The sequence below is a fragment of the Tursiops truncatus genome, chromosome 2 (assembly GCF_011762595.2).
Source record: "Tursiops truncatus isolate mTurTru1 chromosome 2, mTurTru1.mat.Y, whole genome shotgun sequence".
Taxonomy (NCBI): domain Eukaryota; kingdom Metazoa; phylum Chordata; class Mammalia; order Artiodactyla; family Delphinidae; genus Tursiops; species Tursiops truncatus.
Genome location: NC_047035.1, coordinates 164,020,157 through 164,091,899, shown reverse-complemented (window position 1 = coordinate 164,091,899; position 71,743 = coordinate 164,020,157). Strand labels below are relative to the sequence as shown.

Here is a 71,743-nt window from a genome sequence, read left to right as displayed (position 1 = left end):
GGACCCTCAACCACTGCGTCACCAGGGAAGCCCCCAAGTAACTTTTGAATACAATACTTTCAGACTCAGGGTAAAAAGAACTATAAACAAATTCTAAACTGTATTTAGTAGGTCTGATGTTCACAGTGGTATAGGTTAGCAATTTTAAAACGACTTTCTGTGTGATCTAGGAGTAAATGAATGAGTAAATATATTGAGAATAATGAGAACTGGGTTTTTCACTGTTAGAGAAGGGAGTTATAAATATGGAAAGGAGAACGACTAGAATGTACAGATACATATGGATATAGATATAAACGTAGAGGTACTTATATATGTATGTGTACGTTCTTTTTTTTTTTTTCTCCTAGCTCTGTCTGCTAAAAGGGCCGTTGTAACAATGAACACACTTTGTTCTCAGATCTTGGTTTCTAAAAACCATTCCTCACTTAAAGGTTCCAGAGATCCTTAGAGAAAGGGCTGGTTCTCTAAGGAGAATGCACCAGGGCAGAGGCAGGCCAGGAGGAAGCTTTACGAGCCTGTGTACTAACTGGACCTTTGCTTCTCTCTTCTGTAACGATGGCGGAAACTCAGCTTAAGGCAGAACATCTGTCAGCCTGGGACCTTGAGTGACTACAATGAACAGGGTCCCCCTGCAAACTCTCATAGAACAGGAAACCTGGACTAGAAATAAGCTTTTGTTGTGTGAAGACGCTAAGATTTGGAGGTAGCTACTGCAGCATGACCTGGCTTAGCTGATGTACCTGTGTTGTTGCACATATTACTCGGTGAATTTTTGTGTTAGTTTTAAATCTCTTGGTTTCAAGTAATGGAAATCAACTTGAATTAACAAACATTAAAAGAGAGCTATGATATGGGATTCAGGGCATGTCCTAGAATCCATGAGCAGGAATGTAGCTAGGCCTCAGGAAGGCAGCAGTACCAGGAGTCTCAGAGACTGAAAATTCTCCCCCATATCTATATGAATAGAACCCCACAATTGTAGCTGGGCACATGGACACCCAGAATAAAAATTGCATTTTCTAGACATCCTTGCAGCTCAGTGAAACTAACTTCTAACTAATGAGTAGAAGTGATATTCACCTTTGGGGCTCTTTGAAGAGGAAGGACATGTCCCATTTTGCTACTTTCTCTCTTCCTACTGGTTGGAATGCCAATGCAATGGCAGGAGTTGGAGCAGCCATTTTGAACCATGAGTGGAAAGCTACGTATTGAGGATGGATAAGTAACTAGATGAAAGAGTGAGTCTCCCACATCATTTAGATCCCACCTGAGGCCTGGAATGCCTATTCAGTTTTGTTTTGTTTTGTTTTTGTGAGAGAGAAATAAACTTCTATCTCTTTTAAACCACTATATATTTCAACTCTTTTATAGAACAGCCTAACCTGTACCTTTGTTAACACACTGTGATCTGGAAAGATGCCTGCACAGTCTCTCTATCTTTCCTGTGCTTCTTTCTGTTCCCCTCTGTGTGTCTGCTTCATTCTTTTTCTGTGGATCAGTTTTCTCTGCTTTCTAGTCTCTTTATAGAAATCATGGCTTCCTCCAAGATGTACCATGTTTATTTATGGAACAAACATTGAACAACAATTCTGTGCTGAGAATTGTGATTAGCACTAACAATAAATAGAACAGATCCTTTATTCATGGAGCTTACAGACTAGAGGGAACAGAGAGTAGAGGTTGAAATAAACACGAAACAGAGACAGAGTATGAGTATCTTGGCATTTGTAAATGTAAAAGAACATTATTAAGGCTGAAGTAGAGAGAGATGATGAAAATGGAAACATAGGCAGAGTCTAGAATAAGGAAGCTTACAAGCTGTATCAAGGACTTTGGCATAATATAGAACAGTTATTTCCAGAGTGGAGAAGAAGATCCACTGGGGTATGGGAAAAAAATATTAGAACTATCACCTGTATTTTTTTTTTTTTGCTGTTTAATCCATCATTTATTTTTTATCTGTATTTGTATCTCATTCTTTTAAAATTTGTCTGAGTCTTTATAATGTATGTAATTGATTAGTACAATAGCACATATTTATAACTTATATATAATTAATCAGGGAAGGGTTTGAAGCCACAGGTGGCATGATCAAGTCTGCCATTTAGAAAGGATACCAAGGCTGCAGTGTTGAAAAACAGTTTGGTGTAAAGCAAGATTATAGGCAGGGAGACGGATCAGGAAGCTGCAGCAGAAGGGCTGAGAGATTACGAAGGCTTGAACTGGTTGGTAGCCGGGCAGACTGGAGAAATACTTTTAGGATCTGGTGACTTATTGACTGTGGGCCTGGAGGAGAGAGGGAAACAAAAGATGGTACTGAGGATTCTGCTCTTGGTATCAGGATGAATGGTGGGCCTGTTTACTGCAATTCTAGGCAAGATAAGGTCAGAAATTGTTCCTAAATTGGGGACCATGTAAGTTGTGAATGTGATGATAGAGGGAACAGGGGCAATTTTTCTTTGTTTTTCAGGTGGGAAATGTTTTCTTTCACCTCGTAAGGAATCTATTCTCTCCCCTTTATTCTCTCAGACACACACCTGTCTTCTTCATTCTCTTCACCATTCCTTGTCCCATTCCTCTGTTACTTTAAGAAAAGCACTCAGTTTTACTCAGTTAAAAACTAATTCTAATTGTAGATGGCACATGTAAAAGTAGTGATGGTGATGGAGCTGCAGAAAGGAGAAAGAAGTTTCTAGGTAGTATTAGATAAGGAAGCAAGGCAGATAATCTCTAAGACCTTTGGGAGTTCCCAGAAGCTTCCTTCAGACACACCTAAGATTTCTGTCTGCTCATCCTTTTTCTAGTTGGCTCTGAAAATCGTTAAATATCATTTGCTATTTTTAAAAATTGTCTTGCTTAATATCATGGCAGTGGTGTCTGGGGCTTTTTTGTTTTGTTTTACCTTTTTTTTTTTTTCTAGTATTTTGGCCCCGTGAAGGCTTTTGAGGGCCAATCTAGGAAGTAAACTCCAGTAACAATCTCCTCCCTAAGGGAAAAAAACATTTCCAGGTGTTGCTTTATAGAAGCCAACTTGAGGGGTTTGAGTTCTCGGCTTGCTAGGCCTCTGGGGGCACAGAGGGGCCCACTGAGAGTACGGCGCCTTCCTTGGTTTCTTCTGGGCCGGAAGTGACCCTGACTCGTGGGGAGAGGAGGAGAGGGCCACTCCTTTAACCAAGAACATTTGTTAAACGTGCACCCAGGCTCAGGCCCATCTTTGCACAGGAAGATAGACATGAAGACGATGGACCCATGTGGGAAGTTCAGGTTAAATCCGGGGAGGCCCCTGGGGGCCCAAGCAGCCCTACCGGCGGGCAAAATGCTTGCCCGGCCCAACGCTGGCCTCCACTGGACAGTTCTAGCCTCCCGTGACCTCCCTCTGCCCTCAGCCTTGAAACTGGGTCGAGCTGGGCAGAGGCTCAAAGCCTCACCCGACGCCCCTCCTGATCAAATGCGGCCCATAAACAACGTCCTGTGGGTCCTTCCCTCTTCCCCGCCGCCCTTGCCTCCGCCGCTGTCTCTACCACTCCCCAACCCCCCAAGACCTGGGTCTGCGCCCCAGGCCGGCTGCTCTCACCGCAGAGGAGAAAGAGCGAAACCGCGCGAGCGATGGGCGCGGCGCGGCCGGGCGCCCCTCCCCGTCTCTCCCCGGCGTCCTTCCCCCTCCCGGGCGTTTGTATAGTTGACACCTGCAGCACGGGCGGCCGCCGGGGCTTGCCGACACAAGGCGCTGGTACCTGAGCCCTTGACTGGTAATGCACCATAAACAGCTCCTTTCAGCCCCTTTCAGAGCGGGAGCGCGGAGGTCACCGTGTCGACAAACGCCTCTGCGTCCGCCCCGTCTCCCGGGCCCCGGATGCCCAGGCCTCCAGCCGCAGAGCCCGCCGGTCCGTGGGAATCGCAACACTTGTGCCGCGGCTCGGCCGGCGGGGCGGGCGGGGGAGGGAGACCACCCGGCCCTCCCCGGGCCCGGCCTCCCCAGCCCTCCCCACGCTCGTTCACAGAGCGCAGCGAGTGGAACGAATGGGTGCCGGCGTCCTAGGACGCTCGCGGAAACCAAATGACGAGGCGGGAGGGGCTCCTGCCCAGCGGCCGACGCCTACTCCCCCCCGCGAAAGGTACCCAGTGTGCATCCGGTTGGACTGGGCCTACCCCCCCACCCGCCCCCGCTGCAGGTCTTGCGCGTCCGGCAGCCAAAGGCCTGGATCCCGGTGGCGCGATCCCTTTGGGGGGGGGTTGGAGGGTGAGGGTGGTACCTGTGACTCCGGTGGCCTACAGTATGCGGCCCAGGCTGATGCTGTACACTGACGTGCGTATTTGGGGCCAGCTCGGGCCCCCGAGCCCTGTTGCAAAGGAAGTGTCACTGGCCGCGGTGGCGAGGCAACCATTCGCCATCACCCAGGCCCAACTTTGCGCCTTGAGCTTAGCGCACGCGGCGCTGAGACGCAAAGGCGGATAAAGGGGTCAGGTGTCTCCAGTGTTTCCCCAAAACATTGTCCGATATTTCTCCGAAATGGGAATGGGGTGGAGGATGACATGTCACGGAGAGGACACTCACTCGCAAGACAGCTAGGGCCACCTGTCTTGCCAACCAAGTTTCTATCTCCCCGGCTGGCGATGGGGACAGAGAGGCGGGAAGGGGTCGCAGGCACCCGAGAGCTGCTCGCGGCCGGGGACCAACGGCGCCCCTGGCCAACATCACCCAAGCGCGGCGAGCGAGGCTCCCAGCGAGCGAGGCTTCCGCCGCCTGGAGAGCCTGCGGGAGGGCAGAGGGACGGCGGCGGCGCGGGAGGAAGCGTGCGGCCCGAGGCCGGTGCTCTGGCCCCGGGCGCCCTCTCCCGGGGCCGCCGGGAACCGGGATTACCTGGGGAGCCTGGCTTTGTCGGCCGCGCTGGCTGTCCGCGGCTCCAGAACTAATTAAACGCCTCTTTTGGCGGAGGGAAGCCTCGCGTCCGGCTGGGGTGGGGGCGGCCTGTGGACACGGGAATAATCAGCCCCATTCTTGCGCTTCCACAAAACCCGCGGCGCAGCGAGAAGTGAACAGCGGCCGCCTGAATGGCAGTTTCAAAAGGCGACACCTGCAAGCGCGGCCGGTTGTGAATTGAATGGAGTCAAACGCGGCTGCCGCTCGTACCTGAGCCGCGAGCTATTAGTGTCAGGCGCGCCCGGTCGCCGGGCAGGGAAGCGCGCGGCCCGGCCTCCCGAGCTGAATGCTACAAGCTGCGGCGCGGCCGCTCCATGGGAATGTCGCCACTTGTGCTGCTCGCGGTCGGGAGGGGGTGCGCCGCCCTTTCAGAGACAGACACAATTAGGCAAAATGTTCAATGAACATTATAAATGATGTGCGATCGCTCTGCAGATTGCCTGGTAAATCAAATTATATGGTCGCTCGCGGGCGATTTCCATGTGCTTTTAAAACTTAAACAGGTATTCGCTGATTAAAAAAAAAGCCCGACTCAGGGATTCCGGAAAATACTGCTGAAAGACTTGGTGTTGAATATTCACACGTCGCCTTTGTTAGAGATTGACTTCACAATGGGCTTAGGGAGGGGGCGCGTTTGGATGAGACACATTTTTTACTGTCTTACATACTGCAGAGGAAGGCACCAGAAGTTCGCATCTATTACAACTCACAATTACAGTGGGACCCTCTTTTTCTTTTAAGACTAAAATTCTTATAATGAATGACTTGAAAGCTACTGTCATTCTAATCAGATGGAAGAAACATTCTAATCAGATGGAAGCTGGCCCGGTGCGCTTGGGGAGGGTGGGGAGAGACCCACGCTTCTCCCTGGCACTGAGTGCTAACTCAGGAGGGAGCTGGCTGGGGGGAAGCCGGGGCTCCGCGCTCCGCAAAGCCCAGTATTTGGGCCTGGGGCGCAGCTGGAGGCTCTCTGGCTACGCTCCGGGACGAGCAGCGCGCCGGGGGAGCAGAAGAGAGCCGGGCCCTGTGCAGTGCGCCCAGGGCGGCTCCAGCAGCGGCAATGGAACGGGCATCCCGGACACCCCGGGCACCCTCGCTCCGTCCCAGCGCTCTGCGGCTGGCGACTCTGGAGAAGGGGCAGCTGGAGGCGCCCAGATTGCACGGACCCCCGCCGAGGCCGGGAGCCACGCCGCAGGCGAGGGGCTGTCACCGAGGAAGAGTTGAGTCGATTTTAGCTTCTGAAAAAGGAGGCAAGGAAGCGGCAGCAATACGCTGCCTCACGTCCCTGCCGACTTCCCTCTCATTTTCGATTTTCTACTCTTTTGGTTTTCAGATAATTGGGCCAGAGGGAGGGGTGCACAACCCGGAAGCTGGTGACAGTTGGCAAATATGTGTATGTATCTTGCCGGGGAAGGACCAGCAGAAGGCAGACTGGAAATCTGGCTTTTTTGGTTCGTCTTTGTCACTGTGTTATCTTGGGCAAGTAGCTTAATCTCGGGCTCAGCTTCCTCATCTGTGAAGTGGGAATAGTGTTACCAATGTCCGAAATGTTTGCCTTACAGGATTTGTATTACTTTAGTTGGGAAGGGCAGTCTTTTTTTTTTTTTTGCGGTACGCGGGCTTCTCACTGTTGTGGGCTCTCTCGTTGTGGAGCACAGGCTCCGGACGCGCAGGCTCAGCGGCCATGGCTCACGGGCCCAGCTGCTCCGCGGCATGTGGGATCTTCCCGGACCAGGGCACGAACCCGTGTCCCCTGCATCGGCAGGCGGACTCTCAACCACTGAGCCACCAGGGAAGCCCGGGAAGGGCAGTCTTTATGGTGGGTTGTTATTGTTTGTTTGTTCGCCTTAGAGTCAAGAGCTATACACAAACCCCAGGCATAAAACGCTCTTAGAAGCACAAATCTCAGAAAACCAGAGTCCTGAGCCCTTATGCTCGTCACACATCTCCCCTCCCTGTGCTGGCACAGGAGTCACTACTTGCTGGGACAGGAGGCAAAGAAGGCTTTTCCCAACTGCTTCTCTGTAAGAAGAGGTGCTGAGAGTGACAAGAGCAGAGCTCAGACAACGTGCAGCCCATCTGGCAGCGCGCGCGCGTGTGTTTGTGTGTGTGTGGGGGGGTGGTTTGCGTGGGCGCCTGTGTTCGGAAGGGGTAGGTCTCCAATAAACGGACCATTTTCATCTCTCATTGTCAAAAGCTTTTCTGCTGACCACTGCATGAAGAGCCATTTATGAAGCTCATTTCAAGAATTAAGAAGGCATGTTTCATCGAGAAAGAGCATGTCTTTATTGTAGTTCTGGGTGTGAGAGTTCCGGAATGGGGAAGGTAAGGGGATCTCAGAAGAGCCAGGTGCGCTGGCCTTGGTGCTGAAGGTAACGGCCAGGCCTCCGGAGGCAGCCTCCCTCCGATCAAGGGCCATTGTCAGGGGCTGCTCAAAGAAACGTGTCCACACCCTCTTAATACCTCCCTTTCAGAGTGCGAGCTCCTTTCGTGTGTGTGTGTGTGTGTGTGTGCGTGTGCGTGTGTGTGTGTGTGTGTGTGTGCATCTGTAAAATGGGAATCGCATGTTAACGCACAGTGACTGGAACATAAACAGGCGCTCAATACATTTTAGTTGATACATTTCAGTTAATTGAATGGACATTCGGACACCTTTGTCTCAGCCCCTTCCATGAGTTACTCATTAAATTCAGTGTGGGAAGTTTTTGCTAAGTAATAGTCTTAAGATGTCTCAAAGGTATATGAATTCTTTCTAGCTTTTTTTGCACTGGATTTCATTATTATTGTGGGAAAGTTTGGACAGAGAGCAAAATTTTTTTTTTTTCAGAGAGCAAAATTTATCAAAGCCAAGACTTGTTCACCCAACACTCTACTTTCGAATGGTAATTCGGTTCTGTACTATCTCTGGGCCCAGAATATGGTGATTCCATCTCAGGAAAAGAGATGACAGCTGGGACAGAGTGATCTTAGAAAGGTACGTGTGGCTTTAACTAATGAATTTTTTCTGAAGTCTCTGAAGAAACTCACTTTGTACTGAGTGAAACCAGTGATTAAGGCTTCATGCATGTCATTTTGGGGGGAATATTTTCCTTGGGCTAAAACATGGTCAGAAAACTAAGAACCAATATTTCTGTTCACTTTTCTGTCACAAGATCTATTCAAACATTAAAAATCAATTTCTACAACCTGCTCATTCAAAATAGATATCAAGTAGCATGTGCAAATATGTACACGTTAATAAGATAAGAAAATAAGCAAATGTGAATATTTGGGGTAAAAGTAGGAAAAATAAGATGTAATTGGGATTAAGTTCTGTATACTTGCTATAGGTGGTCTCAAGTTTTGGCTCCAAACTTCCCAGCAGCCAATACAAAGAAGAAATGCAATCAATTTCATGATTCACAGAAAAACAACTATTTAAGATACTGACACCTGAGAGAATTTCTTCCATGTGTCCCCATAAAATGATGATGTCTTGAATGGTGACCTCAACAATGTCCCTACAGCAGGTAGATCTGGGCTGTGAGGGCTGGCTTCTCTTTGTGTTGCTCAGTGTAGCCCTGCACTGTCCCCTTTGTCTGAGTAAGGATAAAAGTGCTGAGAAAGAGACCCAGCAAATGCCATGCTTACGCACACTTTTAATGGGATTTTGGCAAACCATCCTGGGAGTCCTTACGGTACAGTTGTTGCGGCTTCTGAAAGATTTGCAAAAATACTCTGGGCACCCAGCCTGGCATCTAAGGTAAGATCAATAGCAGGGCTGCCCTTGGAAAAGAGATGTTTGTGCTGGAACCCTCAAAGCCGTCTCTGGCTTCCAGCTTTAGTGCCTATAAAAATAATCTGTTTAGGGGCTTCCTTGGTGGCGCAGTGGTTGAGAGTCCACCTGCCGATGCAAAGGACGCGGGTTCGTGCCCCGGTCCGGGAACATCCCACATGCCGTGGAGCGGCTGGGCCCGTGAGCCATGGCCGCTGAGCGTGTGCGTCCAGAGCCTGTGCCCCGCAACGGGAGAGGTCACAGCAGTGAGAGGCCCGCGTACCGCAAAAAAAAAAAAAAATAATAATAATCTGTTTAAACTTCATATTCCTAGGCCCCTGAGATTCTGATTCAGTAGGTCTGGGTAGCCTCAGATATGCATAAGATCTGAGGCTACCCAAACCTACTAAATATGTGTGTGCATGTGTATGTGTGTGTGTGTGTGTATGTATGTATGTGTATATATATATATTTACAGTCACTCCAGGTATGCAGTGAGATCACCAAAATCATTTTCGTTTCCTCTGGGATGGAGTTAAACTACACTTCCCACCCTCTCCCACAGCTGTGTGGGACTGGGTAATTGAGTCATGACCAATAGAATGTCAGCAAAATGATGTACTTCTAGCACTGGTACTTAAAACCACTCTTTTTTTTGGCTGTGCCACTTGGCTTGTGGGATCTGAGTTCCCTGACCAGGGATTGAACCCAGACCCACAGCAGTGAAAGAGTGGAGTCCTAACCACTGGACCACCAAGGAATTCCCCTAAAACCACTCTTGAATCCTCTCTGTGGGCTTTCCCCTATCTTGTTATCTGCCGGCTGGATACAGAGGGCCTGGCAGAGGACCCTGTGGCCCTGGGTGACAGCAGAGACATTAGGTGGAAAGAACCACGGCCGCTGGGTGGGAAGACCATCATTCACAACATGCTAACACACGCTGAACTATGAAATGAGCAATAACTACATCTTCATGCTGTTAAGCCACTGAGCTTGGGGCACTGTTTATTACATCTTCTAGCTTTACTTGCCCTAATATACCAGGTTGCTTCTAAAAATGTCCCATAACCACATTTGGAGAAACACTACCCTAAACAAAACTATGGAGAAGCAAATCATTCAGCCTTCTGGTGACAATTCATTAGCTTATAAGAATGACTCGAATGGTAAAGGCTCCCAGGTATAGTCCAGGTGAATGCAAGACTTGGGATAAGTGCCTCTCTACTTACATTCTATAAATGTTGTTGCCTCGTAATATATACTTGGAAGTCATGATTATTATGTTTCCTGAATATTTCCTTCTTCTTTCTCTCTCATCTTTGATCCTGTCACCACTGCGGGAGAAAGATGAGTCTCAGGAAAAAGGGAAGAAAGAGCACTCACGTCTGGAGACAGTCTGTTATGGGGCACACGCGATACTTAATACTTTCCATGCATCATCGCATTTATGCTCACACATCTTCCTTCAACTTTGACATTCATATTCTCATTTTCCATTGAAGACGCTAAAACTTTGTTGGAATTGTTGCTCTAAGCATTTAGAAACTCACAGGTGAGCTTATAGCTCTGCTCTTTTAAGGAATCTTGCTGGGTGACCAAAGTACCCCTGAGCTGTGCATCTCAGTGGGAAGATAAAAGTGCGTGAACTCAAGGTTAGTGGCATCCATGGACTTGCAGCCGCGATTTAGGGAAATCAACAGATCAGCTGACCCGGTTCTGGGAGGAGCTATTCTAAATGGGCCTAAGATGAGTCTGTTTGGATTTCATAACTTGCTTGAACTCCGATCCTGGAAAAGGGACATGTTTTGTATAAAGAGCCTTAGGAAGGCATTATTTTTGGCTCTTGAAAATCCATTTCTAGAGATCATTTCTCAGGAAATAATTTGCAATCGACTGTACAGAAAAAGCTCTGCCATGATACTGCCTATAGATAGAAAGAGAGGAAATTACCTAAATATTGTTCAGGTTGATATGTCCTTTAATGATGCACCATTAAGTGAGATACATGGTCATTAAAATAATTACATAAGGGTTTGTAAGAACTTTGAAAATGCTTACAGGATAATGTTAAGTGAAAGATATTAAAATATAGATTTGAATAAATCTGGCTATCTGTCATGAAAAATAAAAACATCAAAAACTAGTCATGGAGGAAAGATTGGAAAGAAATGTAACAAAGTATTAACAGTATTTGCTTTGGGAGAAAGAATTTAGAGGTGATTTTTTTCCCACTTATTTGAAGTTTTTCAAATGTTCTTTTATGCTCATGAATATGTTTTATAATGGAAATTCATAAAGTAAGAAAATTTCAAATGCAAGGAATTTGTTTTTAGGGAAATAGTTCAGAATTTACATTTCAAACTTTTCTTCTTAAAAGTGTGAAACATGGCACACAGACAGAAAAATGTGTAAAATACACAACTCAAGGATTTAGCACGACATGCACCCATGTGATCGCCACCAAGGTGAAGAAATAGAGCATGGCCAGTCCCCCAGAAGCCCCTCTCATGTCCACTCCCAATCACCAACCCCTTCCTAACGCCCAGGAGTAATGAATATTAAACTTCTGCGGTAACTACTTCCTTTTCTTTAGAATTCTGTCTCCTAAGTCTGAATCCTTAAATGCTATGATTTCAGCTGCTTTTTGACGTTATGTAAATGGAATCAGAGAACATTCCTTTGCACCTGCTTTCTTTTGTTTTCAACACGATGAGTGTGCGCATCGTCCACTGTGCTGCGTTCATTGCTCCGTAGTATTGCACTGTATGAATACACTGCTCTTTATAGCATTCTCCTATAGACGGTTCCAGTTTGGACTGTTAGGAATAACGCTGCTATGAGCACTCTTGTACATGTCTCTTCGTGCACATGGGCAGACATTTCTTTGAGTGTAAACCTAGAAATGGAACTTTTGGACCATGGGGTATGCGTATCTTTAACTTCAGGCGGTAACTCCAAACTATTTTTCACAGTGGTTCCAACAGTTTATACTCCCAGGAGCAGGAAGCACGTGCTTTAACTCTTTCTGAAGTGGGAGCGTATGGTCCATAAAAGGAGATTCCAGGGAATTTGTTTTCAGTCCCTTCCTTCCCAGGGACAGACGGGGAAAGCCTCTGTATCAGATTGTGGAGTCTCCAAGGCCCACCGTGGATGCCTCCTTTGCTATACACTCGGCAGAACAGAATCTAAGCTGACCTCGAAGTAAACCTACCAATACAATGAAAAAAATCTTCAACTCATAGAGCTGAAAGGCACTCAGAAATCACACTGGGGTGAAAGGAGTTAGATACTGAGGTGTCAAGTTCAGGATCTAAATGGATCACACAAATGAAATCTTTTTCAGTAGTTCTCAACCTGGGGCCTTCGGGAAGCCATGGAGGTGATAATGCGGCTTCACCAAGTATTTTAAATATTAAATAAAAACGTAGAGAAGCCAACCATTTACTGAGGATTGGACTGGGCAGGATTTCTAAAGCTTCCTGGCTTTGCTTTCACCTGGAATTCACTGAAATCATAGTGGGAGCCCTGGCTACTTCATGCTCATTACAAGCTTTGGTTGGAAGTCATATGTTTCTCTGATGACTAAAAATAGAGAGAAACTAATTCATGCATAATCTCTTAAACCCTGGGGCCATGAGGTCTGTGGTGATGAAGAGGTTGGGAAGCATGGAAGGGGTGATCAGGCAGAACACGGGTGCCCTTGGCAACCCCTGAACACGCCACAACCGCGGGCTCCAGTAACTCCTTGGCCATCCTTACTTCCTGGAGCGGGCTCACGTGGAGGTTCGCACGCGTGACGACGATTTTTACCTATACTTGCAGGGCATAGGGTCTTAGCATTTGGCTGGCATGTTCCATCGGAGTACGAGAGAAGTCACGGAGATAGCGCGCACCACCTCTCTCGGAAATACATTCTTGGGAGGGAGAATGGATGTCGCCAGATGACGAGTGGGAAGTCTCTGTATTCATTCTCTGCGGCTGTCATTCAAATCACCACAAACTTGGTGGCTCAAAACAATACAGATTTACTGTCTTACAATCTGTAGGTTGAAAGTCTGACGCAGGTCTCACTGGACTAAATCGAGGTGTCAGCAGGGTGCATTCCTTCCGGAGGCTCTACGGGGGAATCCGTTTCCTTGCCTCTCCGGCTTCTGGAGGCTTCCACGTTCCTTGGCTTGTTGCCCTCGTTCCTCCATCTTCAAAGCCAGTGACATGGCAGCTCTCTGGCCATTTTTTCCATTGTCACACTTCCTTCTGCCTCCTTTTTCCATGTTTAAGAACCCTGTGGTCACGTGGGGCCCTCCAGTATCATCTTTTTTATTTTTTTTAATTTTTTTTGGAGTATAGTTGCTTTACAATGTTGTGTGAGTTTCTGCTGTACAGCAAAGTGAATCAGCTATACGTATACATATATCCCCTCTGTTTTGGATTTCCTTCCCATTTAGGTCACCACAGAGCAGTGAGTAGAGGTCCCTGTGCTATACAGTATGTTCTCATTAGTTATCTATTTTATACATAGTATCAATAGTATATATGTGTCAATCCCAATCTCCCAATTCATCCCACCACCACCCCTTTCCCCCTTGGTATCCATACGTTTGTTCTCTACATCTGTGTCTCTATTTCTGCTTTGCAAATAAGATCATCTATACCACTTTTCTAGATTCCACATATACGATATTTGTTTTTCTCTTTCTGACTTACTTCACTCTGTATGACAGTCTCTAGGTCCATCCACATCTCTGCAGATGACCCAATTTCGTTCCTTTTTATGGCTGGGTAATATTCCATTGTATATATGTACCACATCTTCTTTTCCATTCATCTGTTGACGGAAATTTAGGTTGCTTCCATGTCCTGACTATTGTAAATAGTGCTGCAGTGAACATTGGGGTGCATGTGTCTTTTTGAATTATGGTTTTCTCAGGGTATATGCCCAGTAGTGGGATTGCTGGGTCATATGGTAGTTCTATTTTTAGTTTTTTAAGGAACCTCCGTACTGTTCTCCATAGTGGCTGTATCAATTTACATTCCCACCAACAGTGCAAGAGGTTCCCTTTTCTCCACACCCTCTCCAGCATTTGTTGTCTCGTCTCTCTGTCTTAAGGTCAGCTGATTATCAGCCCTAATTCCATCTGCTACCTTAGCCACCCTCCACTGTGGAACAGGGGGTGCCCTTCGCAGGGACTAGGGTGTGGGTGTTCTCAAACGACTGCTTTTCTGCCTACTGCAGACCCTTCCTCACACATGCTTGATTGCCATGCCCTGGGACTCCAATGGGGAGGAGGCCCTGGGTGGAGGTGAGAAAGTATAGGAGGCTGATTGGGAAAGTATAAAAACAGCTGCCTCTCTGCTTCCCCCAGGTGAGGCAGAGGTGCAGGAAGGTGAGTCAGAAATGACGTGACTGTGCATTGCGATCCTGGAAGGGACATCCCTGGGTTTACTGAAATATCTATCGGCTCCCCCGGTGTTTTCAGGCCACTCCCTGACTTGTTGCTGAGACACTGATGTGCTGGGGAGTCGTATGGTTGAGCCCACTTCGCCTGCATCTCAGGAGACATTTTGTCTGGATTTTTTCCCGGCGGTGGAGGGACTAGAAATAGCAGACAGAGACCGAAACTACTAGAAATTAACGGGGTCGTAACAGCTCCTGCGAAACTGCTAAGTGCCAGACATCAGGCATCAGCCCTTTATAGGCTCTGTCTTAATCTTTGCAAAAGTGGACGTCATCTATTATTACACCGATTTAGAGATGACGAAAAGAGGGTTGTAGGCCGTGTCCTTGGCCATCATGCCCCCGCAGGCAGGACCACGCGGGGCGGGAAGAAGAGCTGGGCACATCCGGGTCTTTTCCGGAGAATGCTTGTCACTCTGAAGGAAGCTTTGGGCTTGCGCTTTCTGAGCTTTTGCTAAGCATCGTGGACCGCACTTGGCTGTCTGTACCTTCTCCCTGGCAGCCTGGCAAATGGAAGCGAGAAGTCGTTACATTTTTTTTTAATTTATTATTTTTTATTTATTTATTTATGGCTACATTGGGTCTTCGTTGTTGCATGCGGGCTCTCTCTAGTTGTGGTGAGCGGGGGTTACTATTCGTTGTGGTGCGCGGACTTCTCACTGCGGTGGCTTCTCTTGCTGCGGAGCACGGGCTCTAGAGGGCAGGCGCAGTAGTTGTGGAGCACAGGCCCAGCTGCCCCACGGCATGTGGGATCTTCCCGGACCAGGGCTCGAACCCGTGTCCCCTGCATTGGCAGGCGGACTCTCAACCACTGCGCCACCAGGGAAGCCCTCGTTACATTTCTAATTGAGCGGATTAAACATGCCAGTTCCCAGCAGCGGATGGCAGACTGGCCCTAGGTGCCACCTGGCCCATTGAGGCCACAGCGCGGCTGAGAGGGGCGGGGGTCGGGGGTGGCCAAGGGATTTAGGTCTCCTTTGTCCCCAAACTGCCTTGTTTGGGTGGGGCTGCATCTGTTCTGGGGGATGGCTGTCCTGTAATGAGGCTTGCGGGGTTGCCGTTTCTGTTCCCTGGCCTCGTTGGCATGGGACCAGCCTTTCCAGGATGGGTGTGAGCCTGGTGCCCTCTTTATGGAGGAGGCAGGTCAGAACCCTGGAGCCTGGCTTTCCAGACCTTCATTCTGACGCAGCTTTATTTACCACTGTGGTTCTCACTGATCTCTCCTGCTGGAACCCCCATACGTCCAAGGTAAGGTGCCTAGCTGCCGCCCACCCCGGCATCTAAGTCTGTGCTGTTCCACGGTTCAAATTATTTCCTGTGTGTTACTGTTACAGCTTAAGGAATTTTCTAGAACTCAAATACTATTCTCACTCTCTGGCATCTCTTCATTCACCCCAGTGCTGAAACAGAAGAGGCACATAAATAATTGCTCATTTGTTTATTTTAGGGTGAATTCTAGCAGAAATTAAGCTGTTTAAATGCATTTTTGACATGCGTGGGCTTCTGGTAGAAATAATAGATCAGCAACTCTGAGCAACACGCATAAATATATAAAATGCTCTTTCTGCCTTACTGAAAAATGATTTTCCGTCGCCTACATTTATCCGCTAAAACAAAGAGTCACGTCAGAAAATTCTTTTAGCTGTTGTGTCAGTAACTCTTTTATAGTTTGGAAATGTGGTATGCTTTCTCCTTCCTGAAAATGAGAACAATTCAGGCACTTCTGTTTTCTTTCTGCCAGTGAGCTCAAAGGACGCCCCGAAACGTAGAGCAATGGTATTAAGTACTTCCTGGGGCTCAAAGTTTCCATTCTGTCCTCAGATTATTTTTGGTGAGAAGTGGAGTGTAAATAAAGAAAAGGAAGGTGGATGTTTCAGGAAGTACAGGGAGAGAGAGACAGGCTTACTGGTAAAGAAGCATCACTGGGAGATATTTTTTAAACAGTATACCTGTTATGATTGTCTTCTTTTCAAACCCATTTGATTCCTGACCCCATCCCCCAACTTCCTTTTTCACTGGTGTCCACAGGGAGCCTGGTAATAGGGCTGTCGCTCCGGACCCCCAGCCAACAGCCCTGAATGCCGGGGACTCCTCCACTCAGGTCTTTGCAGCCTCTGCCCACCGAACCTGGTGATGCGAGTCACAGGCAGGCCTGACGCCAGTGAGTCAGTCCACCTGAGGCCAGAACAGAAGACTCCTCTGACATCGAAGCCTTGGCAATAACCGCCATGAGTTTTCCCATCTTCTCGCTTGTTTTCCCTAGTAGTGAGTTTAGAGCTGTGAGTGGGCTCTGTTTTCCAGAGCACCCCAGGCTCTAAAGCTCGAAACAGCCCCTGGAAGTTCTGCTGGGAGAGGATAGCCTCCACCTCAGCGTAGTTAACTGTTCTGGGAGCTCCGTCATGCTGTTTGTTCATAATGCAATCCTGACCCCCCCCCCCTCCCGCTTTCCCTGGTGTCACTGTCAACACCTCTCTCCCCATCCCATCCTTGTGCAGAGGGTTTTCAGAGTCTGTGAGCTGGATGTTACATGGCGCGATGATGCATTTCATTTGTTAGTGGGAGCGCATTGTTCTTGCTGCTTATGATTTTTTTTTTTTTTTTTTGGCCTCCCCACGAGGCAGGCGGGATCTTAGTTCCCCGACCAGGGATCGAACCTGTGCCCCCTGCAGTGGAAGCACAGAGTCCTAACCACTGGACCGCTGGGGAATTCCCATGATTTTCTAACAGCTTTTCTGAGGAATAATGAACATATCATACAAGCCCATTTAAAGTGTACAATTCAGTGGCTTTTCATATATTTAATATAGTCACTCTATACCATATCCATCGCCACAATCAACTTTTAACATTTTCGTTATCTTCCAGAGCAACTCAACACCCCTTAACTGTCACACCTCTCCCCAGCTCTAGGCAACCACGAATCTGCTTTCTGTCTCTAGAGATCTGCCTAGTCTGGATATGCCATACAACTGGAGTCATGTAGTATGTGGTCTGTGTGACTGGTTTCCTCCTCTTAGCTTAATGTTTGCAAGGTTCATCCATATTGTAGATGTATCAGTACTTTACTCCTTTTTAAAAAATTCGGAAGTACGTTATATAATTTATTTTTAACTTTTAAAAATTGAATTACAATATTACATTAGTTTCAGCTCTACAACGTAATGATTTGCTATTTTCATAGATGATACTCCATATAAAATTATGATAAAATATTATTATTCCTTTTTTTTTCAAATAATACTCCATTATACAACTATATCACATCAGTTGATGGACATTTGGGTTGTTTTCACAGTTTGGCTATTATGAATGATACTGCTGTGAACATTTGTGTACAAGTTTTTGTGTGGACGTATGTTTCTATTTCTCTTGGGTGTACACCTAGGAGCAGAATAAAGTAACTTTAAACTTTTGAGGAACTGCCAGACTGTTTTCCAAAGCGCCTGCACCATTTTCCGTTCCCACCAGCAGCGTGTGAGGGTTCCAGTTTCTCCACACCCTCGCCAATGCTTGTTATTATTTGTCTTTTTGATTATAGCCACCCTAGTGGGTGTGGAGTGCTGTCTCATGGGTTTGATTTGCATTTTCCTGCTGGCTAATGGTGTTGAGCACTTTTCATGTGCTTGTTAGACATTCATGTATCTTCTTTGGAGAAACTATTTAGATAGTTTGTCAATTAAAAAAATTGGGTTAATTGTCTTTTTATAACCAAGCTCTAATAGTTCTTTATATATTCTAGACACAAGTCCCTTATCAGATATATAATTTGCAAAATTTTTCTCCTGTGCATGTTCACTTTCTTGATGGTGTCCTTGGAAACACAACAGTTTTAAATTTTGATGATGTCCAGTTTATCTATTCTTTCTTTTGTAGCTTGTGTTTCTGGTGTCATATCTAAGAAGTCATTTCCTAAGGTTATGAGTTTAAAAAATAAATCCTCATCTACCATCCAGTATATTTTTTCTCTTTTCTGTACCGGTGTCATCCTCTAATTTCACGAGCAGATAACGTCTGTCCTTATGAAAGTGAGTAATAAAATGCTGACTGGCACAGGCCTGAACACTGAGTGTGGTGGGCACAGCTAATTTCCTATCAAGTTTGCTTTTTTCCATGGTAGTGAATTTGTCACCGTGTACATGGCTGCCCAGCAGTTTCCAGCAGTTACATGTGTCTCTGTGACCAAGTTCTCTCCAAAGACAGGGCCAGTCCCAACTGCACAGAGGACCACAAGGCCCTTGGGAATGGCTGGGCCCCGGGATGGAAGAGCCTGGGTCCCTGGATGACCACATGAAGAGAGCTGCCCGCTGGCCCAGAGCACTCACTCCAGGCTATTATATGAGGTAGAAATAAATATTTTGATCTTTAAGTCATTGAATTGCGGGGCGGGGGGGGAGTCTTCTTGTTACAGCAGCTTAGACCTACCTAAGACATGAGGTAAATTGCATGTTACTCCATTCAAGTTTTCCTTAACTGTGAATTAATTGGCACCCGTAGGGTATAGTCAGTGTGCAGGTACACATCTGCATAACCACCTCTAATTCCCGGGCCTAGTTCTTTATGGTAATGTGGCTGAGGGTCCAGGTGGTGGCATCACCGTCCTGGGGTTCAAACCCCAGTCTTGGCTTATACCCCTCATGACCTTGGGCAAGTTACTTAATCCTCGTCAACCTGAGGTCACTTTTCCCAACTTTAAAATGTAGGTAGTAGTAGTACCTGTTACCTGTTTCATGGGGCATTTCTGAGGATGAAATGAGCTCACACATATCTAGTGCTCAGAGAGAGGCTGGCACAGGGAAAGTCATTGCTTGCTCCTGGCTTTCATTATTTTACACCTTGTTCACGAGGATATTATTTATTCCATAAAAATTGATGAACTCCTGTGTGCCTTGCACTCTGCTGGGTTCTGGGGCTAAAATTTTCTCGAGAAAATCCAGACAAAATTCTTTCCTCAAGGCTTTGACAGTTTAATAAGGAATTCAGATTTAAAATAATTATATAATGGAATTGGAGCTATAATTTGTTACAAAGTGTGTGGGATCTCAGAAGGACCCACTAGCCCCTGGCTGTGCGTTAAAAAGGTTTAAGGGTGGGTACCAAGAAGGAGGGAGTGATTTTTTTTTGGCTGCGTTGGGTCTTCGTTGCTGCGCGCAGGCTTTCTCTAGTTGCGGCCAGCGGGGGCTGCTCTTTGTTGCAGTGCGCTGGCTTCTCACTGCAGTGGCTTAGTTGCTCCGCAGCATGTGGGATCCTCCTGGACCAGGGCTCGAACCTGTGTCCCCTGCATTGGCAGACAAATTCTTAACCACTGCGCCACCAGGGAAGTGGAAGGGGGGTAGTATTTTAAGAAGCTGGTTGAAATTCAGAGGCACCATTTTCCCAGCAGTTCCTGGCTACAGAATGCCTAGCCACGGCCAATGCCAACGGGAGGATGCTGTTGACCTTGATGAACAGTCTCCTAGGTCTCAAGCAGAACAGAAGCAGGAAAGAAGTATTTGTCTAGGTGACTCTTAATGCAGAGCCAACCCCTATCACAGCATAAGAAGAAAAAAAAATCACTGTCAAGTCCCCTTTAAAACAGATGCTTAAAATATTAGTTGAAAATATATGAAAAGTGATCAGCTTAACCTGGTAATTGTTTATACTTATAAACCATTCTCCCATCCCCTAGCCCCCCAATATACCTGAGGATTTATTTCTCACTGTGCATCCAGTTAATGGTCTTCCTAAGGCAAGATTTCTCTAATTATTCTACTCCCTATTAAGAAGGCAGAGAATCTTCACATTGTTGAATATGTCACCACAGCGGCATTACTTGTTTGTTTAAAGTCTGTGGGTAGCTAAGTAAGAAAATACAGAATATACAGTTCTGCTGCTATGATTACTTCTCATTTTTTTTAACATCTTTATTGGGGTATAATTGCTTTACCATGGTGTGTTAGTTTCTGCTTTATAACAAAGTGAATCAGCTATACATATACATATGTTCCCATATCTCTTCCCTCTTGCGTCTCCCTCCCTCCCACCCTCCCTATCCCACCCCTCCTGGCGGTCACAAAGCACCGAGCTGATCTCCCTGTGCTATGCGGCTGCTTCCCACTAGCTATCTACCTTACGTTTGGTAGTCTATATACTTCTCATTTTTAAAGGGGAAGGACGGTGGCCAAGAGGTATTCGGAAGCAGCTTCCCAAAGAGGAATCCCAACGGGCAGTGAATGGTTCTAAAGCAGTCATTTGGCTCCCTCTAGTGGACCTTTCCAGAATTACTCATTCCCCCACGTATAACCCGGTTACACACAACAAACACCCTAGTTTGGACAATGGAAAGATGCAGTGCAACAGTCTACCAACTGAAACTCTCAGCTATATGCCAAGGGTGGGAGAATTGGCTAATGTCATTAGGTCAATCTAGCAAGAGGAAGAGCTTAATGGAAGAGAGAAAATTGATTCAACTCTATTCCATGCAAAAGAGACAGGGCGTTTTTGCAATATTCATATGTCAGTTTTCTAGTTACCAATCCCACCCACATCCTACTGCCTTAGTCTACAGGAAAAAGCCCATTCAGATTCAGTACATCTCAGGGTCTTGCCACCCTCAACCCTCTCCCCCCCCAAAAAAAGTGTTCAAGGGACTTGTAAAGGTGAGTGACGCCCTCTATTGGCTCAGAGAAGTCCTACATGTGAGATTTTTTTTTTCTTCATTTGGAAAAATCAGAATCTGTGCCTACACAGAGCTGTTTCTGAGCCTTTTAGAGTTCCAGGGGAACCCCCCCTCCATATTAGTTGTACCTTTATAAATAGGTTGGTAAAAGATATTTAATGATAAAAATCAATGAAGTTCACGCACAATTTGCATTCTGTTCATCGTGTGTGCGTGCATGTGTCGTTTCTGAACTTCAGCCGGTCAGTGGGATATAGATCACAGGGGTCCAGAGAGCCTGACCCCTGGAGGACAAAAGTGGGTCAGGTAAGACACCGCTCACTACCTGGGCATTTCCTTCCACCTGTGGGTCCCCTGAACTCCCTCCTCAGCCCCCAGGACTGGGGGCCATTTCCTGCCCACGTTTCTATGATGCTATATTGTTAGATGGGACCATTGTGCCTGGAGCCCATTGTGATGGCCGTGTCATGGGATGCTGGGGAAGGGGCGTTTGTCCTTGGCTACATCTAGCTGTCCACAGACCTTGGCTTCAGTCCACTGACCCAGAGCAAACCGGAGGCTAGGTGTTCTCATATCAGCCCCACACGTATCTCCTCTCACCTGACTGCAGGGGAGGAGGGTTCACATCATCTCCAGGCAACTTCGTGGGTGACCTTACAAACGCAGCTAGCTCTGGCTTAATTCAGCCATTCAGTTTTTAAAAAATGAGTTAAAAAAAAAAATGGGTTTGACGTACCTACCATGCACGAGGGCCTGGATGCTGTGGCAATTGAAAAGTCAGTAGAACACTGTCCTTGCTCTCACGGAGTTTCCTTTCTAGAAGACAGGTGGTGTATTCAAGGAGAAATCTGGTGACTAACACAAGCAAACCTGGAATACGGCACTCACCGTCTTGTTGTATTGAAATCATCTGTTTAAATGCCTGTTTTTTTTTTTAAAGAGGATGTTGGGGGTAGGAGTTTATTAATTAATTTATTTATTTTTGCTGTGTTGGGTCTTTGTTTCTGTGCGAGGGCTTCCTCCAGTTGTGGCAAGCGGGGGCCACTCTTCATCGCGGTGCGCAGGCCTCTCACTGTCGCGGCCTCTCTTGTTGCGGAGCACAGGCTCCAGACATGCAGGCTCAGTAGTTGTGGCTCACGGGCCTAGTTGCTCCGCGGCATGTGGGATCCTCCCAGACCAGGGCTCTAACCCGTGTCCCCTGCATTAGCAGGCAGACTTTCAACTGCTGCACCACCAGGGAAGCTCCTAAATGCCTGTTTCTTAAATGAAAGAGACCTAGTGCTTCCTTTTCCCCTCCCTCCCTCCCTTCCCTTCTTTCTCATCACCAGACACAAGGCCAGGAACACTGTAATGATCAGAGCAAATGCAAGTAGAGTGGGCTGGTTAAGGGGAAGACTAGCTCACATATGCTGGTGGGGGAGGTGGGAGGTGGTGCCTCCCCTTCCAACGGGTGTTTAGCTGTGACAATGGGTGTCATACTCAGCACTGTACAACCATCTAACTGGGACTCCCCCCTCCCCACAATCAGGCCCCAAACAGCCAATCCAGGCTTCTCTGCTGCCATCCTTTCCCTTATTCTTTCTGGTTCCACCCAGTCCCATCCAGCCCATGGATAGTTCTCGTCTTGCCTTTCTTACGTTGATTCCAGTTTGCCACTGTCATGAATATGGCACTGCTGTGGCCTTTCTTGTATGTGCCTCTCGGTGCAGGCAGAGACGACTTGGTTAGCTATTTACCGGGAGTGGACCTGGTAGGGGGTAGGAGGTGGGTGTGCTCAGCTGTAGTGGACGCTACCTGTTCTGGTGACCTTGGCTGCTGAGACGATTTCCCCCCGCTTTATCGTATGTGTTTTGTGGGCCATGAATTCGGGCAGGTGGGGAGGTGACTAAGGTCACTGAGGGTTGGCGTGACGTGGTCTGGGGGCTCCCCCTCATGGCTAGTGCACGTTGGGACAGCTGTGAGGCTGGGACCGTTGGGTTCCTCAGAGAGGCCTCTTCCCACCTGGCAATCTTGGGGCTGGCGGGGTGGGGGGGGGGGCGGCTGTCGACGTGGCAGCTGCCCTTCCCCTCCCCTCCCCCGACCCAGGAGCGAGTGGTCAAGACCCAGGCAGAAATCTGCCAGCTGCTTCTGGAGGAAGTTACAAGTTGCAAGTCACGTTTTGGGCATCACCTCTGCCACTAAGTCCCTGTGTCCCTGCGGCTCAGATAGCCGGAATGGAGGGTGAGCCCTCGCCCCCGCCACGTCCGCCACATCCATGGGGGAAGGAGCAGAGGGCTTGTGGCTCCTGTGATTTACCGCACAGCCTGACACTTTCTTTTTATAAATTTATTTATTTATTTATTTTTGGCTGCGTTGGGTCTTCATCGCTGCACGTGGGCTTTCTCTAGTTGCGGCGAGCGGGGGCTACTCTTCGTTGCAGAGCACGGGCACGTGAGCTTCAGTAGTTGTGGCTCACGGGCTCAGTAGTTGTGGCTCACGGGCTCACTAGTTGTGGCTCAGTAGTTGTTGCTCCGCGGCATGTGGGATCTTCCCGGACCAGGGTTCGAACCCGTGTCCCCTGCATTGGCAGGAGGATTCTTAACCACTGTGCCACCAGGGAAGCCCCCTGATACTTCCTTAAAGTGGTCTTGGGAGGTCTCCGGGAGTTCGAAGGCAGCCAGGGAGCGGGGGAGAAGCCCTTCCTGACGCTGACGCTGGGGGACAGAACGACCTCTGCTCCAGCCCCTTGAGGCTGGGCGTCCTGTGACTTGCGCTGCTGATGTCCCCACACCGGCCGTGGGCCAGCAGCTGTGTTCTGTCAGGGCCCCTCTGCGACTTTTTACGAGCTGACTGGTTTTGATGTCCCCAACTCCCTGTTGCTGCTTCCTGTGTTAGGGTCTTATCTTTCAAGTGGCCCAGGAATCCAGCATCTGGCTGGGATCACAGTGATGGGGCCCAGCCGGGATGATCACGGAGACGGGGGCAAATCTGGTGCTGATGAAAACAGCCTTCTTGCCTCTGCCGGGCTGGCTCTGACATTGCTGCTGCGGCAGTAGTTTCACTGCCAAGATCTTCACTGGAAGATCAATCTGGGATGTTTGATCCAGGGTACATAACTGACCAGGGACGCTGGGGCCTTGCTTGCCTCCTATCATTGGAATGCTCCTTGTTTTCAGGCCTCTTCATGGACAGGGTTAGGAAATTATTATTTTTTTAAGATAAAATGAGTTTTATATGATTACATACTTGAATTTCCAACTCAAATCGAAAACTATAGGCTTTTTATGTCTATCATCCATTGGTTTCTCCTTTCTTCCACACCGAAAATCCCAGTTCCCCATGACACTAACGTAATTGCTCATCTGCCAACACTATGATATGAAAATAGCTTACTTGTTTCTTCGGCAGTTCTTTTTGTCCTAGGTAATAGCCCATTATGGAGAGACAGTCAGATTACCATGTTTTAAAATTACTTACAAGTGTTCCTCTCCCTATGGCAATGCCACTAACATGATAGAGATTTAGGTTCATTGTTTCACTTTATTCTTATTTGGGGACTGATTTTTTTAATTTAATTTTGTTTCATAGTTATGGAAAAATTTTCATGGTTTCTGACACAAATCTACAAAGGAAAGTTTATTTGGAGAAGTTGCCCTCTTTGGTAGATGAAAGTAACGTACTATACACAGCCCTCCCCACTGTTATATAGCCTGGAGGTCATTTCATGCTGGCAGTGGAGACGGTCTTCATTCCTGTGTTTAATTGGACAGTACTCGTCGTGTGGCTGCATCATAGCTCATTCAACCGTCACCTGACTGATGTGCACTTAGATTGTTTCCAGTCTTTTGCTTTTACAAACGGCGTTGCAGTGAAAATCCTTGTACATTCTCTTTTTCTTATTTTTGCCAATACAGCCTTAGGGTCAATTGCTAGAAGTCAAATTGCTGGGTCAAAGGATAAATGTACGTTTTCTGGTAGATATCACCAAATTGCCCCGTATGGGGTTGTGCTGTTTTGTATTCCCCAACTGTTTCTCCATAGTCTCACCGACAGAGTATGTTACTGCATTTTTGGACTTTGCCAATCTCAGAGGTGAGAAATACTATCTCAGTGAAGTTGCTAATTTGCTAATGTCATTTTTTTTTTACCACTGAAATTAGAATAAAGAGGTAAGAAATGTTTCGTCTAGATAATATTCTCTTTAGTTTAGCATTATAGTCATCACAGGTACGAGGGCTACATCCAGGCTTCACTAGCCTGTGGCTACAATATTAAGTCTCATTAACTTTTAATGCCCAAATTACAATAATTTGAGTTTCCCTAAATATAGCTTAAAAGGGACATAGCTATCCTTATGTCTCCCAGTTGTTCTGGGGAGTCTCCAAAGGGGACCTTGAAGGCAGCCACCAACCAGCCTCTTTGCTGCAGTCACCAAGCTGGCTGCTGGCCTGCTCCCTCCCCTGCTATGCAGCTCCTGCGGGTGCAGGGTCCTGGGGTGTGATGATGCATCAGTGGTGGCTGCCGTGAGGACACCGGTGCTGACCACTTCCCCTCCCCCACCCCCGCCTGACCACGAGACAGTGCTAGGACACCGGAAGAGGCTGGTGGAAGGGCTGCCCCCAACACTGTGCTGGACTATCTCCTGACTCCTCCCCTAATTTCTACTGTTCTCCTAAAATATCTCCGGAAGACCTCAGTCTGCTTTTGGCCCCTGATTCTTGTGCAGAATCTTATGGAGATTTTCACGAAAAGGGATCCTTCCTTGGATGCTTCAAACCCCATCCAAGAGGCCTTCCTCTACTCGATAACGCAAACGCATACGTGCATATGGATGACGCAAGCAGATACGGAAACATGGGTTAGGGCATCATCTCCATTCACAGCATCTGGTCAGCCCCAAACGTCCTGTCCCACAGGCACCTCCACGCATCTCACGAGCACATGGCAGAATACACAAGTAGGTGGCTCTGGCTTATAACAGGAAGGCAGGCATTCCTGATTGAAAACCAACTTCCATCAGTTTAAAAGGCAAAACAACTGACAAAGTGGACAAAATTACTGGAAAGTACATTTAAATACAGATCACTCTGAAGTGCACCAACATTAACAATTACGAATACTAGTGATTCAGGGCTTCCCTGGTGGTGCAGTGGTTGAGAGTCCGCCTGCCGATGCAGGGGACGTGGGTTCGTGCCCCGGTCCGCGAGGATCCCACGTGCCGCGGAGCAGCTGGGCCCGTGAGCCATGGCCTCTGAGCCTGCGCGTCCAGAGCCTGTGCTCCGCAACGGGAGAGGCCACAACAGTGACAGGCCCGCGTACCGAAAAAAAAAAGAATACTAGCAATTCAAAAGTTTCATTTTGATCAATATTCTTTCGGAGATTTACTTAGAACAAGAGAGGAAATTTTAAATTCATGGAAAACACTGTTAAGCAAGCAGAATTAGGAAAAACATGCCGCACTTGGGAAACAATTTTCTTAAAAAATACATGAAATTCACAGGACTCGTAAACATTATGAATCTCAACCAAACACTCCTACATTTTTCGGAAATAAATCACGGTAAGTGAAAAAAATGCTTATAGGCTCATAAAGGGTTGCTAGAATTTTTTTTTTGTTTGCATTTACTATTTACTGCTGTTTTTTTTTTGTTGTTGTTGCTAATCGTTTATTTATCATGAGAAACTATTCCTTAGTCCAGATATTAGTAGTTCATAGTTCAGGAACACAGGTAAGTGACAAACTTCCATGGAACTCAACCCAAAGAAATTCTTTATATTCCAAAATCACTTTGCGCTCTGAAAGATACCAGCCTTCCTCATCTCCTCAGAATCTTTTACGGAATCATAATTTCTGTAGAAATCTGCATATGTCTTCTTTCTTGGTTCAGCCCCAGCAAACTTATAGAAAGCTGCAACTCCCAAGGAGACAACGAATGCTCCAACAATATGAAATCGCAGACGCTTGGCCAGAAGGCCACGCATCTGAGGTTTTGTCAAAGAACTGGAAGCCATGGTAGTTCTTCTCCTTGACAGCTCAACAACGACGTCCTTGGAGAAATCTGGTGGTTTTGTTTCTTTTACTATTTTTACTGCTCCATCTTCTACAATTGGTTATTCGGCGTCCTAAGCTATCATGTATTTGGTTTTAGGTCGGAGCCACTTTTGTTAAGTGCAGACCACTGAGGGGGGTCCCTGGGTTCCTGGTGGCTTCCTGTCTATGGCAAAACAATGTGACTTTTTGTGCAGACATTCTGGAAGCATCACTGAACTGAGACTGAACCATGGTCTAGGTTTCACTGAATCCACTGAAGTCATTTTGGAGGTGGTTTGGTCACCATGTCACCACGCGTCATGGTGACAGGGGCCCCTCAGGCTGCCCTTGCCCATCCCACCTGCTTGTGGATTGCCCGAGGGTCTCTGGCCCGGGAAGGACACCCCAGGGAGCAGCTCTGCCCCTGCAATCATTCCCATCCTGGAACCTCGCTTTAGCCTAGGATCTGGGGATGACACGTGTCTTAGGCTCAGTGGAAATGGTCACCCCAGGGCCTCTCAAAGGGGCTCATCCTTCCACTCCTGGCTCAGACCCCGGGCCCAGGTGAGGTAGGCTCCACTCCCGCTGAGGATGTTTCTTCTCCATTGCACCTCATCTTGGTGACTCTCCTCAGTGCCTACCCCCTGTGCAGGTCACCCTGCCCCTTGCCGTTTTCGTCCCCCTCTTCTTACATCGTTTGGGGCACCCATAGGTGCCCATAGGGCACCCTCATAAGGATGAGGCCAGAGAGGCACCTAGATGTGAAATTTCAGCATCGGCTGCCTCTTGGGGTCTGCGGGTGAGTGTCTCCTGGCTAGTGTGGGCCCTCTCCCACCTCGTACAGCCTTGGCCGTGCTGCAGGTCTCGGCCCCAATCCGCAGTGTTCGGGCTCCGGGGAGATGGGTGGGTCTGAGGCGATGCAGGATGGCCACCCACTTAACGTGGAACGCTGCTGAAGACGGAACACAGTTTTTGCAGCTCTCAGAGACTCCTGGTCCTGACTGTGGCCTTGAAAAGTCCTCAAGTCCATTCCTCTGCCTGAAATCAGGATTGTACCTGAACTGTTGTACAAATTTAACATCGTAGAGAAGCCACCTAACCCAATTTCCACCCGCGAAGACCGCCTAGGGAAGAGGCTGGCGTGAGGACTCAGGAACCTCGGGTGTCGCTGTCGGCACGAGCTACTTCAGTCTCTCTGGGATTCAGTCTGTTTAACGGTAAAATGCACAGGGGTTGGACCCAGCGCCTTTTCATTCTCTTCTCTCTGTGGCATTTTATGGTGTTTGGAGTCTGTTACTCTGGGAACAGTCAGTCCTGATAATAGGATGTTATCTGTAGGCAAAGCTCATTGAAGGCTGTGGCCGGCGTCCAGGGAGAGCACAGGTGTCCCAGGCTCTCCGCCAGCACTCGCCCCGGCAGTGGTTTCTTGTCATTAGTCCCCGGCAATGGAGATGGGAGGGGAGTGCTGGTGACCCCCAGAAGCACGCCAGGTATAGGCATCAAGTCCAGTTCTCAAGTCAACGACGCACTAAGAGATTCAGGAACACCAAGAGCTTCCTCAACACTTGAGATGCCTCCAGCGACTCCAAGAGCTGGCAATCGGTGAAGACGGTGATCCCCAGCGAAGCAGTGCCCGAGGCTGAAATCAGTCTAGCAGCGGTGCTTATGGAGTGATGTGTAGAATATAGATGCTTTTAATTGCTAATTGTTCTTGAGACGCCTACCAAGGTTTTTCTTTTTTTTTTAATGTGGCCTAAATGTTCTCCTCACAGGCACAGTGAAGGAATTACAGTTTATTCACAGGATGACACGTTGCTGATTGAAGTACAAAGAAGGGTAATCAAGGTTAGTTTTGTTTTTTCCATCCGGCTTTTAACATTTACAAAGAAAATGATTTCAAGGGGTACGCGCTAGAAAGAAACAAGCTCTAAACAGTTACCAATCAAATACTCGGATTACTAAGAATATCACACTCCACCCTCATCTTACCACCCCTCCCCCATAATCAGCATCTAAATGCAACAGGAATTACTCTTTTGTTCATGACTCTCAGGGGTGACCCCAGGACCCAGGCTTGGGTAACTTCATTGAGACAAACGTCCCTCCCTGACCCAGGCAGGGAGGCAGCCTTGCAGGATGCCCCCTGTTCAGATGAAATGAGCAGAAGTCTCTTTGTCTCCCATCCCTGTTCCCCAGAACTAGACTCGGGGGCCCCTCTAGAGTGAGTTTTAATATGGGAGAAAGGTCAGCAAGTATGAGGACAGGAAATTGGACCGATGTGGACGGCAAGCCTGCAGGATACCGGTTCTTTGATGAATTCCTCTCTTGCTGGTGTATTGAGAAAATGGCCTTTTCCTGGAGTCCTGAGGCTCCAGTGGTGTCTCACGGGGCACCTTACAATGTCAGTGGGTTGACAGACCTGGGAAACTCAAGGTCACTGGTGACATAATGTGTTCAGATTGTCCTTGCATCATGGGGGATGGATAATGCTCTTTACGGCCTATGCCAGGGCAGAATCAAGCCATGATAACCCTTGAGAAACATCCTTGGGCTATTCCTAAGGACAGGCTTTCTTAAACCCCTCAGAGCAACGGTGAGCTCCAACATACAGGAAGAAGCCCTCCAGAGTCATCAACCAGCCTTTAGACTGAGGTCTATACCTTTTTAAGGCATGAGTGCCCATGGGTCACATTTTTTTTGAATTGATAGTTCAATTTTATTTATTTATTTATATTTTTGACTGTGTTGGGTCTTCGTTTCTGTGCGAGGGCTCTCTCTAGTTGCGGCGAGCGGGGGCTACTCTTCATTGCGGTGGGCGGGCCTCTCACTGTCGTGGCCTCTCGTTGCGGAGCACAGGCTGCAGACACGCAGGCTCAGTAGTTGTGGCTCACGGGCCCAGTTGCTCCGTGGCATGTGGGATCTTCCCAGAACAGGGCTCAAACCCATGTCCTCTGCATTGGCAGGCAGATTCTCAACCACTGCGCCACCAGGGAAGCCCTATGGGTCACATTTTAAACTCAGTTTTTTAGCCAAGCCTAACTTCATGATTCAGAACAAGATGTGTACACAGGTGGCAATGTGACCTGTCTGCTCCACCCTTTCCTAAGTCCAATTCTAGCCAACAGAACTATTAAGATCCTTCCATCGCTCCAAAGAAAACCATGGTTCAGAGGAACATACACGAACCAAGAAGAAAGTCAGAGAGCAGCAAGGAGGAGCTACAAAAAGCAGCCCTGCATCCTCCGCTTCGCTGCTGTTTTGTTTTTTATTCTCATTACTTGTTTCCAAATGTAACTAACCTCTGCCATTTTCCCTGGGATGGAGTCGTGCTTCTGGTTCACTGTCTTGGTTGGGGTGCGCTGGGGGGCACAGTTTGAGGCTTCTGCTTGAACCTTTGTATCACGATTGTCCTTGCTCCACAGATGGGGTCCTGCCGGCTGGGAGGTATATGCGTCCTAAGTCCCCGGGGGCCGGCTAACTGACCTATGGGCTCAGTGATCCCCTGGTGAATGAATCTGGGCCAGGCCCACGTGCTCTGTGTATCCCCACTGTGACCACGGTGCTTTTGGGGTCCCTGGAATGAGTGACAGCTCAGATCCCGTATCCAACAGACCTCAAAGTTCGAGGTTTTCTTCTCTCCAGTGTACAGTGACTACAGCACAGGGCTCTGTGTCCCTTTGGGGAAAGATGAGGGGAATTAGTACCACCTTAAAGACTTAAAGGATACGGGGTGGCATCCCCAGTTCAGCTCCACTTAACACACCATATTGGAAAGAACAGACAGCCACTGTATATTCAGACCCTATGTCATTCTTCTTTGGTTCCTCTTCCGCCACACAGGTCTCCTCAGTTTCTAAAGAACACCCCTCCACGTAACCTTTACAGTGTGCATTTCCTGCTGTCTGGAATAGCTTCCCTCATCTCCAATTCTTTCCATGGTACCTTCTTAGTGAGGCATCCCTGATCACCCTATCTAAAACTGTAACCCACCCAACGTGTCCTGTCCTCTTTCCAGGCTTAATTTTTCTCCATAGCACTTAGCACCACCTGAAATTTTATTGTATTTATTAATTGATTCTGTTGCCAGTCTCCCCTACTAGAATGGATGCTCCAAACGAGGACAGGGCTGAGATATCGTGCTGTTGACGGCTGGGTCTCTGGTACCTAGGAAAGAGCCCAGCATAGGGCAGGTACCCCTTAAATATTTGTTAAATAAATGACTGAATGGATGAGTGATGTTGGCTTAACCCCCCTCCACCCCCAGGCGACCCAGCCTTTTCTGAATGCTTCCTGTCTCACTTTCTATTAGAGTCCCACCTCCACTGCCCACAACATGCCTTGACCATTTCTCTTAGGTCCTGCAGGCCAAGCAATGTAATTGGAAACAGGAGTGTTTCATGCAGGTTCTATTTTTGTTTTGTCTTGAACTGGAGTGACCTCCAAAGAATCTTAATTTTTCATACTGACCAGAGTAAAAGCTGAATGATTTTTTTTTTTTTGTGGTACGCGGGCCTCTCACTGCTGTGGCCTCTCCCGTTGCGGAGCACAGGCTCCGGACGCACAGGCTCAGCAGCCATGGCTCACGGGCCCAGCCGCTCCGCGGCATGGGGGATCGTCCCGGACCGGGGCACGAACCCGTGTCCCCTGCATCGGCAGGCGGACTCTCAACCACTGCGCCACCAGGGAAGCCCCGAATGATTCTTTTAGTATCCCAATGAAATTATTTTGTTAGAAATTTGCTTAATGTTTTCACATCTATTTTCTTGGGTGAAACTGGTTTATAGATCTCCTTCTTTTGTGTTATCCTCTACCTTGGATGGGATTTGATGTTCATTGTTACGTTATTTTACCAACTATTAAATTGACTTTCTCTCCCCCTTCCCTCATCCCACCAACCCAGGAACTATGTCATGGCACAGGAATTACTGGAGGTTTGAAAGAACTCGCTCATGAAACTCTCCAGGCCCAGAGTCATTTTTGCAGGTAACTATGAATCATTTCTAGTCCTCTATGCACATTAGTCTATTTGGGTATTACAGATTTTACTATAGTAATTTTGATCACTTAATATTTTCTGCAAAAATCATACACTTCTCCCATCTTTTTCAGTTGAGCTCTATAAGGGCATGTGTTAACAATTTTTAAATTTCCTGTATCTGTTTTTATACCCTGCATTTCTTATCTAAGTTTAGTTCAGATATTCTTTTCTTCTAGATTAACTACTAGAAGTTTGTTTTATACTGTTGTTTTTCAGAGACCCATTTCTTTGATGTTTTACTCTTACTATATTTCTCTCCTAATTCATTAATGTCTCCTTTTAATTTGTCATTTCTTTATTCTATTTTCCTTAAGATCACCTTAGTCTTTTTTTCTAACTGCTTTAAATGAATCATTAACTTCCTTTATTTTCTCTTATAAATAAAAAAAGCATTTAAGGCTATGAATATAGTATTAAAAACACCCTATAATTTTTTATATGTAGTGTTACTTCCTAAAAGTCATATAATAAAGAACTTGTCTGCTCTTTGTCCTGGGTTCCTGGGATGGAGCCTCTAAACCATTGGAAATTCCCGAGGGATGTCTGAGTCTTTGTTATTCATAATGCACACTGGACTATACCTGAGTTTATACTGAGGAGGTGACTCAGGTGGGAGCTGCTCTTGCTGGAAAGACCAACCATGTGACTAGAGGATTTCAGCTTTGAGCCATGAGGTATCAGCCAGCCCAACCTCCTGACCTCCGGGTAGGGAAGGGGGAATAGAGATTGAGTTCAATCGCGTGAGCAATGCAATCAATCATGCTAGGTAGTGAAACCCCAATAAAAACTCTGAATGCTGAGGCTTGGGTGAGCCTCCTGGTGGCTGTGCCGGGACGGTGGCGCATCCTGGCTCCACAAGGAGAGGGCGCCAAAGCTCTGTGTTGGGACCTCATCCTATGTGTCTCTTCACTGACTGGTCTTGATTTGTATCGTTTAGAGTAAAACTGTAATAATAAGCATAGCACTTTCCTGAGTTCTGTGAGTCATTCTAGTGAATTACTGAAGCTGAGTGGGGCGTAAGAGCGCCCCTGGATTATAGCCAGTTGGTCAGAGGTGGCCTAGGGCCCTCAAAATGTGCCTGGCATCTGACACGAGGGCAGTCTTGCTGGGGATCGTGCCCCAAACCTGTGGAGAGGGTGCAACTCTGGATGGTTTGTGTCAGAACTGCACTGCAGCACTGCAGTCTATATGTTATTTAATATTTTATTTTTTAACACAGTATATAATTCAATCTCTTTGCTATAGTCATTTGAAATTCCTTCTAGATCTTAAGATATAATTCAAAGCAATTATGGGGTGTTTTGTTTTTTGCTTGCTGTTGTTGTGAACAAAGAGAAGCAGAGGTGCTCCAATCCACCCATACATAATCCATGATCACTTCATCAGTCATAACTCTCTGTAGTTATTCAAACAAGTCACGGTTTCAACTTCTTTCTGACTGTATCTCCTTTATTTTTCACACTGTGTGTATGTGTGCTGATTTGATGGTAGGCATGAGGTTCCTGGATATGAGGTTAATCTATAAGGTTGTTAATTCAATAAAAAATGATTGAGGTTCTCTCCTGTGGCCAAAGAAAGACATGCCTGGAGAGCAGATGAAAACCGTTTTCTATTAAATGGCAATTATTCCTCGGCATGCATTGCTCGGTGCTTCAGTGTGAGAACGCTCACACGGTACTTGGTTGGAGTGAGTGGCAGAGGCCTCCAGAAAGCAGGGTAGACTAGTGCAGCAATCGATGCTTCTGTTTTTTAGGAAAGGTCCTTCTTAAAAGAAAATACGGTCAGAGTGGAAATGTAACAGATGTGGCAAACACACCTGAAATTAGGCAAATCACCTTGAGAAAGAGTGCTCCAAAGGTAGGCAATGAATGGGGTGAAGAATCCTGTCTGATTAGTCATTATTTTCTGAATGGGTCTTTCCCACCCTCTTAGTGTGGGAGATTATATCTGAGATGCTATGAGAACCCAGGAGCCTGAATCATAGTCGCTGACAATTAGAGCAACTTCAATTTCTTTAGCTGTGAGAGGTGCAAAGAAAAAGAAAAGGAGCAGAGACAAGCAGAGTAGGCCCTCTGAAATAGAAAAACAAAAATGGAAATCAACATCTGATATCAAGGAAAAATGGCCACCATATAAATATACAACTATTCTTCCTGGAATTCTTTCTTTTCTAGAATAAATACAATTCCTCAGACTGTTATACAGGGATTAAAAAATAAAATATTAGAACCCAACTGACAGGCTAATGAAACTGGCACCAGGGATTCATTTTTTAACCCACACCATAACATCCAGCAAATGGAATCTGTGGTCCTTAATAATGATTTATATTTTTTATAATATGACAATAACCAGCTGTTAATGGTGATTTACATTTTTGCAACATGATCTCAACTGGCTGTAATATAATGAATATATTTTAAAACCCACAAAAGTTTAGGAGCCAGAATACAGCCCATAAGTTGTATTCATAGCCAGTATCCAGCACAAAATATCTTGATTCATCACATACCACAAGAGGAGGTAAAAGGCCTTTGGCTGGAACCTCCTTCTTCCAGTAATTCACCAAAATTATAGGCACAAGAGAAAGAGAAGAGGAACCTGTTATATGTTCTCTAGGCCTTTAGAAAGCCTGGAGTTGTTACTTTGGCCACATACATGCCAATTTGCCAGAAAGGTGATACTGCAGATGTCGATGGAAGGGCACGGTTGAAAACGCACGGCCCACCACTGCTCCCATCGGCATGCCTTTGCTGTCGTTGAAAACCAACAAGGGCAAGATTTTTGCCAAGAGAATCAATGTACATTCTGAGCACATTAAGCACTCCCAGACCTGAGACAGCTTTCCGAAACACGTGAAGGAGAATGACCAGAAAAAGAAGGAAGATAAAGACAAAGGCACCTGCATTCAACTGAAGCCCAGCCTGCTCCACCCAGAGAAGCCCACTTTATGAGAACCAGCAGAAAGGCGTCTGAGCTGCTGGAACTTATTCCCTAGGAATTTATGAGAAAAAAATTAAAAAAGGCTATTAGGTACCAAGGAAATCACAATATAAATTCCTCTGTTAAAGACCACCTGTTCCATATTTCTGTGTTCTATAAGACCAATATATACATCTGAAATGTGAAATGCTTCAAATACAAAGCACGGATGACTGTGCTTCTGCAGAAAACAACCAGAAAACTGAACATAATACACACAGCAACTACCTGAAAGTACTGGAGAGTAAAAAGAAGCAAATGACCTCCAGTGAAGAATGCCAGCTCTGCTTGAAGAAGGCACAAGGGAGCCACAGCAGCTGGTCTCATCTGCCCAGATTTTAGCCTGGGGCTAAGAGAAGCCTGCGGTGCACTCAGGGGCGGTGGCGGGGTCGGGGTGGGCGGTGTCATGGCAATACTAGAAAATATGTTGATAGTATATCGTATAAATGTGATAATGAAAATACACATATCAAAATTTGTGAGATGTAGGCAAAATAGGGTATACAGGAAAATTTAGAATTTTAAATGCCTATGTGGGAAAAGAAAAAAAGGTCTAAAACTCAATGATCTAAGCTTCTACTTTAAGAAACTACAAAAAGAATAAATTATACCCAAAGCAAACAAAAGGAAGAATAAAGAGTAGAAATCAATAAAACTGAAAACAGAAAATAACAGAGAAAATCAGTAAACCCAAAACCTACCCTTTGAAATAAATCCAAGAAAATTAAAAAACTTCTAGCTAGAGTGATCAAGAAAACGGAAGACACAAATTCCCAGTATTAGGAATGAAAGAAGGAGCCTCACCACATGCCCTTCAGACGCTAAAAGGATAATAAGAGACTATTATGAACAATCTAGTGCCTACAAGTGTGACAATCTAGATGAAATAAACACATTCCTTAAAAGAAACAATTTACCAAAACTGGCTTAAGAAAACTTGACAGACCTATATAAATTAAGGAACTTGAATCCACAATTAAGAACCTCCCCACATAGAAAACTTCAGATCCAGATGGCTTCACTGGTAAATTCCATCAAACATTTAAGGAAGAAATAATACCAGTCTGAAAATGACTTTTTCAGAAAATAGAAGAGGGAGCATTTCCCTGCTCATTTTATGATGCTAACATTACCTTGATTACAAAATCAAAGACATCACAAGGGAAATGCGGAGCAATATCACTCATGAACAGAGATGCAAAAATTCTCAACAAAATATTAGAAAATAAAACCCAACAGGATTCAAAAAGGATACTACTATACATCATGTTCAAGTAAGGTTCATCTCAGAACGCAAGGTTGGTTTAACATTAGAAAATCAACCAATGTAATTCACCACGTTAATAAAATATAGGAGAACCACATAATTATTTCAATAGATGCAGAAAAAAATCTGATAAAAATCAACACTCATGATAAAATCTCTCAGCAACTAGGAATAGGAGTCTTCCTCATCTGATTAATGTCATCTATGAAAAATCTACAGCTAACATTATATTCAATGGTGAAAGATTTCATGTTTTCTATCTAAAATTAGAAACAAGGCAAAGCAAAGATACCCACTCTCACTATGTTGATTTAACTTTGTACTGTAAGGCCCAGGTAGTGAATAAAGCCGGAAAAAGAAATAAAAGGCAGATTGGAAAGGAAGAAGTAAAACTGTCTTGTTTGTTGACAATATGATTGTGAATGCAGAAAACTCTAGGGAGTTCAGAGAAAAGCTAAGAAAGTCAATTTAGCAAGGTTGCAGTATACAAGGTCAAAACACAAAAGCTAATTGTATTTCTATATAACACCAAGAAACAATTTAAACAACTCAATTTATAATAGCATTAAGAAAATTAAAATACTTTGGGATAAATTTAACAAAATAAGAATCACACACTTAAAGCTAAAAAATATTTAAAGAAAAATTAAAGAAGACTTAAATAAATGGAGGGATATACCAGGCTCATGGATTGGGGGACCAAACATTATTATGAGGTCAATCTCCCCTAACTGATCTAATATAATTCAAGATAATTTAAAAATTTATATGGAAATGCAAAAGAAACAGCATAGCCAAAACAATTTTGAAGAAGAACAAAGCTGGAAACCCATACTGATCTGATTTTACGACTTGCTATAAAGCAATTATTAATCAACATAATGCCATAAGGGTAGACATATCAATGGAACAGAGGGTCCAGAAATAGACCCACACGTATATGGTAAATTAATTTTTGTAAAAATGTCAAGGACGTTCAAGAAAGTCTCCAACAAATGGTGCTGGGGCAACTGGCCATCTGTAGGGGAAAAAAAGAGGAAGTGTTGACAAGGATGTGGAGTAACTGGATGTTCATTTGTTGCTGTTGGGAATACAAAATAGAACAGCCACTTTGGAAAACATACACAGTACCTTATGAAGTTAAATATATATTTCACTCCCAGAGAAATCAAAACGTAAGTCTACACAACAGTGTGTATGTAAATGTTCATAGCAGCACTATTTGTAACAGCCAAAAGTGGAAGCAACCCAAATGTCTGTTAGTTGGTGAATAGATAAATTGTTTACCCATGGATAGACTATGGTATACTGCTCAGCAACAAAAAGGAACAAATCACAGTATAATATGGATGAATCTTAAAACTGTTAGGCCAAGTGAAACGCTTCAAATACAAACGGCTGCATGCTATATATTTCCATTTATATAGAAGGCTAGACAAGGCAATGCTCTAGTGACAGAAATACCAGTAGTTGGCTGGGGTCAGGGTGGGGGAGGGATTAATTCATTTTAGGGTAAGGGAATTGTTCTGTATCTTGATTGTGGTAGAGGTTACATGATTGTTTGAAATTATTAACATTCAGCAAATTTTTCACTTAAAGTAACTGTATGTAAATAATATAAAATATAGGAGTTCTTGATTCTGATTGTGGGTCACAGACATTATAATAATGAAAGGAGGACTGGCCGTGTTGTCTAGAGACCTGTGTTGTAGGCTTGACTTGGCTTCTTAAGCATTATCTGATTTGGAATAATTCACTCAACCTTCCTGAGCTTCCACTCCAAATACAAAATAGCAAAAAAACATACTGTCTTTGTCTTCCTCACAGGGACATTTGTGAGGGCAAAGTTAAAAGCCTTCGGATACTAAAACCGTGAGCTATTATCCAGGAGCAATGGATAGCTAGCAGCATACCAGCACTCCCATCCGGGACAACGAGAGCTAGGCAAAATACAGAAATTATTTATTAATTTATAAATATGTGTTACATTTATTAATTTATAAATTATTAAGTAATTACAAATTATTATCTCTGTAGACAACAGAAAGGTTCTGAGGTAACAAGAAATAAAGGGGCTAAGGTTCCTGTACTAGTTTTCTATTGCTGCTGTGAACAACCAACCACAATCTGGGTGGCTTAAGACAACATTTATTACCTTGCGGTCACATGGAAGTCTGAGAAGAGTCTCGCTGGGATAAAGAAGATGTCGGCAGGGCTGTGTTCCTTTCTGAGGCTCTAGGGGAGAATCCATTTTCTTGCCTTTTCCAGCTCCTAGAAGCTATTCACATTCTTGGGCTCATGGTCCTACCTACTTGCATCTTCAAAGCCAGCAATGTGGCATCTCTCCGACCCTTCTTCCATCATCACATCTCTCCCTGACCCCAGCCAGGAAAGGTTTACTTCTAAAGACTCATGTGGTTAGAATGGACCCATCCAGAGAATCCAGGATAATCTATCTCCCTGTATCAAGGTCTTTAATTCATTCACATCTGCAAAGACCCTTTTACCATGAAAGTAATGTATTTACAGGTCTGGGGATTAGGATATGGACATCTCTGGGGAGCCATTATTCTGTCTGCCACAACTCCAGAGAGGGAAGAACCCCACAGAGCTCCTTTTATCCTGGGATCATTTGCCAATTCTAAACTCTGCCAAGAGCCTGAGAATTTAGGCTTTGTACCCACAAAGGGCATCTACTAGGGGACACAGAAATGAGCAGAGCATTTATAACAGAGACTGGGGACCCTAAGTAAATGGCTAGTTTTCATCTTAGCACATTAGATGAATATGGGACCTGTGTAGGTCAGGGTGCTAAAACCCTAAGTGGAAAGCCTCTGAAATGCAGAGCACTGTTTTTCATCAGTTTTGTGAGCAGAGATTAAAAGTTCAAACTGTTTCAGGAGGAAAGGCCTCATAGAATTTTCTTTTTGCCTGTTGAAGACGGAGAACTTTAACAGAGAACTGGAATCCATAAAAAAGAATCAAATGGTTATTTTAGGACTACAAAAGTACAACACTTAAAATTAAGAATGCATAAGATGTGTTTAACAGCAGACTAGACAAGCAAAAGGATAAGGCTAGTAAATTAGAGAAGAGGTTGACAGAAAATATCCACATAGAAATACAGATATTTAAAAGAACGGGAAGATACAGAAAAGAGCCTTAGAGATACGTGGGATGCAATTAATGGTCTAAAATTTGTGTAATTCAAAAGGAGAGAGTCTAGGGAGAAAAAGAAAGAGGTAATAACAAAACTGATGAAAGTATCAACCTAAGATTCAAAGAGCTCTGTGAACCCCAAGCACAATAAATACAAAGACAACCACACCAGGGCACATTACAAACTGCTGAAAATCAAATAAAAAGAGAAAATCATAAAAACAGTTGTGGGGGAGGGGAACACATTACCTTCAGAGGAGCAACAATTGCACTGACAGCTGATTTCTCAGGAGAAACTATAGAAGCCATAAGACAATTGAATGAAACTGTAAAATGTCTAAATAAAATTTCTCCAAATTAGAATTCTACGTCCAGGGAAAAGCATTCTTCAAAAATAAAAGGAGACCCAAAGGTATACATTAAATATGTGCAATTTTTAAATATATCAATTGTACCTCAATAAAGCTTAAAAAAAATGAAAGGCGAATAAATACATTTTCTTACCAATAGAAACTGAGAAGATTCACCATGAAAAATCATGCACTAAAAGCAAAAGAGTTCTTCAAGCAGAAGAAAAAAAAATCCCACAAGGAAACATGGGATTTCAGGAAGAAATGAAGAGCAAAAGAAACAGCAAATATGTAGGTAAAGATAAATGAATATCAACATATACACTAACAATGATTTGTGGGGTTTATATGTGTATAAAATTAAATTAAATACATGACAATAGTAACACAAAATATGGGAGAATGTTAATGAAGTTAAAGTGTTCTAAGGTTAACATTCTTGGAAAAGTAGAAAAAATTAATAATTTTAGTATGACTGTAATAAGTTAAGGATGGATGTTGTGATTTCCAGGGTAAGCACTAGAAGAAGAGTTCATAATGCATAACTCAGTAATAAAAATAGAATACTTAAGTCTCCTTTCTGTCCATAAAGTCTCAAAGAAAATGATTTAAACACTTTCAGTAACAAATTATTCAAGACTCTCAATGTGTAAAAAAAACACTTGAGTTGCTATCAGCATTGGTGTAACCAAACACCTACTACCACATGACCTAATTATTTTTTGGCATTTGGTTTAGTCATTTTTATAAAAGAGCAAATTCACAGACTTAGACAAAAAGCAAACAGATTTTAGTAAATATTTTATTTGAACTAAATTAAAGTTTAACTTTGTAGCCACTTGTATTCGTCATCACTGAAATCTAGCAAACTCCCATCGAAACTTAAGTTGCCCGTACAGAAGCTGGAACTGGAAAGTTCAAGACAGTCTAAAGTTTTGAAAAAAATATCGTGCATCCCGTGGATCCCCCAAAGCACAGCTCATCCACAACCCTCCTCCTCGTTGCTTCTTTCCATGCTGGGACTGTGAATTAGTCTAACCCCATATTTTCTTTCCTCTTTTCACTTGATCTCTCACCTATATATGTCCATGAAGAACTTAACTGCAATGGAACGTTCAGGGTGGTTTTGTAGGAATTCTTTGGTTTGTCCATCAGCCTCCAAATGTCCCCAAAGAGTCATGCCCTCTGGTCCAAGCAAAGCCCACTGAAGTCGATTTAATGGAAATGGTTGCCCCTCTGTCATTTTGTGAAATTCCAATCAAAGCCAGAGCCAGGGTTGGCTGACTCCAGGTAGTAAGTTAGAGAAGGTGTGAGTTGCTTGGTGATAGCAGCAAACTTAGCCTGGTTTAGTAGGTAATAAAACTAGCTACTCACATAAATTATGAAAATTGAGTTTGGAAATGAGGGAGTGGCGAGGGAAGGGGACTCTTGGAGGTAGTCAGTGTTTGCTTGGTTTGAACTTGAGTGCCACACTGTTGATGCAAAACCTCTGACCAGTAGGCCCAGGTCCATCAGGAAACACATGGCCAAGGTGAGCTTTGCACTGCAAGGAGAGAAGCCTCTGTCATTCCTCAACTGGGACAAGGCTCTTTACGTAAAACCAGACACATGAATCCCACATGGCCGCCCCACTCGAGTTTTTGACACTGGTGTGGGGAAAAAGTCGATTATACCAGAATTTGATTAAGAAATGAAAGGATGCAGAGCACAGTAGTGGTGAATATCTCTCTCCTTTATCAGTGAGAATGTGAGCAAGTGATTTAACTTTGGCCTTGATTTACTCATCTATAAAATGGGGATGATAATTATACCTACGTAATAGAGATGTTGTGATGATTCATTGATACGAAACATTTAAAGCGCTAACAGTTCCTGGGTGAGTACTCGGTAATCTTGTAGCCAGTGTATTATTATTGTTTTTTATTGAAGACAAGACTAAGCTACATTTATCTGCTTACGAAACCAGAACATTTGAGCACCCAAGGATATCAAAGTGAATATGCTGTCTGGATTTAAGCCACTGTCTCCTACCAAGCTCACAGGAGAAATATCGCGCTGGTGTCACCTGCAGCGCTGCTCCGCCAGTTTCTGACACGCTGCAGAGTGAGAGGGGGCATAGGGACGCCAGCTATGCTTGGCCTTCCTGCTGATTGTCTCTGTGCAACAGAATGTAAAGGGCCAGCTCTCTCTTTCAGATCCTTGCTCTGCTCCCATCTCTGCAAGGCTTGAACCAGGAAAGGCTCCTTCTTGGGTCTGCAGTGCCCAGAGTGATGGGAGATAGGGACCAGCAGCACGGGAGAAACCCAAGGTGCTTCCATGACAAAAGTGCTCCTGGCCATAACACCAGATATGCAAGGACAAGCGAGCTCTCTGTGGCATTTGGGGCGGCATTGGGGAAAGCCAATCAGAGAAAACAAAGACACCCACCTGCTTGCAGATGACCTCTGTGCGAGCTGGTCCCAACGAGGTGTCCACACGTCGCAGGATCCCTGTGTTACTCTCATCAGAGCCAGACGTCCCCTGAGCCTCAGAAAACGAAGGCCATCCAGTGCCCGAGCAGTACTTTTTCTCAGAGCTGTGTTAGACATCATGACATTACAGCTGTGAAGGCTATTACCATACAAAGAGCATTTTATGCCCCGAATCATTTTTCTTCCAAGCACGATTCGATTCCCTTCTCCTCTGCCAGACCCCAAGGCCAGTTCTGTGAACCACTGGTTCCACAGGAATCTGCCCACTGCATCTCCACTATTAAAGACGCCATCTCGGGCTTCCCTGGTGGCGCAGTGGTTGAGAGTCCGCCTGCCAATGCAGGGGACATGGGTTCGTGCCCCGGTCTGGGAGGATCCCACATGCCGCGGAGCGGCTGGGCCCGTGAGCCATGGCCGCTGAGCCTGCGTGTCCAGAGCCTGTGCTCCCCAACGGGAGAGGCCACAGCAGTGAGAGGCCCGCGTACCACAAAAAAAAAAAAAAAAAAGACTCCGTCTCATCAGGTCAAAGATTTCTTGTTCCTTTGATGTCGAAGGCATCCCTCTCAAGGACTAAAAACATGAGGAGCTTTGTGAACTGCTGCACGTTAGGAAACAGATCAAATCCCTGTGTTCTAAACGTAGGAAAGGGGGAAATCGAAATGAAATAATAGTGGTCGAAGGAGGGCATTGTGAGTTTAGTGTATCAGAGAAGCATGAGAACTGATGAAACAGCCGTCTTCAGCCACCGGAACTTCGGGTTATCGAAATTCAAAGCCTGACTGCCTTCAGGGGTTCAGGAGCTGCCTCTGTCGCTTCTTAGCTGTGTGAGATTGGACAGGCTGCTTATTCTCTCCAAGCCTAGTTTTCTCATCTGTAACATGCGGATAATCATATCTACGTTATAGAGATGCTCTGAGGGTTTAAGGAGCTGTGCTGTGGGGCAAGTGGTGATAGATAAGCCTGGGCACCCAGAGTCATCACCGCAGGGCAGTGACCTTCCCGGGGAAGCGCCACAGGGACGAATGATGCTGGGGGTGGGTGATGGTGGTGGCAGAGAAGCCGGCAAGAGGAGGAGGGCAACAGGCAAATCTACTCATCAGAGACTCACTCTAAGTGCTTTGAAAGACGACTCCTTAAATCACACTAGGAAAACATTTTAAAGGGCAGGGAAATGGCTCTCTCTATCTGAGGAGGAGAGACAAGAAATGAATTGTAAATTCTTCAAAAAAACCCCCCAAAACACCAAAAACTGAGTAAAGAGGGGGGAAAAGTGGCAAATAATCAAATCCCTAGACTAGGAGCACAGAAGGAAGCTCAGTTTAGAGCACGGACCCCAGCAGAAAGAGTCTAGTGCAAGACAGAGACTCAAACGTTCTGGTCTTGGGACCCCTCTGTACTACAGAATTACTGAGGATCTCTGAGAACTTTTGTTTACATGAGTTTTGTCTATCGATACTTAACAAATTAGAAATTACAAGTGAGAATTTAAAAAATATATATGCATTAAATTATTTTTAAAAATAATAAATTCATTACATGCTAACATAACCTATTTTTACAACAATAATTCTATTTTCGAAACTGAAACAAACATTTAGTGGGAAGAGTTGCACTGTTTTATAACTTTGTAAATCTCTTTAATGTCTAGCTTAAAAAAAATGACAATTGACTATATATGCTCGTGCATTCAGTCTGCTGCAGTGCTGTTTCGACTGAAGTGTAGGAAGAGGATGTGGTCTCGCGGATACGCAGTTGCAAAAGGGAGCACCTCGAAGAGCCCTGAAATGATCCCAGGAACTCAGGTATAGCTCTGAGGTTGACTTCTGAGAGACTCGGGTGTGAAGCCAGGCTCTGTCTGTTATGTCTATGCAACCTTGGCAAGTTATTTAATCTTGTAAAGCCTCTGTGTCCTGATCTTCAGAATCATGATGGCATTGTTATTTCCTGGGGTTACTGAGAGGATTAACCGAGATGCTTTCTACTTTACTGTTTTTAGCATAGTGTCAGACACGTGGTACTTAAGTCAGTAGCTATTATTTTTTAAATATCATTATTAGTAGTAGTAACAGGTATCCATGAAATTTGAGCAGCTGTGGGTCCAATGAGAAGTGTCTGCACATTCAGATTGGGTTCTCTGCAACCCTTTTTGTTTTCCAAGGGTTCAAAAATATTCATCCGAGCTACTTTGGTCCAGGGAAAAACACTTTAAGTATCTTTTAATCATAGCTTTTCCACACTGAACATTATATATAAACTAGTGATCATTAAAGGAATTTTGATGGAGAATTATGAATATAATACTTTTTTTAATGAATGAATCTAAGACTAATAAAAAGTCATTTAAAACATTTGATGGGAAACAATAAAAGTTTTATTGATGCAATTAACAGAATCGGGAGATTTTACCAGGTAATATGAGAGGCCCATCATGTATCATTTAAGAGTGAAAACTTAAATATTAAGGTGAATTAGAAATTCCAACATACATATTTAAATGATTAGCAGACTGTAAGGCCCTCCCTTGAGAAGCTAAAACCATTCTGGACCATCTTTAGTCATGTACTCTTAGAGGTGCTTCTTTTGTTTAGTTTTGTTATATGTTTATTTGCTTTGTTTTTATCTTAGTTTCTGGAAATTCCACAGCCCCCCAAACAGCAGCAGAGGCACTTGGTGATAACTGACAACCCTCATGGTAGGAGAATTTCCATTCCTTTGAAGGAATGGGAGATCACAAAAGGTTAACAATGTTACTAAGTTCCTATTAACACCTAGGATGTCAGGATATTCTGTAAAAAGGGAACTAACATCAGGCTCTCAGTTTCCTTCTATTCTAAGATTTATGACCATGAAACATGTGATCTCACAGTAGATTTTAATAAACACTTTCAGAATCAGTGTTGGGGGGGCAGGGGGAGGAGAAGGGAGGGGAATAGAGGAAGCAGGGGAGGGGCAAAGTCACAAAATTCCAAGGTTAAGGAAGCAACAGCCTGGAGTCCCCAGGGGAGTGATAAAACCCCTAGAGCGCTCTTGACTTGGAAACCCTGGACTAAATGTCTCTGAGTTATCTCCCCCAGAATGTGCACCATACTGGTTTGGCCTGAAGGGAAGTGTGCAGGCAGCAAGGAGCCCAGCAGCCAGGAGACAGTGATCCCTCATCCACTTGATTCCTTAACTGTTTAGTTTTGGTTGACTTTTCACCTGGTTTTGACTCTGTACAAGCATTTGAAGGAATGTTTCTTTCTTTTCTACTCCTGCTGTCTATTACTGAGGCTGGAGACTGGGGACAGAGAGAGAGGGAAAATGAGAGGTCAAACAAGAATCCCTACAGCTATCCACCCTCCTGAATGGGAAGCGCTGTCAGGAATATAGTCTTCATTTATAGATTCTCATTAATTAGAAAAAATTCTCAAGAGTTCCTCATTATCAGAGACACATTCATGTATATGGCCCTAAGAAGGATCTGTCTCTAAGAATGTCTCATTGCTAACATGTATCCAGTGCTTGGCATGTGTGAGGCATTGCTCTGGTGCTTTCACATGTATTAACTCATAACTCAGTTAATCCTCCCAACAACTTTATGAATTCAGTACTACTAGCATGCTCATGTTACAGGTGGGGAAACTGAGGCACAGAGAGGTTAAGAAACTTGCCTGAGGTCACACAGCAGTGAAGCCAGGATGTACATCTACAGACTTAACCACTGTACTACACTGTCTCTCCTATAAATAAATGCATCTTTAAGAAGAGTACGTTCTGGAACGTAAAAGATTCTTATGAATATATTCTTATTTTTCTCAGTCTCAGCTGCAGCAGCAGCAGCAGTGGGAGGAAAAAAATGGAACAAACTCAAAAGTCCTTAAGAAATGAAAATGGAGGGCTTCCCTGGTGTCGCAGTGGTTGAGAGTCCGCCTGCCGATGCAGGGGACACGGGTTCGTGCCCCGGTCTGGGAAGATCCCACATGCCGCGGAGCGGCTGGGCCCGTGAGCCATGGCTGCTGAGTCTGTGCGTCCGGAGCCTGTGAAGTTGAATGAATGAAGTTGAAAACAAAGACTCAGATGTAGGAAGGAACATGCTCTTGAAAGATGACCTCACATCTTTTGCCTTCACAGTCAAAAGATGGAAACAGAACATCTGGCTGTTTACTACACAGTCACAAGGCCGTGCTTTATACTTTTACAACACGGTTCTTTGGCTAAAAGCAGAGTGGCCATCTCAAGGTCCCACTTCTCCCTTTTAATAGAACCAAAGGTCAAATAACTAATGGTTCAGAAATATGCATCCATTTTACTGTTCCTAGCTTCCCCCAGGCCATCTCAGCCTGACTGCCATCTTTCTTTTTTTTTAAAGATTTATTTTATTATTTATTTATTTATTTATTTGCCGTGCCGCAAGGCTTGTGGGATCTTAGCTCCCCGACCAGGGATTGAACCCGGGCCCTTGGCAGTGAGAGCAAGGAGTCCTAACCACTGGACTGCCAGGGAATTCCCCTGACTGCCATCTCTATCTCCTCACCAGCCACCGACAGAGTGAATGAATCCGGACAAAGGTCTGCCCTTCCGTAAGCGTGAAGGAAAATCAATCCTAATTGTTCCTCATCCTTGCAGGCGGGGTCTGGCTTTCCAAATTCAGCCCACATTAGCAGCCTAGGAAAGCCCAGGTCTGCTCAAAGCCCAAGGCACATAATGAAGCACTGCCTAATGGAAGATTCACAGAGCTGGCTTGATTTATATTTTAGTCTAAACCAATTTAGGGTTGATGCAAAAGAAAGGAAAACATCTTTGAAGTTCTGAAAAACAGGACTTCAAAGATGTTTTCCTTTCTTCTTCATCGAATCTACTTTTTTTAGACTGTTTCCTGCATGTCTAAACAAAAAAGCCTTTGTGGAGAGATTTCAGATCCTGATCGACTTAAAAGAGGCTTTGAAATCAAGGGACAATTAAATTTACTTTTAGCTACATAGAAGAGAGCATGGTATTCACTACCGTTAAGCACTGTGGGGAATCTATCCTCATAAAATTCTACATTTCCTAAATTAAATTATAAACCCATTTCTCCCTGGGAGAGATACAGTTTTAATCACATGGCCAAGCAAATACCATTATGGTTTAGATTTATTTAAATACTTTCCCAGGAAAAAAACTCTAATAGCTTTATCGTAAGGTGCCCACCAAGTTTGTTTTGTTTTTCGCTGTTTTTTGGGGATACAGAAAGAAAGAATATAGGCTAAGAAGTTAATGCTCTAAACACTAGAAATAATCAAGATAGGCAAGAATCTTAAATGAACAGCCCTCCTTATAGCAACCAGGCCAAATGAGAAGGGCAATTAAAATCATCATGGCCCCAGAAAGCAGAGCTGTATGAATTTAGAGGCTTACTCTCCTTCGGTACCTTTTGATCTTTATCTCACCTGAAAAGCGGGCTGTCACAGCACACACAGTGATACATTCCTGATTCCTTGTTGTTCAGGTAGATCCCACTGAAAGGCTGAAAGTAAATGAGATACATCACCTTCAGGTTTCTCATAACGCCAGCAGGACACAATACAGCAGATCCAAATCCAAGATTAAGTCTCCCAATAAAGGAATTTTTGTACTAATCTGACAAAGTGCAAATATCACTGGAGAGAAAATTACAACACGCTCAGTGAAGAAGCCTACAGGCTTGTTTACGACCGGGCTTTATTGTGCCAAATATTCAAATTATGACATTAATAATGCTTTGTATTTATATAGCATGTTTCACCCAAGAACATCAAAGCCTGTGAAAAAGCAAGAGAACCGCACCTCTGGATTGTGTAAGATCTTGGTCACCATTTCAAAAGAGTTATTAATACAACAGGAATCTAGTCCACTGTCTAAAACACTTTGAAATCTCCAATTAAAGACAGGATATAGGTATATAAAAAGCAAAGCTCAGTGAGATTAGCTTGTGCCTTTAATATGCTTCACGTGGTGTTTAGGACACTGCATACTTAATAAATGCTAAATAATGAGCTAGATTCTCCCAGGGCCTAAGTTACTACTTAGATGAAATTACCACGTTAATTGTGGCTTAGGAGTTTGCAGGTTCCGAGAGGAACACAAGGAGACTTGAGGCAATGAATGAGCCAAGACTAATTTTTTTTAATGTTATTTTGTAAACTGATCTCATTGTTTGAAAAAAAAAAAAAAAGACTATTTTTGCCCAGTTCCTTTCGTCATCTCCTGTCAAAGGAATGTTAAAAAAAAGAAACTCTTGGGCTTCCCTGGTGGCGCAGTGGTTGAGAGTCCGCCTGCCGATGCAGGGGACAGGGGTTCGTGCCCTGGTCCGGGAAGATTCCCACATGCCGCAGAGCGGCTGGGCCCGTGAGCCATGGCCGCTGAGCCCGCGCGTCCGCACCTGTGCTCCGTAATGGGAGAGGCCACAACAGTGAGAGGCCCACGTACCGCAAAAGAAAAAAAAAAAGAAACTCTTGAACAAGCCTAGTGTGAAAATCTACAAGCAGTGGCTAGTGGCAGGCACTGTCCCATTTTATGGAGAGAAGCTGAGGCACGGGGTGGGTCACTGAGTCCCAGCGCTGACTCAGGAAACGAGCAGCCCCCTTGGTCCTCTCGAGACGTCCTACCTCGACAAGTCCACAGGTCAAACATTCACACTCCTCGTGGTAGGATTAACAGCACATTTTCAGGGAGCTGCATAATGGACAATTTCAAATTAACCTACTGAGCCCACCATCTCAGCACACTTGGATGTTTTCCCTCTTTAAAAACCCTGAACTTGGCTGCAGACATCCGAACGGTGGTGAGCTGGTCTTTTTCTGGCCCGTCCCCTCGAAGGCCTGTACCCAACGCTGGCATGAATGGGCATCTGGAATGAAAAGGAAGTTTCGCATCCCCCCCACCTGGGCTGATGAGGCACACATGCCAAAGGGCTACCTAGACCTGAAGGTGATCTAGAGAAGCCTACTCATGCGATCGGGACAGCCTGATAATATTCAAAATATAATTCTGTCATTGCAGGGACAGTTGGGCAGAGGAAGTGACGGGGAACTGATAGCACAGTAAGTTAAAGAAAAAAAATCAAACATAAAAGAATCCTTAGCTGATGTATTTTATGAAATGACATCTCTCCTCCGCCTCCTTACCTGACTTCCTCTGTCTGCCCTCTCACCCTTCCTCCCCAGTTTTATACAAGGCCTATCACTTATTTAGGGCTTCTCGCTTGTTCATTCCAGTATTTACTTGAAGACCTAGTGTGTATCCAGTGCTGGACTGGGTACTAAGACTGCAGAGATGGAAAAACAAAATGAAACCAAACCAACCCACAGTTCCTGCACTTGGAATCTGCTACCAAATTGGGAAGAGACACGTGAGCTGGCAGCTGTCACACCACAAGACAGGAGCTCTGATGGAGAGGTTAGTAGGGAGTGAGGATAGCACTAGGCCCTTTACTACTAGGGGAGTTTTCACCAAGGCTTTCTGGACCAGGTAACGCCTGAGATGTCTGAGATCAGGGTTTTCTTTTTCTTTCATCTTCTGTCATTATTTTTCATTGCATGGCTGATTGGTGTTTATTACAGGAAATGCCAAGACACTAAACTGAGTTCTGAAGGATAAGTAAGAGTTAATCAGATGAAGAAATGGAAGAGTATTTCAGACAGACAAGCAGCCTGGGCTGGGCCCACGTGACAGAACAGGGCAAGGTGGAGAAGGGAGAAAAGGTTGCTGCAAAGGTGGGGAGGGCCAGATCATAGTGGCTTTGTCAGACCACGCTAAAGAGTTTTCGTGCCATCCCACTGAAAATGGAAAGCCGTTGGAAACTTTTAAAGTGGGTGTGCACACGATCAGAGCTGGTTTTTATCAACAGAAGGAGTACTTGACATGCACAGGAAGAATGGATTGGAGTTGGGGCAGGAAGACACTGGAGGCAAAGGACAGTCAAACGGCCACCAGTTCAAGCCTAGATTTAACTGTGGCAGGAGCAGTGGAAATAAAAAGACTAGAATAGATTCAAGAATTATTTAGAAGAGAGAACTGAAATGCGTGACTGTCAGAGTCAGAGATGTAATGACTTTCAAGATACACCTTCCCCTGGGTTTTCAAAGTCTGTCCTAAGGACTGAGTATTTGTGTACTGCCCCCACCAAATTCAAGTTTAAGCCCTGACCCACAATGTGATGGTGTTAGGGGGTGGGGCCTTTGGGAGGTGATGAGGACATGAGGGTGGAGCCCTCAAGAATGCGATTAGTGCCCTTATAAGAAGAGACACGAGAGAGATGACCTCTTTCTCCACCACGTGAGGACATGGCAAGAAGGTGGCCATCTGCAAACTAGGAAGAGAGTCCTTATCAGGAACTGAATTGGCTGGCACCTTGATCTGGGATTTCTCAGCCTCCAGAACCCTGAGAAATGAATGTTTGTTGTTTAAGCAGCCCAGTCTGTGGCATCCTGCTACAGCAGCCCGTGCTAACACAGTCTGTCTGCACCAATGCGAGTTCTCTCTTCTTTTATCTTTTCCATACTATGAATACATACCTGTTGGAAACAGATGACACACTCAAAAGGAATGATTTGCAGATAATATCACACAGCACTATTTACAAAGGTGGGGACAGGGCCGATGGAGACCAACAGGGAAGGTGAAGCACCCCCGGGCCAGTGACTGAGAACACGCTACTGGCCTGCGGGACACAGAGTGGGCAGGACCCGTGAGGCTGCAGCTGGAGGGGAGGGCTGCCTGCAGAAGCTGCAACCTGCATGGGAGGAACACAGTCCTAGGGGGACCCTGGATGCCTGTTTCTCCAGTGTGCCCTCTGATCTTGCTGGCATCTCCCAGGGGCCAACCCAATCAGGAGTCAGAGGGCAAGGGAGCTGGTTAGTCTTCCCAGAACTCAGAGCAGAGTGAGGCATGTGGATAGCGGATGTGGAAGGCAAAGAATGACCTGCATAAAACCTACCTTCTATTGATATTTGACTTTTAGTTATCGCTTGACCAGGCTGTAAACCCCTTCGTCGTACCTAGCAGAGTGCTAGCAAATTACTGCTGCCCAATAAAAAGCATGAGCAACTGAATTTTAATTTTGAGTCACCAAATAGAAAGCTGAGGCGTTTTACTTCTCTTTCCTTACCCTCATGGAGCTAACTAAGGCTTATAGTTCTGCAACGTTCTAAAAAGTTAACTGTGGAAATGGATCAACTGAAAGGGATTTATAACATTACTTAAAATAATAGATGATGCTCATTTTGTCAAAGGGCCAAATGCACGGAGTATATTATACCATTTGTTTGAAAATCCCACATATTTATTCTCCTAAACATCTGGCAGCTCATCTCCAGGCTGCCGTCTCCAGCTCCACACCCTGCGTGGCTCTGTCCCTCAGAATAGGGCCGGCTTACAGTGCTATGGGAATGCACACAACTGCACAGGGAATCACGTGTGGCTCCCCTGTGCTATCTGCACTATGGCTAATGTAGTCTCTTTCCCAGTGAAGCCTTTATTAAAATCCCACCCACAGGAAGTTTTCAAAAATACCAGTATTTCACCAGAATCTATTGGGATCTGCTGGCCTGTCTAACGGCTTTAGCATCGGTGGCGAAGTTGAGGGTGAGACCACGGTTACACGGTCATAGCACATGGACAGCTTACCTGAATTTTGCAGGGACTGCTCAATTCAAAGATATAAATATTCTACAGCTTTTGAAACCGCTGCACTGTGGTCCACTCCGTGGGGTCTGCTTCACCAATGAAAATATCTAATAACCTGGTTCAATAACTATATTCCAGTGGTCATATTTGGGACTAAGACAGACTACTTGTTGGGAAATGCAGCACAGTAAACACGGTACATACTATAATGAGGAACCACTGAGGGCTGTTCTCTCAGGAAATGAAAGAAAGCTGAGATTACTGAAGGCAGCTTCAATAATGTGTCCTTCTCATGGCCTGCAGTCATGTGACAGTCACCACGGTTTATTTTTTGAGCGCCTGTTATCTGCAGGCACCATGCTATGTGCTGGGGTATATACCAAGGATGGCAAGTGCTAAGAAGAGAAAGTACTGGTAAAAGCAAACCCATCGGGGCTGAGGAAAGGCTTCCCTGTGGGAGTGAGAGTGGGGCTGAGAGCTGAAAGGTACGTGTGAATGGGTGGGTCGGGGTGTTGGTGGTGGGGGAGGACACAGGGTGTAAAGGCCCGAATGGAGGGGAAGCCCAGGGTCTGAGAGCTGAAAGAGGATAGTGTGGCCGGAGTGCAGCGACCAGGGGGAGATGTGGCCAGATCTGAGGACAGGGGGTGGAGGTAGGGGCCAGAGCCTTTAGGGCCACATTAGCCACTTTTCAACTTTTCTCTTTACTTTGAAAGCAGTGGGAAGCCACTGAAGAATTTCGAGCAGGGGTGATGTGGTCAGATCTGTTTCCAAAAGAGAATGGCAGCTGTGAGGAGGGCAGCTGTGAGGAGAGCAGCTGGAGGCAAATGCACGCAAGCCAGGGCTGCGGGGAGCCTGGACCAGCCTGCAGGTGAGAGCAGCGGAGGGAAGCCGAGGATGGGAAGGTTCTGTAGGAGGCAGAATGGGTGGGCGAGGCGACGACGGAGGGCAGTGTGTCCAGAGGAAGGATTCTGGTTTGCACAACTGGATAGATATTCATGGCCGAAGAAGGAGAGCAATGAAAGGCACCAGATTCGCAGAGCAGATGATGAGTTAGGTTTCGTAGCGAGATAGATTCCAACCTGTCCTGCCCTGCCCCCAACACATCTACTCAGAAACTGTCAGTCAGTGTAGCTTACCGGTTCCGTCCCTTTTTCTCTCGTGACATGGAACTGCTCTGGAGTCAGCTTCTTCTGCCACTCACTCTTGGAGAGAACTGGCTTCCGCTTTGTAAGGGACCCTGTGTCGTTAAATAGGGATTAAAAAAAATTAAAACAGCAAGGCCCAGAATGCTGAGGTTGACTTCCTTGGATTTGTCTAAGAAAATTTAGTTATTTACCCAAAGAATTAGAGTCATGCCTTTACTACAAATATTTATATTTTTAATTGTTTTTCATATTTCATTGCATTGTTCGGGATCTCAAAATTACTACTGTATAAGAGTATTTACTTTAATAGCAATGGTCGACAAATTGCAAATTATAAGGTGGGTGCTACTGACTTTCAAATGATGTCTGTGATCAAGTTAAGGACTTTTATATTTTCTATATTATTAAAATATATTTTGCTTGGAAAAAAACCAGTAAGGCACAATGACCTTTTCTTCCCTAGCCTCTCTACTAAAGTGCACCATCTCCCAGCAAAACACGCCATCCCTTCCCCTCCCCCTTCCACCCCTTCATTCTTCACAGAGACCAGAAAGCTCAGGTACAAAATACTGTAACTGACTCATTAGTTTAATAAGAAATGAGTAATAAGTAGAGAGCCAGTTTTCCAGTCCTGCTGGGGCACAGAAGATAAGAGGCACCTGAAATACGAAATAAGGTAGAATAAATTCTCCTTGGGTTACTAAGGGGAGAAATTCATCTTTCTTCTATTACTACGTTCAAAGGAGTGTTTCCTGTCAGGATACAGCTGGGAGTAGCTGAGTGATTGGAGAGAAAAGATCGTGGAGCCAGTGGGTTATTAAACCCCTCCTCCTTGCTAGTTTATAAAGATATCTCTGATTTTGTTTGTCAAGGGAGGTCTTATTAAAAATTCTTTTGTGTGGAAAAAATAAGAGACTCCTATAGCACATACTCCTGAACGGGAAACTGAGACCTACCATAATCTATTATCATGCTTCATGGTTTTTTTCCACTTTTGTCTTCCTTTCTTCTGCTCCCTTCAGCCTCTTTTTTACAACTTTTTTTTTCCAGTGAGTGTAAACATAGTAACTTTAACCAAAGAGAAGTAGGAAGCCTAATGTATATTATAATAAATAAACGTTTTAATCATCCAAACGTTTTAATCATCCAACGTTAAGAATATGAGAGGACCTTATCATCTGCTTACACCTCAACTTACAAAGGAGAAAATAAGGCCCAAAGGGTTAGTAACTTGACCACAGCACTGAAGATGAAATGTTAACTACCTGTGATGTCACCACCCACATAACAAACATGTCAGAAGATCGTAGCTGAATTTCATTTTTGGTTACAAAAAAGAAAGTCGTAAATAATCTTTCAGCAAGAGAAGACTTGTATCTTCATCACGAGTTCATAACACTGCACAATATGGTATTTTCAGTATTATATATTATTGACTGCTATGGTTGTCTACATTTTATTTAAGGGTTTTTATCTGTTAAATATATTAGAAGGTGTCCTTTCTTAAATACTTTTTATAAGGCCATGGGGATTTTTTTTTTCCAATGGAAATATACCTCTGAAATACTCCTATGGAAATACTGCTCAGTTACACACAAATTTTTCAGGAACTCAGCTCCTGGGGAGCAAAGCAAAATGTATTCATGTGATCATTATTACTGCTTAGTGACTTTCAGAGTTATTATGCAGAATGCCAAGTAACAAAGGGAGAAGGAATGATGAAATTTTTAAAATCACCATTTTTGCAATCACTAAAATAATAGACGGATTCAAGCAAGAATCATCAGGGAATTCTAAAACCCTTGGGTGAAAAGACTGTTGAAGAATGGAATAGTTACACATTTTCAAAATATGATCCCTCAAATTATCAATTTTACAAGTAAGAAAATGTACCTTTACAATGGAAAAGTCTAGAAATCACCCCCTCAACCAAGTAAGCAAGGTTAGCATCACTGACAGCGGGGCCAGCTGACATCATGTGCCTCTGGGTGGGACGAGCTGCACTGAGTCTGCTCTCGGAGAGCTCACCAGGACTTCTTAGGGACACCCAGGAACACTTCATCCTCATCCCATCTACTTCTCCATAGAAGTGACACTAGACAGTCTCTCTTCCTGGTATAGTCTACTCCCTCAGCTTGCATGACACCAAATCCTCCCGTCTCTCCAGTTCCTCCCTCTCAGCAACCTTTCTCAGCTCCCCTTCCTCTAGCCATCCTTGAATACTGGTGTTCTTTAGAGGAGTCTGTCTGTCTTAGGCTTTCTTCTATCATTCCCCCACACCCCCTCTCCCACCCTGGGAGATTTTATCCTTAAAGTACCATCTACATGATGAGACTCCCAACCTGTTTTTTCCCTCCATCCTAGATCTCTCTGCTGAGTACTGGATCCATACACAATCCACACCTGGATATCTCCACTAAGCCCATCCCAAACAAAAGAATTTCATGTATCTCCTCCACCCCAACCCAAATCTGGTCCTCCTCTCATGTGCTCCAGCTCATCAACTCCATGTTTCAAACCAGAAAGCCAGGCCACCATCCATGACTCTTCCCTTGCCCTTGCGCCAAGCCCGTTGGTTCTACTTCCTAAATAACTCTAGGACCTGCTCATTCTCACCCCTCTGCAACTACCTTGGATCAGGCCACCATTACCTCCAGCACAGAATATTACAGATTTTTTTCTAATTTGTATGCCCTCCCCTATTCCAACCACTTCTTTTTCCTCACTGCCCAAAACTGTTCAATGTGACATAATACCCTCAAGATAAATTCCAAACTCCTTGATGTGACTTCCAAGGCTCTTCATGGTTGGCCCTGCTTACCACTTCCAACTTCTCCCTTCTACTATGCTCCAGGCCCTCTCAACTGTGGTCCTCTGAGTTCCCCCAGAAGACATCATAGTTTGTTTAGCTTTTTACTTGTTGTTAAGATGGAGTGAAGACTTCTAAGATCCTTACGTGCCAGGACAGAAACCGAAGTCTCCAATCTCTGATCTCAGTTTACATGTTATCTTCTTCAAGAAATATTCCCCGACCCCCTAAGTCTGGGTTGCAAGCTCCTCCTCTGGGTTCTCACGGCCCTCAGTGCTTCCATGATAGACACGACAATCGCAGGTTAATTTGTCTGGATGTCTCATTCAACTAGAAGCTGAAAGTCTGAAAAAACTGTGTCTTTGTTCAGTGTACCCCTATTTATCAGTGCCTTGGCATTTGATATTCATTTCTTCATTCATTTGGTCATATTTATAGAGCACCTACTATATGCCAGACACTATTCTAGATGCTGGGGATACAGACGTAAAGAAAACAGACAAGAGTCACCGCCCTTATGGAGTTGAGGTAAAGTAACTAAGAATGTAAAACTTTAGATGATTTTTTTCAAAAATCACAAAGGATATTAGAGAGTGTGAGGATGTTTGTGTACGTATTTATGTGTGCGTATGCACACACACAATTTAAAATAATGAGGGAAGGCCTTATTAAGAAGGCGACATTTCAGCAAAGAGTTGAAGGAAATGAACAAACACACAACATGAATACCTAGAAGAAGCGCACTGCAGGCAAGAGAAGCACCAGGCTGGGTGTGGCTGGCGCATCTGATGAACAGCAAGGAGGCCAGAGCAACGGAGGTGGAGTCAGCAGGGAAGGTTAGTAGAAGTGGCAGCAGACAGATGGTGGGGGCCAGATCATTTAGGGCCCTGAAGACTATTGTAAGGATACTGGCTTATGTTCTGAGTGAGTCTGGAAGTCATTGGAAGGTTAGCTGAGGCATGACATGATCTATCATATTTTAAAAGGATCAGTGGTAGATATACTAAAAAAATATTTGAAGCAGGGTGAAGTCTGAAGCAGGGGAACCATTACAGAGGCTACTTTAATCTGGCTGAGAGGTGGAAACCTGGATCAGGGTGGCAGCAGGAGAGTGGCTAAGTAGCGAGACGCTGGACACAGTCTGATGGTAGAGCCGGGGGATCTGCTGATGGGTCAGATGTGGAGGTAAGAGAAAGCAAAGGGCCAAGGGTCATACTCCACAGCTTCTGGGCTCTGAAAGATGGGGGAAGACTACAGGAGGAGTAGGTTTGGGAACTTGGTTTTGAATTTGTTAACTTTAAAAATGCCAATCAGATATTCAAGTGGAGATGTCAACTAGGCAGTTGGATATATGGATTTAGAGTTCCAAGAGAGGTCTAGGATGAAAATATAACTTTGTGACTCCTCAGCCTTTAGATGTTATTTATCTTGGACTGGAAGATCCCCAAGTCAGTGAGTGTAGACAGAACAGAGAGAGAGAGGCCTGAGGGCTGGACCCTCAGGCTCTCCGCAATATACACGTTGAAGAAATGGGGACAAGCAGAGAGGTGGGAAGGAAACCACAAGAATGCAGTGTCCTAGTGAAATGGAGCAGGACCCTATGGTGCTTGCCCCCCGTGTCCTCAGGCTGCCTTTTGTCTGTGGAAAAACTTTAGCCAAAGAATAAGTTTAATCAGAGAAGTGAGAAAATGCAGAAACAAAGGAAAGCAGTCCAACAAGACCAAATAATAATAGGTTAGTCATTAAGCAAAGTCAAGGACTTTTAGTTCCTCCTCAAGGGCTATAGGTAATATTCTGAGCCATACCCTGTGAGTTGTCTTACAGATACTGAAACCCCGCAAGGTGGAAGAAGTTACATGATGACCAGGCTATAGCCACGACATAAGCAGTCACAATTCTGAGAGCTGGCCTTAAAGAAATGGAACAAATTGACCCTGGAACTGAACATTAACTGCACTTAAAACAATCAAGATGACGCTTATCAGAACACCGATGACCAACGTCAAGATGACTGTCAGAGCTGACTGCGCTGTTTCTGCGTGTAGCCCCCTCCCCGCATCTATAAAAGCTCTTGCCCACTGATTGTCAGTGGGGGGAGTCGGCCTTTGGACAGGCCTCTGCCCCCTCCCCCGCCAGGCTGCCGGCCTCTGAAATAAAGCAAACTTTCCTTCCCACCAACCTGGCCTCTTTATTGGCTTTAGAGCGGCGAGCCTGACCCCATTTTCGGTTACAGTTTCTGGCTCCCAACCTGGGGCTGCTGGACTCTCGCGATATCTGCTCCCGGGGTTTTCCCCGAGCTGAGCCGCCATGATGACGCGCCGGGATGGCTGTGAGGAGCCGCTGTGAGGAGCCGCTGCTCGAGGCTCGCTGGCCCCGGGAAGGGGGTTTGGGGGGACGCTCCTAGAAGCTGCCGAAACCGTGTGTTTGGGGGATCCTCCCTGTTTCTCCCCTGCTCGGCACTGGCTGTTAGCGTACGATTTTCCTTGGTGGAACGGAAACATGCTGGACAAACTGACGAGCTCCATGACCGAGTAAGTCCACGGGTGTGCAGCCGGCCAGACTGCTCTTTTGAGCACGAAGTGCTATCTGCGTATTTTGCCAATTGGTTCTGACGTGTCTGACATTGAGGGCTGTTTGTGAGCACTGAGTGTGTCATTTGGGCATTTTGCCAGTTGGTTCTGACGTGTGTCTACTGTCAAGGACCCTTTGTGTTGGGGAAGTGTTTGGGACGCCACATGGGTCACTGTCTTGGAGGATTGTGACAGTTGTGTCTTCTGGTATGTGAGTGTGTATTTCATTTGTGTGATTGGTATCTTTGCTGTCTTTTGTAAAATGGTAAGGTCAGGTTCAATTCATTAGAAAAATTTTAGCTATGAGATTACGACTAAAGAAAAAGGAAGATAATTTTTTAAACAATATATGACAACAGTATTCTTTATACTTTGGAAAAGAATGGATAAGATGAAACTCTTTTGAAATTCCAAAACCGATTCTTTTTGCATATACAGTTAGAGAAAGCTGGCTTGATAAAATACTGTTTTCAGAATTCTGACCCTGAGAGAACCAAAATACGCATAGGAGAAAGCTTGATGTTAACTCTTATCATGTCCTTGAAATACAAACACAGCCCACTTTGCCTGAGACTTCAGCCTTGGGTTAAATAGTAAAACTTCAAAAGATGTTTGGGTTTATTAAACACACATCTTGTACCACATTAAAGAGAAATTATGCTATGAGAAAAATGTAAGTTTTTAGAGGTTATGGAATATGTTCTTAAGTTTGCCAATCAGTAAATGCTGGTATAACAGTTCAATTACTTGTTTCTTGGTTTTGTTAAGGCTTTTAAGGGTTAAAAATTGTAATATGTAATTAAAGCTACTAAAAATGATAAAGGAAGCATTTCAGTGTGGAAAGCAAGTAGGATATGTGTTGTCGGCGAAAGAAAGTATAAAGAATGGAGATATATTTGTTGAGGAAAAATGAGGATAATAATTTGTCCTACAGTTGGTTGTTTTTGGATGGGCAAAGAAAAGGGACAAATCATATGGATACAAAAAGTGATAAAAGGTTTGCGAAAAAAGGGAATTTTGAGAAAAGAATTTTGTACATTGAAAGAGTGATTAAGATTAGATTGCGGGGGCTTCCCTGGTGGCGCAGTGGTTGAGAGTCCGCCTGCCGATGCAGGGGACACGGGTTCATGCCCCGGTCCGGGAATATCCCACATGCTGCGGAGCCGCTAGGTCCGTGAGCCATGGCTGCTGAGCCTGCACGTCCGGAGCCTGTGCTCCGCAACGGGAGAGGCCACAACAGTGAGAGGCCCGCGTACCACAAAAAAAAAAAAAAAAAAAAAATTAGATTGCAGGCTTCTCTGGTAGCGCAGTGGTTAAGAATCCATCTGCCAATGCAGGGGACACGGTTCAAGCCCTGGTCCGGGAAGATCCCACCTGCCGCGGAGCAACTTAAGCCTGTGCACCACAACTACTGAGCGTGCGCTCTGGAGCCTGTGTGCCACAACTACTGAAGCCTGTGCGCCTAGAGCCCCTGCTCTGCAACAAAAGAAGCCACTGCAATGAGAAGGTCGCGCACCGCAGCAAAGAGTAGCCCCCGCTCGCTGAAACTAGAGAAAGCCCATGCACAGCAACAAAGACCCAATGCAGCCAAAAAAAAAAAAAAAAAAAAAAAAGATTAGATTGGATTTAATTAGGTAAATGAACTTTGTTATTAATAGTAAGCTGGTACAAAACTGGAATTAGGTTTTCTTTCTCCCTGTTAAGAGAACAAAATTTTTCAGGAATATTGAGGTGCTTTTGATAACAGTAAGTTTCTTTCTCAAGCTAACTTCGAGTATTCCAAAGGGCCCCTAGACATCTCAGAAGAAATATTAAAGTAACTAGGATTATTTAGTATGTTAAATTATATGGAAAACATACGATAACTTTCAGATCATACTGCTGAACTGGGTAAGAAATTTGAAGAATTCTAGTGGAAAGCTACTGTTTTGCTTTCAACCACATTTTTGACCCCAGTGCTTGGGATGGAAAAAATTGCCTAGTTATCACAGAGTATAATGACTTATGAGGTGTGTCACTGCTGGCTTTAAGTTTACTGCTAAAAGCACATGTACAATGCTTGTGTGATAATTGGCTATAAGTGATAAAATGTATAGCCTATAAAATGTTTCCCCATCAGCAAACCTCTGTACTTGTTTGTGTCTCACTAGTCCTCCCCACAACGTGGATAACTAGGCCAATATATAAACAAGGCCCCAAGTCCACAACACAGGGTTGAATGCAACTGCACTTTTAACCTTTCCATTTTTTATGTAATTATAACTAATGCTTACTGTATGCCTACTAAGCACCAATATTGTGATAAAACATTTTTAGGTTTTTCATTTATTCTGTAAAACAACCCTACCATTATCACTATCCTTACAGAAGAAAAAAACAGGCTTCAGCGTACCAAGTTCAAGACGTGCCCAAAGACACAGGGTCAGTGATTGACACTGTTGACTCTGAAACCTCCTTAACCACAGAACTATTACCTGCCCATCATTCTCAGTGGTTGCCTACTAGTTGTTGAATTGAACTTTCATGGTTTACTTATGCATTCCTTAACTGATGGATGTTTGGGTTAGAGCCAGTTTCTAGTTCTTAAGAGTAGTTCTGTTAAAGACATCTGTGCACATATAACTTTGTTCTTCTTTAGAATTATTTCCTTAGAAGGAATTCCCAGGAGGGGGTGTCTGATAAGTTAGCAGTTCCTGTATTGGTGTCTGGCCAAATTTTTTTTTTTTTTTGCGGTACGCGGGCCTCTCACTGTTGTGGCCTCTCCCGTTGCGGAGCACAGGCTCCGGACGTGCAGGCTCAGCGGCCATGGCTCACGGGCCCAGCTGCTCCGCGGCATGTGGGATCTTCCCGGACCAGGGCACGAACCCATGTCCCCTGCATCGGCAGGCGGACTCTCAACCACTGTGCCACCAGGGAAGCCCTGGCCAAATTTTAACGTTGCTGAAGAACCTCAGATTCCAGGGCAATTCATTAGGCTGTTTTTGACAGCACCAAGTACAAACATGGGACAAATTTCTGCTGAAACCACCACCCTATAAACGGGAATGAGAAGAGCTCCAGCCCACAGCTGTGATGTTTCCATCACCTGTGGTTCTCAGGAAACCAATGCTTGGCACACAGTAGGCACAGAACAAATAATCAGATTGGCTGACTAGAGACACCAAGAGGTTCTGAAGGCCATGGCCCCAAGTCATGTTGGATCAGCTCCCACTGCACACTGCCAGGGCTTTTATTTATTTAACACAGCATTTTGAAAACTTCAAGGGATAAAAAGCATTCCAAGTGACTGGGTACATTTTCAGCACAGATATGTAGCTTTAAATGTCTTCAGTGGACACATAACAAATGGATTCAGAGACTGGATGGCTAGGCATCTGCCCATAAAGCCAATGTACACGAGGCACTAGATTCCCCTGAAATAGGCCTGAAATACAGTGCCAGCTAACGCATGTCTCCACAAGTGATTCCGTACTAAAGGATGAAATGTAAACGTGCCCCAGTCCCACAGAGCAGCCAAAGGCGTTTTGTAGAAAACAAGACACACTTTTCCCTAGTTTGTATCACAGCCATTGACTAACGATGGTTATCAGGTTAAAGGAGGTATGGTATTAGTCCACACGTTTCCCTGGGTCCTGGAAACACAGAAATAGAGCAGGTCAGGGAGCAGATCCACAGGCATGCAAAGTCTGAACCGCCTGCTTCTCAGACGCGAAAAGCAGCATACATAACTGGAGAAGGTGGACAGTGTAACAGAGCAGGAGCCACTGCAGCAGAGAGCGCGCGGGGTGGGCTGCTGACCCAACACCTTGAGGCCCGGCTCTAGAGCGTAACATTTTATGCAAAAAAAAAAGTGTGTGCACGTTTGGAGAGAAGATCTGTAGCTTTACACAAATCCTCATAGGGTTCAGTGACCCCCCCCCCGACCCTAATAATATACAACCAGCTGTCGCAGAAGGAAGGAGGTGGGCGGGCAGGGGCGTCCCGAAGGAGCTTTCCGAGAAAGTAAGCGCCAGGTCCAGAACCAGCTGTCGGGCTCCCAAGTCCTGGCAAGTGAAGGGAAACCGAAAGCTGGGAAGTGGCGGCGGGGCCTGCAAGGCCCGCGTCCTACCTGCGTCCTCAGGTCCGGTACTCGCGCCGAGACCGCCCCGGTCCGCTCGGCCCCGGACCGCCCACCCGGGCACTTCTCGAAAGGGAAGGCTCCTAAGCGCGCAGAGGAAGCGCGCCATGACGCTGTACACGACCCTGCGACCCTGCGGGGCCCAGGCCGCAGGACCCGCCCACGTCCGCAGGGCCCGCCCACGCCCGCAGGACCCGCCCACGTCTTCCATGCTCCGCTCCGCCCCGCCTCCTCCCACCTCCCATCCTGTCCGGTCTCCTAGCATCGCACCGCGCTATGCTCCTTACCCCACTCTTGCCCTTTCCGCTTTCCTTCTCCTAACCGCTTCTTGCTCCTGCCCCTACCGTCTCCCCTTGGCCTTCTTTGGCCCCCTCGGCCCATGTACCGCTTACCTCCCTGCGCTGCTCCCCCAAACCTGCCTCTCCCCTTGCAGGCTCTTCCCCTGGTCCCACCCCACAGCACCCATTCCCACTCTACTCCCCACGCCCTCTCCCCCCACCCCACTGATCTGTTTTAGTTTGTTTGCATTTTCTAGAATTGTTTCTAAATGGAACTATAGATTAGTTTGCTTTTTCTTGAGTTGCACATAAGTGGAACCATTTTTTATTTTGTCTGGCTTTTTTCACTCAGAATAACTATTTTGACAGCCCTTCCTGTTCTTGCATGTAACAACTGTTCATTCCTTGTTGGTGCTGAGTACTATTCCATTTATAGATATACAACAATGTGTTTACCTAGTCACCTGTTGATAGACATTATCATTCCCAATTTTTCCTTATTAGAAGTAAACCTGCTGGGAATATTTCTGTGCAAATCTGTGTGTTACCGACCAGAGTTCTTGGACTCCTTAGTCAATAGAAATTGATAAGAGGCCAGACAAGAAATTCAGGCAAGGCTTTATTGGCACTCATACTGCAACATGAGGGAGCGAAAACAAGTAACAGGTTCCCTTGCTCGCTTCCTGAGGCAGGGCAAGCTATTTCCTTACATGGGGTGAGGGTAGGTGGCGGGTCCAGGGGCTGTGCTGGAGGGGTGGCTTGGGTGATCTGGCCACCCCTTTGGTGGTGCTGTGCGCAGGATGCCTGTGCAGGACCCTGGTTTTGCTTCCAGGTCCTCAGAAGTGGCAGTTGTATTTTTGGTCTTTTTGTACGTGTTGTTCATAATTTGCCCCAACTCACAGTTAATTTTACTCCCTTATAGTTTCTTTGTATTTTGTTTCTGGAGGAGAAAGTTTGTTCAGGTGCAAGCACTACAGCAAAGGGTCCCAGGTCCCAGCCTGCCTCATTTATATGGACATGTGATTTCTTTCTCTTGGGTAAATAACTGGAAATGGAATGGCTAGGTCATAAGGTAAGTGTAACTTTTTAAAACTACCAAAATGTTTTCCAAAGGTTGTTTCCCCTTCCATTCTGGGGAGGACCACCAGCTTTACAGAATCCACCAATGCTCCTCTCTTCCAGAAACACCCTCACAGATACATCCAAATAACGTTTAACCAGTTATCTGAGTATCTGGTGGCCCAGTCAAGTTGACCTGTAAAATTAACCATCACAGTCCCAAATTGGATAAATACATAGGAAAACAACAGGGGGAACACTGTAATAACCTACAAACATTTACTATTATGAATTTAAGGAAAATTAATATTATTTAGACAATACTCAAGTCTGACTGGACAGATGATTAAAGGATATGAGGAGATGGTTTGCACAGGGGAAACTACAAATAGTGTACAATCACTTGGGAAAATATTTAGCTTCCCTAATAATTAAAGAATTGCAAATTAAAAGAGTCCAGTATACTACCTCCTACATGTTAAATTAATAATAGGTTTTTTTTTTTAAACCGAAGTTAACAGTGCTTTGGAGACTCAAGTATACTCATGCATTGCTTGTAGAAATAGTGGAATAATTTTTCTGGGAAGAAATCTGACAACATGTACCAAGCATCACAGAATTCATTATATCCTTCCATGTGGCAAATCTGCTCCCAGGAGCAAATCCCAGGGAAAGAATTCAATAAAGAGAAACACTCGATTTTTGCAAAGATGTTTATGCTTTTCATAATAATAGAAGGATCCAAAATCATTAGCAGCTAGGAAATGGCTAAGTAACTCTTGACAAAGTAATACAATGGAACATCATATAGCCATTAAAACTTCAAATATAAAGATTATCTGGATTTATGGAATGATCTATATGAAATAATGCCAATGGGAAAAAGTAGAACACAAAATAGTTAATACTTAAGAAAAATAACGTAAAAATATGCTCTATGAAACTGATCTGAAGCATAAAATTTTGGAAGAAAACTTTTTTGATGAAAGATTTTTTTTGTATTTTTCTCTTCAAATGATTTTTAATTTCACCAATGCTTCGTATTCCTTTTAGATAAATTAGAAAATAGAAGTATACACAACACAATTCTTTTTTTTTTTTTTTTCTGTACGCGGGCCTCTCACTGTTGTGGCCTCTCCCGTTGCGGAGCACAGGCTCGGGACGCGCAGGCTTAGCGGCCATGGCTCACAGGCCCAGCCGCTCCACGGCATGTGGGATCCTCCCCGACCGGGGCACGAACCCGTGTCCCCTGCATCAGCAGGCGGACTCTCAATCACTGTGCCACCAGGGAAGCCCCACAACACAATTCTTGAACACTATCTCAGAAATCATTACTGAGAATATTTTGATGTATATTCTTTCAATCTTTTTCACACATACTATAGTTGATATGTTTTAATTACTTCCCCTTTCTCCCCTTTCCCTGAACTATACTCTTTCTTTTTTTTTGAAGAATACACTCCTGCCTCAATCCCGCATTCTCATTTATATAATTTGGATAGGATGGCTCTAGAGCAAGATTTCTCAAACTCAGTCCTTTAGACATTTGGAGTCAAATAATTCTTTATATGTATTGAGGGTGGGGGGATGGTTAGGTAATGCTTTGCAGGATGTTTAGCAGCATTTCTGGCTTCTACCCACTAGATGCCAGTAGCATCCTCCTCCAGTTGTGACATTGCCAAATGTCACCTGGGGGGAATCACTGATAGGATACAGATGACTGTATCCTAAAACAGTTTAGGTGTTGTTTAGTGTGTTTTAAAATCTGTCAGTATGTTTTTACAACTTGATTTTATTATTCAGTATTTTGGTTTTTAAAGATTTATTGCTGTAGATAGATAGACAGACAGGTTTAGATCTACTTCATTCATGTTAACCGCTGTGTGGAATGCATTGTATTGACAAACCTGAGGATATCCATTATTCTACTTAAAGACAGTAGGATGTTTTCATTCTTCAGCTGTTACAAACCATGTTACCATGCTACAAATGAACGACTTTGTACAAACCTCCTTGTTCACCCAAGTTTACTTTAGAATAGACACGTAGAAGTGGAACTACTGGATCAAAGAATAATGCATCTTCAGCTTTCCTAGGACTTCATCAGTTGCTCTTCAAAGTGGTGGTACCTACAATGTGCATGAGTCCATTTCCCCACATCTTCACCAATATTTGATGTTATGAGATTTACTAATTCTTGCCAATATGATGGATGCAAAATAAGGTTTCATTGATTTCTAATTTTCATTTCCCTGATTGTTAATGGGGTTGAGAATCTTTTCAGATGCTTAATAGCCACCAATTCACAATTTTTGTGAATTGTATGCATTCTTGTCTCTTTTTCTTTTAGATTGTTTCTCTTTTTGTTACAGCTGTGTTGGAATTCTTTATTATTATGCATACCAATTATTTGATGATTGTATGGGTTTTCATTATTTTCTCCCATTATGTGAATTTGATTTTTACTTTGCTCATGATATCTTTTGTACAGAAGTTTTAATTTTTAAGTAGTCAGATTTATCTACCTTTACAGTTTGCTTATGTTCTTTTACTGTGTTTGTTCCCATATATGTGTGTTTATAATTTTGTACAAACAGTACATACTATCATCATCAAAATGTATGCATTCTTTCCAACTTGCTTTTCTTACTCAATATTTTGTTTTAACATTTTATTTTATTTCATTTATTATTATTATTATTTTTTGTGGTACGCAGGCCTCTCACTGTTGTGGCCTCTTCCGTTGCGGAGCACAGGCTCTGGACGCGCAGGCTCAGCGACCATGGCTCACGGGCCCAGCTGCTCCGCGGCACGTGGGATCCTCGCGGACCGGGGCACGAACCCACGTCCCCTGCATCGGCAGGCGGACTCTCAACCACTGCACCACCAGGGAAGCCCCACTTAATTTTTTAAAGATAGATTTTATTCATTTAAAAATTTTTTGGTTTTTATTTATTTTTGGCTGTGTTCTGTCTTCGTCGCTGTGTGCAGGGTTTTTCTAGCTGTGGTGAGTGGGAGCTATTCTTCGTTGCGGTGCACGGGCTTCTCATTGCAGTGGCTTCTCTTGTTGCGGAGCATGGGCTCTAGGCTCACGAACTTCAGTGGTTGTGGCTCATGGGCTCTAGAGTGCAGGCTCAGTAGTTGTGGTGCACGGGCTTAGTTGCTCCGCGGTATGTGGGATCTTCCCGGACCAGGGCTCGAACCCGTGTCCCCTGCACTGGCAGGTGGATTCTTAACCACTGTTCCACCAGGGAAGCCCTGTTTTAACATTTTACCTGTATGGATTTTTTAAATCTATTTTATTTCTTTTAATGGATTTTACATAATAATGATATTCTCTTGTGTTATCTTCTAAAGCTTACAGTTTTTATTTTCACTTTTAAGTTTTTAGTCCATCTGAAATTAATTTTTGTGTATAGTTTGAGGTAAGGGTCTAATTTTGTCTTTTTCTACATGGAGAGACAGTTGTCAGAACCATTTATTAAATGTTCATATATTAAACTATTTATTTAAAAGTCTGCTCTGTTCCATTAGCCTCTTTGTCTATCCTTGTACCAAAACCACACTGTTTTAATACTATAATTTTATATTAAACCTTACTATCTGGCAAATATAATTCTCCCTTCTTCAATAATGTATTGGCTTTTCTTGGCTCTTCATTCATCTAAATGAAATAAATTTCACCTTACATGTGAAATTTAGTTGCATAAAAACAACTCTATTGATGGGACTTCCCTGGCAGTCCAGTGGTTGAGAGTCCGTGCTTCCACTGCAGGGGGCATGGGTTCAATCCCTGGTCAGGGAACTAAGGTCCCCCGTGCCATGCAGCGCGGCCAAAAAAGGAGAAGAAAAAACCAAGCCTCTATTGAAATGTTGGTTGAAATTGCGTTGAATTATTGAATTTACAAGTTAAAGAGCAATTTCTATTTTTGATAATATTTATTAAAGTAATGTAGCTTTTCATTTATTTAAGTTTTATTTTATATTTTTTTCAGTTTTATGTTATTATTGAGAAAGGAGTTGCCCATCTTTTGTTAGATTTATTGGTAGAAAACTTGTAACTTTTGTTGCTATTGTGTGTGTTTCATGTTCTAATTTCTAATTATTTGTTGCTTGTCTATTTGAATGCTATTTTAGTACATTGATACTTTATCCAGTAATCTTGACAAATTCTCCTCTTATATTCCACAGTTTTTCTTGAAGAGTTTCTTGAATTTTTTATGAAAAAAATCTTATCATTAGATCATCTTTCTTTCTTTCCAGTCCTTATATCTTTTATTTCTTATTGTGCTGACTTGGACTTCCAATAAACTTCGAAGAGATGTAGTGAAAGCAGGCATCCTTTTTTTGTTCCTGACTCTAAAGGATATGCTTCTAACATTTCTCCAGTACGCATGATATTTATTGTAGATTTTTGGTAATCTTTACTAGGATGTAGATGTTCCCTCCTATTCCTAGTTTACTAAGAGTTTTTGTCATGAATGAGTGTTGAAATTTATTTGTTGGCTTTCCAGTATCTAGTGAGATGACCGTATGTCCTTTCTCTTTTACTATGTTAATGTAGAGCATTACATTAATAGACTTTCCACTAATGTTAAGCCATCACTGAAATCTTGAGATCAACCCAACTTAGTCATTATGTATTTTTTTACACATTTTTAGACAGTTTGCCAATATTTAATTTATAATTTTCACATTTATATTCAAAACTGAGTTGACTTTATAATTTTCCTTTCTCATGGTGCCATTGCCTGGTTTAAATATGAAACTTATGCTAGCCTCACCAAATGAGGCCAGAGGCTTGTGGATATTGTTCAAAATCAATCAGTGTATCATAATTTTAATGGCTTCGCTATTGTTTGTATCATAATAGACTTACAAATTGAAGAAGATACTATGTATCTAGTTTGTCAGTAATTTTAGTAGTGAAGATAGTAAGTATTTAATAAAACCAATTTTTAAATAATCTGTTATTTTCCTGGTCTGATTTTGCCCCCATATCACAGAGGTTTTGAGGTCAGATTCATATGGCTGGCACTTACTTTTTTCACTGAGGTTCAGCTCCTCTTCCAGAGAACTGACATTCTTATGGCTCTGAAGACTGGCATCATTTCAGATGACCTGGGTTGGCCCAGGGAACTTGAGGTTGGCCTTTGACCTCCTGGGCCATCTTCTCTCTATCCTCAGACTATGCTAATTCATTTTCTCCCATTAAAATATAAAGGCTTTCTCTGCCTTCTGTGCTTCTCTGGGTCCTCTACTTTCTAAGACTAATCTATATTTGTTTCTGGGTTCTTCAAGGGAGCGGGCCTTATCTCTAGCATGATCCAGAGAGCTGAATTCTGACTCATAGTAATTTCCCTGTTAGTCCCTCCCTCTGCTCACTATCCTTTTCATGAGCCTTTCTCTTTATCTAGGCAATACAGTTTCAGGACAGTTTCCACTGGCTTTTCGTCATATCTTTGTAAGACCTCAAGCCAGTCCTTGCAATCCTGGTATCACCCTCCTGCGGAGGAGGAATATTAAAGCACAAAGGAAGGACTAGATTTTCCTTCAGTTGCGTTTTAATTTCACTGGGTCAACTGAACAAGGCTTTCAGAGGAAACATCATTTGTAGCTTTGAGCACCTTCAGCAACTTTTTCAAAACCATGGTGGTAAATCTCTGAACATAATTACAGGGGAAGGTGAATTCTCTCTCCAGATGGCTCTCCACCACAAGTTAATCCCACTTAGTGTTACTGGTGATTGAATTCTCCTGCAAGAAGAAAATTATATGAGATCCATGAACATTTGATGTATGGATATTTCTAAACAGCCTGACTTGGAAAAGATTAAAACAGCCTTGTATTCCCAATCCCTCAAAGCTCCTCACCAGCAGGACCCAGATTTTAATCTGCTCCAGGTGGCTAAACTCAGGAAGGCTTATAGCTCTCAGCATCTTCAATTAATGCCAAGTGTAATCACAGTTGGCAGAGTGCAGGGTGTTCTGACATATTTCAGGGATGGGCATAGAACTTCTCTGCCAAGTCCTCAGAGTACTATCTTTTGGATTGCACTTTTCATAATCAAATAGGTACCATGCGGGGCTTCCCTGGTGGCGCAGTGGTTAAGAATCCGCCTGCCAATGCAGGGTACATGGGTTCGAGCCCTGGTCCAGGGAGATCCCACATGCCACGGAGCAACTAAGCCCTTGAGCCACAACTACTGAGCCTGCATGCCACAACTACTGAAGCCTGCGAGCCTAGAGCCCGTGCTCTGCAACAAGAGAAGCCACCGCAATGAGAAGCCCACACACCGCAACGAAGAGTAGCCCCCGCTCACCACAACTAGAGAAAGCCCGCGCACAGCAACGAAGACCCAACACAGCCAAAAAAAAAAAAAAACAAAGCTACCATGATTAATGAGCTACAGGCAGTGGATAATCCCCTACACTTAAAAATCAGAACCATGGAAAAAAAAGTAAGAGCAAATTATTCCACATAGCTCTGGGTTTCTCAACCTCAAAAGCTTTGTGCAGAGCCCTTCTTTGAGGACCTTTGCCATGAAGACAGCTGAGTATGATTGAGTTGTGTTATATCTGAGTGTGAGAGAGGTTGCCCACTGTTCTGCGTCAGTGTGTGTATTTATTTTGATTTTGCTCATGAGTCCAGAGGCATTTGGAATTGGCCACACTTAAAGCAAAACGAAAGCATCAAAATATTGGATATGGGAAGTGATCACATAGCTGGGCTCGCCTTTTCCTGCTTGATTGGCTTCTGGTCTGGGGCAATCTGAAACAAGATGTTTCCAGAGCTTGTCATAGGGACAGCTCTGCAATGGAAACCGAGAGCACCTTCAACAAATCATAAAAGTTCAAGTTATACTCCAGTACCAAAAAGAAAGTTCTACTCAAAAAAAATTAGGTGTTGAATATATGCTTTTCTTTAATCTGATGGCTATTGCGAGGTTAAAAAAGTGAAGCTTCCTAAATTCCACTGGAAAAACAAGGAATTCAGAGTTACAAAGCAGATGAAGGAGAGGATAATCCTTGTATTTAATGCCTCTTTAGATACACTACCAAGATGATGGAGTAAAAAATCACCTCCTATATCACCACTATAAGAAATGTACAGCATTTTTGATGTAGGTAATAGCTTGGCTTTTATGACTATCAACAGGTCATGAGAGAACAAGAAAACAGTGTTCGTGTGTTTGGACTAAAGTAAAAAAAAGCTTAGTAAGTCCTTGGCATTTCTCTCAATTTTATAAATTACTAAAATGTGTATTTAAATTAGATTTTATTAGTCATTGTAAAATGGTGCATTGACTTCATTACACATTGTTTTTAAAAGCTGGAGAAATGGATTTCTAATTCTGTTTTATCACACATGACACAAAAGTGTTTGTAATGACTTTGTGTCATGAGACTCCCCACCAGTTGGGAACATTGTCATTCTCCTATTCCACGGTTTATAGACGGAGATTACAAAGCATGTGGATGTTAAGTTGTTCGTGTTCACATTACGATAGCAGTGACGGGATTAAATCCAAGACATTATCTGTAACGGAAGAATTTGCCTCGTTATATGAAACCAGAAGCCCTCTAAGTGTTTTGACAGAGAAGAGCTGTAGAAATGATATCTCCCAACCTGGAGTGAGCCCACACATGGGTCTCAGTTTTGTCCCGTTGGATGTGGCCTGCCCGCTTTCTTGCTCTGCTGTAAACAACAACAAAAGAACGTGTTGGGCTCCCCTTAGCGCAGCTCAGGCAGAGGGGCAGTTTCTAAAGAATGTGAGAAATGCAGAAGGAAAATCAGAAGGAACAGAGAATTCTGTTCCCTCATTGGAACAGAATGCTTCCTCCATTCACCCATCGTCTCCCACAATCTGATTTCACTGTACCCAGACTCCCCCTCCCTCCCCTGGCTCCCAGTCCACATAAGCTCTTCCAATGTGCCCTCTGGAACTCTTTCTACCATAAACAAGCCCCTGCTGTGAGGCTCACGTTACTTATGTCTACAACACCCGTGACCTGGTCCTCAGTCCTGCCATCTGTCAACCTTCAGGTCACTCTCCCACATTCACTGAGGACATTC

The 71,743-nt window shown here is 44.5% G+C and overlaps 2 protein-coding genes across 2 annotated transcripts; both read right to left on the bottom strand.

Annotated features, from left to right (window-relative positions):
• Window positions 1–22,100: 22,100 nt before the first annotated feature.
• Window positions 22,101–42,160, bottom strand: LOC109549675 (cytochrome c oxidase subunit 6C-like). Its single transcript, XM_019933397.2, has 2 exons — window positions 42,022–42,160; window positions 22,101–28,613 (listed from the first exon to the last, which is right to left on the bottom strand). The coding sequence occupies exon 2, from the start codon at window positions 26,777–26,779 to the stop codon at window positions 26,552–26,554; it is 228 nt and encodes a 75-aa protein (XP_019788956.1). The 5' UTR covers window positions 26,780–28,613; window positions 42,022–42,160; the 3' UTR covers window positions 22,101–26,551.
• On the bottom strand, window positions 40,381–62,507 carry MSRB2 (methionine sulfoxide reductase B2). Its single transcript, XM_019933395.3, has 5 exons — window positions 62,322–62,507; window positions 52,826–52,926; window positions 47,474–47,550; window positions 42,022–42,169; window positions 40,381–41,137 (listed from the first exon to the last, which is right to left on the bottom strand). Exons 1-5 carry the CDS (start codon window positions 62,437–62,439, stop codon window positions 41,033–41,035), a joined length of 549 nt encoding a protein of 182 aa, XP_019788954.1. The 5' UTR covers window positions 62,440–62,507; the 3' UTR covers window positions 40,381–41,032.
• Window positions 62,508–71,743: the final 9,236 nt, after the last annotated feature.

What these genes read in the sequence shown, in the direction of transcription:
- LOC109549675 (XM_019933397.2), bottom strand. Translation starts at nt 26,779, where the DNA reads ATGGCTTCCAGTTCTTTGACAAAACCTCAGATGCGTGGCCTTCTGGCC.
- MSRB2 (XM_019933395.3), bottom strand. Translation starts at nt 62,439, where the DNA reads ATGGCGCGCTTCCTCTGCGCGCTTAGGAGCCTTCCCTTTCGAGAAGTG. An exon ending in TGTGACAGCCCGCTTTTCAG is followed by an intron (nt 42,170 to 47,473) that starts GTGAGATAAAGA and finishes TGTCTAACACAG; the next exon opens with CTCTGAGAAAAAGTACTGCT. An exon ending in CAGAGGTCATCTGCAAGCAG is followed by an intron (nt 41,138 to 42,021) that starts GTGGGTGTCTTT and finishes CTCTCCTTGCAG; the next exon opens with TGCAAAGCTCACCTTGGCCA.